Source organism: Bos indicus x Bos taurus, chromosome 19, assembly GCF_003369695.1.
Source record: "Bos indicus x Bos taurus breed Angus x Brahman F1 hybrid chromosome 19, Bos_hybrid_MaternalHap_v2.0, whole genome shotgun sequence".
Taxonomy (NCBI): Eukaryota; Metazoa; Chordata; class Mammalia; order Artiodactyla; family Bovidae; genus Bos; species Bos indicus x Bos taurus.
The window spans coordinates 27,039,068-27,109,621 of NC_040094.1; the positions used below are offsets into that span (position 1 = coordinate 27,039,068).

At 47.6% G+C, this 70,554-nt stretch overlaps 3 protein-coding genes across 5 annotated transcripts in view; 2 read left to right on the top strand and 1 right to left on the bottom strand.

Moving 5' to 3' along the window:
- The first annotated feature begins 25,662 nt into the window (after positions 1-25,662).
- On the top strand, positions 25,663-57,475 carry NLRP1 (NLR family pyrin domain containing 1). Of its 2 annotated transcripts, XM_027518492.1 has the most exons (17): positions 25,663-26,065; positions 26,912-27,207; positions 28,323-28,487; positions 30,617-30,817; positions 34,392-36,009; positions 38,336-38,506; positions 40,025-40,195; positions 40,767-40,937; positions 42,856-42,945; positions 45,404-45,492; positions 46,047-46,209; positions 47,922-48,145; positions 50,938-51,200; positions 51,935-52,060; positions 52,817-52,958; positions 55,809-55,853; positions 56,257-57,475. In XM_027518492.1, exons 2-17 carry the CDS (start codon positions 26,931-26,933, stop codon positions 56,571-56,573), a joined length of 4,233 nt encoding a protein of 1,410 aa, XP_027374293.1. In that variant the 5' UTR covers positions 25,663-26,065; positions 26,912-26,930; the 3' UTR covers positions 56,574-57,475. The 2 variants fall into 2 exon arrangements, with proteins under 2 accessions (XP_027374293.1, XP_027374294.1); XM_027518493.1 differs by lacking the exon at positions 28,323-28,487.
- A 5,677-nt stretch (positions 57,476-63,152) lies between these two features.
- On the top strand, positions 63,153-64,981 carry LOC113877823. Its single transcript, XM_027518360.1, has one exon. It carries the CDS (start codon positions 63,411-63,413, stop codon positions 63,774-63,776), a length of 366 nt encoding a protein of 121 aa, XP_027374161.1. The 5' UTR covers positions 63,153-63,410; the 3' UTR covers positions 63,777-64,981.
- Positions 64,982-66,124: 1,143 nt separating this feature from the next.
- MIS12 (MIS12, kinetochore complex component) overlaps positions 66,125-70,554 on the bottom strand; it is a 4,841-nt gene continuing 411 nt past the window's right edge. Inside the window, exons 1-2 of one of the 2 annotated variants that reach the window (XM_027518233.1) lie at positions 69,161-69,182; positions 66,125-67,906 (exon numbers count right to left, since the gene is read on the bottom strand). In XM_027518233.1, coding sequence (XP_027374034.1) covers positions 67,231-67,851 — 621 coding nt within the window. In that variant the 5' untranslated portion in view covers positions 67,852-67,906; positions 69,161-69,182 and the 3' untranslated portion in view covers positions 66,125-67,230. Of the gene's footprint in view, positions 67,907-69,160; positions 69,183-70,554 lie in introns of those variants that run through there. The other variant, XM_027518232.1, reaches the window with a different exon arrangement.

The window sequence follows — 70,554 nt, forward strand, 5'->3', positions numbered from 1 at the left end:
TAAACAGCAGACCCTTCACTTTAATTTCCCATCACTGGCATCCAGGGGCACACATTTCATCCCAAGGGCCTGGAGTGACCTGAGGCTCCCCATGCCTAACTCCTGAAAATCCACAAAACCACACTGAAATCCTAGTAAATAAATAATGTCACCAAAGGCAGCACCCAAGGCATCAACTCAGTTTCTCCCAATGCTTTTCTTTGTTTTCCTCTTGGCATAATTTTACACTTGCCAGCCTCCTCACCTGTCCCCAAAAACAGAGACTCAGCTAAGATTTACCTTCAAATTCTGATCCAGGGAACTCCAGCCCAGGTCATAGGATGCTGGCAGTGACCCAGCCAGAAAAATCCCTGAAGATAGTCTTAAAGAGGAGAGATAGGTCACAGAAAGCCTTGAGAACAAATATGAAAGTAAAAGTCGCCCAGTCGTGTCTGACTCTATGTGACCCCACAGACTGTAGCCTGCCAGGCTCCCTGTCCATGGGACTCGACAGGGAAGAATACTGGAGTGGGTAACTGTTCCCTTCTCTAGGGGATCTTCCCAACCCAGGGATCAAACCCAGGTCTCCCACACTGCAGGCGGATCCTTTGCCATCTGAGCCACCAGGGAAGTGCTGAGAACAAATGTACATAGTATCTTACTCATTACAGGCAAAAACTGGAACCAACACAAATGTTCACCAACAAGTAAGCAGATAGAGGAAACTGGGTCATTTGTAGAGATGTAGATGGGTCTAGAGTCTGTCATACAGAGTGGAATCAGAAAGAGAAAAACAAATATCATATTTTTAACGCATGTATGTGGAATCTAGAAAAATGGTGCAGATGAACCTATTTGCAGAGCAGGAGTAGAGATGCAGACATACAGAAGGGACATGTGGACACAGCAGGGGAAGGAGGGGGTGGGACAAACTGGGAGAGTAGCATTGACGTACGTACACTATGATGTGTGAAACCGATAGCTAGTGGGAAGCTTCTGCATAACTCAGGGAGCTCAGCTCTGTGCTCTGTGATGACCTAGAGGGGTGGGATGTGGGTGAGGGTCCAAGAGGAAGCGGATGGGTATATGTACACATATAGCTGATTCACTTCATTGTACAGCAGAAACTGACAACACTGTAAAGCAATTATATTCAAGTTTTTAAAAAAAAGGAACTGTGATCTGTGCATATAATAGAACATGGCTCAGCAGCAAAGTGGTGAAAACTACTAATACGTGAACAACAAGAAGGAATCTCAAAAATACTGTGCTGCAAAAGACCCCATATTGTAGGATCCCATTTATGAGTTCAAGGTCAGGCAATACTAATCTACTGCTATAGATTCCAGACCAGTGGTAACCTGGGAGAGAGGAAAGGGGATGAGACAGGATATTGACTGCAAAGGGGCATGAGGGAAATTTCTGGAGTAATGGAAACATTCCAAATATTGATTTAAGTGGTGGTCACAGTAGTATATACATATTAAAAATTCATTAAGCTGGATACTTAAGATTTGTGCATTTTACCATGCATAAATTATACCTCAATTTAAAAATACATAAAAATGAATAATTTGGAAAACAAATGATTGATGTGTGTTTGCGTGAAGTATAAATCCATGTAACGATGTTACAATGCAAGTTTCAGCTGAAACTCAATGCTATTAATCAACACTGCCCAAAGGAATTTTCTTCAGGGGTAGGAATGATCTATATCTTCACTGTCCAATAGGGTAGTTACTTACCACATGTGGCTATTGGGTCCTGGAAATGTGGCAAGTGCAGCTGAGGAGCTGAATTTTTTCCGGTATCGTGGCATGTGGGATCTTAGTTTTATATATATATATGTATATATAGTTAACTAGAGTGGCACAGACACCAATATTCAGAAAAAACTCTGAACCTTAAACCCATCCAGGTCAACAGGTGTTGAGAGACAGCCCTGCCCATGCTCACGAACAGCCTGGGTGAAGAGCAGTGGGCTCTGCTGGGCTACACAACCTGGCTGCTTGGCACCTTGTCAGTTGCTTTTACACTGAAGATCTGTACTGGAGGTTGTTGTTCAGTCGCTAAGTTGTGTCTGACTCTTTGCAACCCTGTGGACTGCAGCATGCCAGACTCTCCTGTCCTCCACTATCTCCCAGAGTTTGCTCAAATTCATGTCCATTGAGTCAGTGATGCTATCTAAGCATCTCTTCCTCTGCTGCCCCCTTCTCCTTTTTGCCTTCAATCTTTCCCAGTCTCAGGGTCTTTTCCAATGAGTTGGCTCTTCATATCAGCTGGCCAAACTGTTGTAATTACAGCTTCAGTATCAGTCCTTCCAATGAATATTCAAGGTTGATTTCCTGTAGGATTGACTGGTTTGATCTCCTTGCTGTTCAAGAGACTCTCAAGAGTCTTCTCCAGAACCACAGTTCGAAAGCATCAGTTCTTCAGTGCTCAGCCTTCTTTATGGTCCAGCTCTCACACGTGTTGGAGGAGTCTCTGGACAGTTCCCTTGAGTCCTCGGCACCCCTGCACCTGCCATTCTGTAACAATGCTTCTTCCCTTTGGTTATCTGACTATCCCCAGTTTAGTGAGATGCCTACAAGCCTTAAATGAAGAGCTGACTGATGCAGCAACATCGTGATGCACCAGTCTAAATTTAGACCCCATGCTCTGCTGGAGATGAAAGAGCGGGTTTGGGTTTTAGTAATAGAATTTTAAAAGATGGGTCGATTATGTGTGCATGGTCACCCAGCCCCTGAATACCCAGCTATTCTGGGTAAGAGCTATGACTGGACAGCCTCATACATCAGGAGTTGCATTCAGAAGCTAGTAACAGAAACTGGAAAGAAACATTTATTTCCCTCTCACATAAAAGAAGCCCTGAGATAGGCAGTATTGAAAGTTGTCCACAGTAGTTAAGACTCAAGATCTTCCATCTTTCTGCTGCACCATCCTCAGACCATGGCCTCCGTTCTCAAGGCTACTCATGATTCAGGATGTCTGCTGGAGCTTTAGCCACACATCTGAGTTCCAGGCAGAAATCATGCAAGAGGAGAGGAAAGAAGAGGAAGCCTCCATCTTGGGTTCCTTTGACGGAGGAACCCTCTGTCAAAGCACTTGCTCAGAAGTTCTGCCCTCCCACGTCCGTTCCCAACCGACTGACCACCACTAGCTGCAAGAAAGCTCGGTCCTTTAGTTAGGCCCATTGCACATGGAATAGAATTGGGGTTCTGCTGTGAAGGACAAAGAGGAGGATGGACATTGGGGAAGCAATAAGCTGTCCTTGGGACTTCCCTGGAGGTCTACTGGTTAGGACTCCATGCTTCCATGGCAAGGTTCCTGAGCAAGGAAACTTGCTGGCCTGCTGCTTCAAATCTTTATCCCACCTTCTCCCTTTTCCCCTTCCTTTTCACTCAGCTCTGAATTTCCTTACTGCTTCCTAAGGAGGATGGGAGAAAAGCCCCCTCTAGGCTGACATGTCACCCCAGACTGATGGTTCTGCAAGCAAGGACTGCCTGGTGCCCCTCAACCACAGCCTTCCCGCCCACTGGATTCTGTCCACACATCACTGGCACTCAACACAATGTTTTGGACACATTAATGGGTGAACAAATGAACAGTTGAAAGGAGTCATCAAAACAGCTGAACTTGCTCTCTGAGAGATGCTCTCTATGCAAGGAAGCACCAATCTACAAAATGGATCTGTTTCAGGTCCACCCAGGACTATGTTCCAAAGAGGAAAGCAACCTGTAAAATATGTTTGTGCAGTAAAACGAATGAGCTGGGTGTCAATTACGTAGAAACAAGCCTCTAATGTGAACAATCAGAAGTGAGGAAAAATCAATGCACTTCTTCTCATTGTGTAGAAATGGAAAACAAGCTTCATTTGACTCCAGCCCCAGGGAGAAACTAGCAAATGAATGGTTCCTGTCAAGGGCGCCTGTGCTGCCTCTCTGCCCAGGGCCTGGCTCAGGAAGGTGCCCACTGGATGCGTTAGAGGGGTTCTGATTTTAGGCCTGAAACCCCCAAGTAAACACAGGGTGCACACATGTGTACACACATGCACATCACATGGAGATATACATGCGTGTCCTCATATGCCTTGTACACAGACATATATGAACACTGTGCCTGCACATACTGCATGCTGCTGCTGCTAAGTCGCATCAGTCGTGTCCGACTCTGTGCAACCCCATAGACGGCAGCCCACCAGGCTCCCCTGTCCCTGGGATTCTCCAGACAAGAACACTGGAGTGGGTTGCCATTTCCTTCTCCAATGCATGAAAGTGAAAAGTGAAAGTGAAGTCGATCAGTCATGTCCGACTCTTAGCGACCCCATGGACTGCAGCCCACCAGGCTCCTCCATCCATGGGATTTTCCAGGCATGAGTACTGGAGTGGGGTGCCACTGCCTTCTCCTAGCACATACTGCATACACATGCACAAACAGAAGCACGTCTGTCCACATGCATGCACGTACAAAGATGCCACATGTGTGCGTCCACACGAGTATATATGTACATTCACATGTACATGTAAGTGCCTGAACACAGACGCCTGCACCCCTTCCCTCGGATAGAGCCTGACCTTTGGGTCCTGTGACACATCAGCCTTAAATTACAGTACAGTGTTGTGTTGGGTCTGGTCCACTAATACAGGGAGAGATGGAAAGTTTGCAGTCCTCCCAGGAATCTTCTAGTTTCTGCACCCTGTTTGGCCACCCAAGGGGCTTCCTTCACTCAAGAACATTTAGACTTTTTCGGTTAAAATTTTATTTATTTATGGCTGTGCTGGGTCTTCTTTGCTGCGTGGGCTTTCCTCTAGTTGCAGAGCACAGGCTGTAGGGTGTACCGGCTTCAGTAGTTTCGGCTCCCGGGCTCTAGAGCACAGGTTCAATAGATGTAGTGCACGGGCTTTGTTCCTCTGTGGCGTGTGGGTTCCTCCCAGACCAGGGATCGAATCCCTGTCTCCTGCATTGGCAAGCAGATTCTTTACCACTGAGCCACCAGGGAAGTCTAAGGACATTTAGACTTTTATGAAGACATACAGGCTTAGAAAACCACATGCGCATATTCACAGAAATCACACATTCGGGGAATTCACTTACATCAGTTTCCTATTACGGATATGGACATGAATTTGAGACAACTCCAGGAGATCGTGGAGGACGGAGTAGCCTGGGGTGCTGCAGTCCGCGTGGTCGCAAAGAATCAGACCCAACTTAGTGACTGAACGACAACAACATTACTGTTGTAACAAATTAGCATAAACTTCATGGCTTGAAGCAACCCAAATTTATGATCTTCCAGTTCTGGGGGGTGAGAAGTTCAAAATGGGTCTCGTGGGTGAAAGTCAGGGTGCCAGCAAGTCTGCATTTTTCCTGGCAGCTCCAGGTGTGTTTGTCACCTCGCTGCCTAAATGAACTTTAAGGTGCCCCAGTTACCGCCAAGACACCATGATTTCTTGTACATCCTATGGACATAGGTGATGAGAGCAACCTTTGGGGTTCTCAGTCCATTCGATGAGAAACCAGGACTCGAGTTTCAAGGAGGGTTCCTATATTCTTAGAACCTGCTTTTACCAGGAAGAAGCTGAAAGAGGAAGAGTCAAAAGTCTCAGAGTGTTTTTGCACGGCTTGTGTGATTCATTTAGAGCAACGGTGATAAATGAGGGAAAGTGGTAGAAGCTGAAGAAAGGCAGCAAATTCCCGCTTCGGGTTGGGGGAGTGGAGAGCAAGGCAGCATTGTTCGCAGTGGATTGCTGGGGAACATGCTCCTCGCTGGTGAGTCGTTTGTAATTAACTCAACCTGGGATGAAAAATGTTGTGTATATGAAAATGTTATACTACCCGTGTAATAGTAAATAGTTAGCAGATGCTGCCAGGACAAAGATTGTTATTAATGACTTTGGGGAGAAGAGGGGTTGTGGGAAATGTTTTATATACAGGGAAGTCACAGTTGCTTCTGGCTCAACTCCTGGCTGGCCGGCTGGCACAGAACTGGAGGTTTAGAATACAGCACAGGAACCTGATCTGGTTTATTCAACTCGTGGGAACGCTCCTCCCAAGAAGGGGCAGTCTGGAGCTCACCTGTGCCCCTCCCACAGAGGATCTGCATCCAGACTTCCTTTTCCTGGACTAAGTCCCCAGTCCTTGAAGACCTGAGACCTCTCCCGTTCTGAGCATTTGAAAGGCATCTATCTGGGTGTAACTGGGGCTCAGCCAGGAGGAGCCACAATATGATGGTTAACGCAACAGAGGAGGAGAGCCTGGTGGGTAAGCCCACAGCTTATTTATTTTTGGCTGCATCAGGTCTTAGTTGCAGCGTGTGGGATCTTTCACTGTGGTGCACACGCTCTTTGTGTGGGCTGTGTGGGCTCAGTTGGCTGGTGGCACGTGTGATCTTAGTTCTCCTACCAGAGATTGAACCCCTTCCCCTTACATTGGCAGGCGAATTCTTAACCATTGGACCACCAGGGAAGTCCCCAGGACCCTGTTTGCCTGTGGCTTCAGCGTGTGTTAGTGGCGTGGTATGGTTTTAAACAAATAGATGACTTCTCTGGTCCTGTTTCCTGATCTCTAAAATGGGTGACACCAATGGGTATCATCTCTGGGTACTTTTGAAGATTAATTAAAATACATAAAATACATAATGCATACATAATACATATAACACTTAGACCAATTCTTGGCTGGTAGTAACAAGCCCCCACATGTTTACGACAGTGAAGCTTCAGACTCACCGTGACTATCTCCATGTTCAGACACCCCATCTCCCACTACTCTTATCTCTGGCACACCTGCTCCCTCCATAAGGCAATGTAGCCAAGAATTTGAGAATACGAACTTGGGGCCCCACAGCACTGCCTCCAAGCTCTGCTCCTCCTCTCACTCTGTGATTATGAAGCACGTTACTTAATCCTCTGGCTGCCATGGCCCCACGTATCAGTTCAGTTCAGTTCAGTTCAGTTGCTCAGTCATGTCCGACTCTTTGCAACCCCGTGAATCACAACACGCCAGGCCTCCCTTCATGGTATAGAATGAAGTAATAGCGGTACCTATCACGTTGGTACTGTTGTGGGGGTTGAGATGAAGGCTCATAAGCCTCCACACAGCGCCTAGCAGACAGGGACTCTCTCTCCCTCAGTGCTAGGTGTTATTACCCTGCCAGATGCTTCCAGGCAGGGAAGCTGAGCAGAAAGTGGCCATGGTCCCCAGAAACTCACCATCCAGGACTCTGTGCTGGCAGCAAGCTTCTACATCCAGGCTCTCCCTGCCCAGCACAGAGGTGATGATGCTATAGATCTCTGTGGTCTAGCACCGCTTACTCCACTGCTCTGCTCTCTCACTGCCATCCTGCCTCCACCAAACTCTGGTCCCTTGTTCTTTGACCCATATCCTGTTTCAGACCACTGAGCCTTGCTGGAAATTAAATAAGCATCGTGTGCCAGCCTTTCCCAGGCATTTATTCTGCAAATATTTATTGAGTACAGATGATATGGAACACACAGGTTGACCAGAGATTAATCAAACGTAGTTCCTGCTTTCTAAGCTCTCAGTCTAACAAGAGATCCATACCATAAGCAAATAACATCAACACAGTATAAGAAGCCCTTTGTCTAAAACCAATGGAGAAGTACCCACTAGGAAAAATGCCCAGAATTGGTGACTTCTGAGTTCACTCTTGAAGAATGAATAAGAATTTTAAGATTAAGGATATTCTAAGTGCTAAGTGAGTGTTAGTCCCCCAGTCGTGCCCGACTCTTTGCGACTTCATGGACTGCAGCCCACCAGGCTCCTCTGTCCATGAGATTTTCCAGGCAAGGATACTGGAGTGGGTTGCCATTTCCTTCTCCAAAGGATATTCTAAGCAGAAAGTAAATGCACAGTCACTAGTCACTCAAAATGCAACAAATATTTATTGAACATCTACTAAGTTTCACATGCCATTACAAGCATGGAGGAGATTCAACGAACGAAATTCTGCATGTTTATGTCCCTTCCCAGACAAGCCTCTAATCTTCCCCTCAACATAGTATGAAAAACCATGACACATATAGAGGGCTGTTTGACACCTTAGTCATCTGTGGATATTTCTTCTTTTCTCCTTCACCCTAGCTATTGATTCACAGACTTTTATATTAGCCACTCTTCAAACACATCCATGATGTTAAGGGTCATCTTGTTAACTTCAGGCAATTCTGCCAATCTATCAAGATCTCTTCAAATGCCGAATAATCATTGGATGTGTTCACCATCACTTCCCAGGTTTGCATTCCCTGCCATTGGCAAAGCATCTGCCCCTGGCACTTTCATCCACAGCCCTCCCAGAAGTATTAGGCACATTGTGCTGGAAATCATGAACATCATTGGCCAGACGCACTGGGCTGACCAAGCACAGCTGTTCCCCCATTGACATCAAACCATTCTCTCACTTAAGAGCCCCAAGCTCTGACTATGTGCTTGACATTGTTTCATGGCTAGATATGCAGACATAACTAACTCTGCCCTTCAAGAGTTCAACATCCAGCCAGACTTACAAAGAAGCAGCTACTAACCCTGACAGGGGATAGAGGGAAATATTTCTGAGAGAAGGGGCCATTTGGCATGGCTCTTAGCAGACACTAGGAGTTTGCAGGGTGGATAGGCAGAAAAGAACAGCCATACTGAACAGTACGTGCAAATATGATGCATTCAACATTGGCAGCAATGTGGACCTAGAGAGTGTCACATGCGTGAAGTCAGAGAGAGAAGGAGAAATATCAAAAGACATCCCCTATGTGTGGAATCTAAAAAGAAATGATGTAAATGAACTTATTTACAAAGCAGAAAGAGACTCACAGACTTAGAAAATGAACATACGGTTGCCAGAGGGAAGGATAGTTAGGAAGTTTGTGATGGTCATGTACACACTGCTACATTCAAAATGGATAACCAACAAGGACCTGTTGTATAGCACATGGAACTCTGCTCAATCCTATGTGCCAGCCTGGATGGAAGCGGGCTTGGGAGGAGAATGGATACACGTATACATATGACTGAGTCATAGTTCACCTGGAACTACCGCAGATTTGTTAATCAGCTATACCTCAATACGAAATTAAAAGTTTAAGGTTTGAAAAAAATTATGATACATTCAGGAATGTGTGAGTAGTGGGGTGTGGCTGCAGCTTGGGGCATATGGAGGTTGGAAAGGTGGGTAGGGACCAGATGGTAAGGGGCCCCTGTATGGTTCTTTAACCCATGTCATCATTCATCAGGGCCCCCAAAACATCTCGAGAAGCAACCCAGTTTTGTCATGGGGCTGAGTATGCCTGAGGCTCCAAGTAGCATCCCTTCTTGATAAATAATTCAAAGCCTTGTCTTCATGGGTCCACACACATCTTCTCATTCAAGGAGCAGTGATTTATGGACATGGCTTTCAAACACAAAAGGCTCTGATTCCATTTTGTTTAAAAAAAAAAAAAAAAAGCAGAAGCACTCAGGATTCACTACACTGACAGGCATGTACAGAAAATGAGAACCAGAAGGCTCTGTGGGCTATTTGATAGACATACACAGAGATGCTAATGTAGTCTACCTGCACAGGAACTATCTTAGCAGCTGCCTCCCAGTTACTCCATCCTTTCTGTCAGCCCCAGTGCTTCCCTAAAGTAACCCTGCTTCTCTGCCTCACAGATGGAAAAATCATCTAAATTTACAGGAAGCACGGCAAAAACTGAACCATTCAGAGCTCTGCAGCCTAGCCCAATGCCATTTGACCTTCTTGGAGGTCTTGTCGGTTTCTTCAAGTCCAAAATATTTGCTTCTGTAAACCTCTACAAGCCGGCAGGGTGGTCAAACAAACAGAGCAGATCTTGACTTCAGGGAGACCTGAGTTCAGCTTCCAAGTTCTGCCACACAACCAGCTGCCTGATCTTAGGCAAGTTATTACTCGATCCCTCAATGCCTCAGTTTCTCATCTCTAAAATGGGGGACTATTATAGAGAGTGAAGTAAGCCAGAAAGAAAAACACCAATACAGCATACTAACGCATATATATGGAATTTAGAAAGATGGTAACGATAACCCTGTATGCAAGACAGCAAAAGAGACACAGATGTATAGAACAGTCTTTTGGACTCTGTGGGAGAGGGCGAGGGTGGAATGATTTGGGAGAATGGCATTGAAACATGTCTATTATCATATGTGAAACAAATTGCCAGTCCAGGTTCGATGCATGATACAGGATGCTCAGGGCTGGTGCACTGGGATGACCCAGAGGGATGGTATGGGGAGGGAGGTGGGAGGGAGGTTCAGGATGGGGAACATGTGTACACCTGTGGTAGATTCATGTTGATTTATGGCAAAACCAATACAATATTATAAAGTAAAAAAATAAAATGGGGGATACAGACTTCCCTGGTAGTCCAAAGACTAAGACTCCATGCTCCTGAGACAGGAGATAGTGGGCCTCTAGGCTGGACACCCGGTGCTCGTCAAGTGGAGTAAAATTCAAGCTTTGTTCTCACCCAGACACTCCAAGGACAAAGCTAGTGGTAAAACCTGAGCTCTGCTAAAGCAAAGAGATACGGTGTCCACTCCTGAAGTCAAGGAAGACTTCCTTGCCTGCACATGCACAGGAAGGCTTCTTGGGGATGAAAAATGGAGGGGACCCCACCCCATAATAAGTGTGGATATGCACCCATAGGCCTCTGCAGGGGGGTTTCACCTTAGCAGAAAGCTGTGCACGCATCTTGGGGCGGGTCCTTGGACCAGGTGTGAACAAAGAAACAAGATAACTGGCCAAAGGTAAACAAAGACCCAGAAGGACCGTCCTGTGTAAGTGATGGACATCACCTCCCGGCTGCGCTCCTCCTCACTCCGGACGCCTGCCCGCGCTCCTCTCCCGTGTGTCTCTGCCTAGTTTCTGACCTCCTGTGCTCCTCCTCGTTAGAGAGGATGTCCATACCCTTTCTCTCTGAGTGTGTATCCCTGCTCTGCTTCTGAGTTTGCTAAACACACTGTTTTCCTGGGTGCCCTCCCATCCATTGTGCTGTGTCTCTAACAATAAACTTTGTACCTGTTTTAACAGTTTTTGCCTCCTTGAAACAGTCTTGCTTTCAAACAAGGGCAAGAAGAAGGGCTACTTTGTTTCTATCCTCTAGCTCCTGATGGTCTGCGGGCAAGGACTCCTAGTTCTCATTCGGGTTACCCAGGTTTAATTCCTGGGCAGGAAACTAAGCTCTCTCTTCAGGACCTCAGTGCTCTCCCTCCCAATGCAGGGAGTTGGGGGGGTGGGGGCGGTGGCCAGATTCTATCCTTGTTCAGGAAACTGTATCCTACATGCCACAACTAAAGAGCCCACATGCCACAGCTAACACCTGGCAAAAAAAAAAAAATAAACCCTCTTAAATAAAATAAAATGAGGGGTAAAAATGAGTAGGTGTCATTAGGATTAGAGAATGTTTGAATAGCGCTCCCGAGAATACTCATCTTTAGTTCAAACTTGTGCCCAGAAAGCTTTATGTCCTTTTCCATCCTCTTCGGTGGGTTGTTGGTCTCTTTTCCATCATTTGAGCATTTCAGTGGTATAAGGTAAGGACCTAGCTTACTTTTGGATGAATGTCTTTATTATGGAGAAAATTAATTGGATATTTCTTTAATCCAGCAGTTATGAGGAAATTCAGTGTTGGTTAGGTTGAGCAAACAGGTTTTCTAATCACTCTGTCAGTGGAAATATATTAATAATTGGCAATATATTTTGGCAAAAATTTGTAAATAATCTATCTATATATATATATATATACATACACATAAAATATATATATATTTCCTAAAAACTCCTATGACTTCACCTCTAGAATGTGTATCTTACAAAAGCTCAAACTTGTAAACTTGTTTGTAAAAACAAAAGAAAAAGTGGAAATGATTTAAGCGTCTGTCCATATCTGAATGAATAAATTAGAGTACTTCCATACAAATAAAATTCTACACAACCATTTTTGAAAGTGCCATATGTACAGACTTGGCACAAAGTCCACAACATATTGTAAAGTGAAAAGGGAAGTTTCAGCACAATATGTGTGGTGTTAATACTCATTTTTTATTTTAAAAGTCATATATAATAAAAATAGCTAATGATTTATCGAACGCTTATTCTTTGCCAGGCACCTATCTAAATATTTAATCCTTAAACAAACTTATGAGTACTATTGCACAATTTTTCAGAAGAAATTGAGTCATCAGGAAGGTAAGCAACTTCAGTAAGTGAAGTTAACTTCAGCAGTGCTGCGAAGTTAGTAAGGGATGGAGTCCAGAGTCGACCACGACTCTACGTGTCATAAACATAAAAAGAGTCTTAAACCGGTGGGGGGGAGGAGGAGGAGGAGGGGCCTTTCTCCACCCGTTTTATCCACTTTTGTGTTGTTTGGATTTGTTACAATGACCATGTAATTGAAAAATAAAAATTTTATAAAAGTGCCTAACCATGTGGAACTCTTGCCTGGGATGGGAGCCAAGAGGGGATGGATGGAGGGAACCACAGACACTTTTCTCAGGCTGGGCTAAACTCAAACCTGATTTTACAGGACTTCCCTGGCGGTTCAGGGGTTAAGACTCCCCACTCCCACTGCACGGGGCACAGGTTCCATCCCAGGTCAAGGAACTAAGATTCTACATAGGGAGTTCTCTGGAGGTCCAGGGGTTAAGAATCTGCCTGCAAATGCAGGGGACATGGTTTCCTTCCCTGATCTGGGAAGATCCCACATGCTGCAAGCAACTAAGGCCGTGAGCCACAACCATTGAGCCCACGCACTGCAGCTACTGAAGCCCACATGCTCTAGAGCCTGTGCTCCACAAGAGAAGCCACCGCAGTAAGAAGCCCGAGCACTGCAACTAGAGATAACCTCCACTCATCTCCGACTACAGAAAGCCTGCACAAAGCAATGCAGACCCAGTGCAGCCAAAAATAAATAAATAAAACTTAAGAAGCCAAGCTAACAGGAGTGAGTTTCCCATTTAAATAAAGATTCCGCATGCAATGCAGCCAAAAAATTTTTTTTTACAACTGGCTTTACATGAACTCTTCTTACATACCTTTCTCATCAGCAAGGACAGATACAGAGATGGAGGGACCAGCTTCAACATAAGACAACCTGAGTTTGAGTCAACTGAGTGGACTTGGCCAAGCATCTTTACCTCTCTGAGCCTCCTCTTCTCACCTGCAAAGTCCTAACTACTACATCGTTACAGGTTTGCTATGAGGGCCAGAGAGAGCATGAGAGGTGCTTGCAGTGGCAGCTTCATCCCAGGCTCCTGGAAACCTTACATCGCTTTGGGCTGACATCATCTGGGAAGGTTTTCTTGTACCATGTCGTCCACATCCAACTCTGGGTTCAAACTCAACTCAGAAAGAAAGAATTTCACAACAGTACAATGAATTTAAAACCCCAATGGCTGCCCAGTGAAAGTCTCTCAGTCGTGTCTGACTCTTTGCAACCCTCTGGACTGTAGCCCACCAGGCTCTTCTGTCCACGGAATTCTCCAGACAAGAATACTGGAGTGGATAGCTGTTCCCTTCTCCAGGGTATCTTTCCAACCCAGGGATCGAACCCAGGTCTCCCACATTGCAGGTGGACTCTTTACTGTCTGAGCCACCAGGGAAGCCCAATGACTGCCCAAGTCTCCCCCTAGTTTCAAACCCAACCCATTCCAAAGAACAAATGAAATAGGAAGAGAGATTTCTATTCCCATCCTATCCGTTGATCTGGTCTCAGCCCTTTGTTTTCCAAGTCTGGTCTTACACTGGGAAGAAGTAACACCTCAAGGTTCCCTCCCAGTAGGTCTGGGAACCACCAGAGCAATCTAAGGCAAAGCTGAGTCATGGAAAGAAACAAAAACCACAACGCTCAAGTGCTGCCTTTACAAACCCAGATTAGAGATTGCACTAGTGAATAGGGGACAGAAGGGCTGGGAGGTGGTCTGGCCCCTTTGAGGTCTCTGCTTCAACTTGACTTTGATATGACTTTACTATTAGCCCTCTAAATATGATTCATTATTACCTGCTTGGGTTGGATAATCCAGCTAATTGCTCCAGTCTCCAGCACCCCTCCCCCACCCCTTAGCTGCATGCTGACTACACAGCCTCCATTCTGAAGGTCCCTCTGAAGTCTGCGTGATTCCCTGCAATCTCCCAAGCAGCTTCGTTTATCGCCATTGTGCATTCCTACAGATTCTTAGTTTAATGACACCCTTTCTGAAGCAGCAGCGATGATGCCAAATGGCACTTGCATTTCCAGGAAAGCAGCCAAACTCATTACGTTAATAAAGGAATTTAGCTGTATAGAGATGCCTCCTTCACATCCATTCCCGAAAAACCCGCGATCTCACCACTCATCAGCTGCTATTAAACCTCCGTCTCCACCTGCAAAGCACTCTTCCTACGGAGTCACAGCAGGTCAGACCCATGTCGGCAGAGGAGGACAGAGCGCTCTGTGCACGGTCTTGGATGCACGTCTCAGAGGCCTGGCCAGCCCTCACATTTCTCCCACTTCTGGCCTCAAAGCTGCTTCCCTATCCCCAAGCCAGTATGAGCCCCATTAGAGTCCCACGGATGCTGCTCAGAGATGGGACCAGACCAAACCTTCCATTAGACTGGATTCTCAGGTAGACCATCACAACCAGCACCTGTCTGGTCTCCTGCTTCAGTCTGACCCTTTGCAGCCAGGGTCATCCCTCTAAACCACAAATCGGGGTCTGCCACCCTTCTGCCATATTCCTTTATCAGTCCCCCATTGCTCACAGGAGAGCAGTCCTCCAAACTCCTGGAGTAGCATTAGGCTTTTCTCTTTTATAATATTTATTTATTTGTTTGGCTGTACCAGGTCTTAGTTGCAGCACACAGAATCTTTGATTTTCATTGAGGGATCCAGGATCTTTAGTTGTGGCATGTGGGATCTAGTTCCCCGACCAGGGATGGAACCCAGGCCACCTGCATTGGAAGTGTGGAATCTTAGCCACTGGACCACCACGGAAGTCCTGCATCAGACTTTTCAAGACATACTCCACCATCACTTAGCTCTTCACTTCACAGGCTCCCCATCACCACTCACCCACCCACCTCCCTACTCCACACTCCAGCTCCCCAAACTGGCCCTGCCCTCTCACTCACTCCAGGCCTTTGAGTACCACCCTCCAGTTGCCGTCAACACCTTTCCCCACTCTCACTGCTTCCTCGCTTCCTGAGTAACTGTAACTCATCCTTAAAGACTCCACCCAGAAGTCCCTTCCTCCTAGAAGCTTTCCCTGACCTCCCACGTTAGCCTGGGTAGATGCCTGGGGAGTTCTTCAAACTTCTGTAGCAACAGGCATGCCAATCATGAGAGTAATGCAATTATGACCATCTTTTCTATTATCCGTCTCCACAACTAGAGAGTGAATGAGAAACTATGTCTCTTTCACCTCTTCATTCCCACATACCTGGCCTATGGCGGTCCCAAAAGATTCTGTGTTATAGCCTGGTCATCAGTGTTTAGTTCCAGTCTTTCCCGGCAAACTCTCTACACAATGACCCTGGCAGAAATTTCCTTATCTTTTCTGGCCTCCATATCACTCTTCTCCACCTTCTCTGTGCTCTATCTCTCTTCTGATCTCCTTACCCCATGAAGATCACGCTGACTTGTCAAACTGAAGCTTTCAGTATTTACACTTCTCCCCGCCTACCAATGCAGGAGACTGTAAGAGACGCAGGTTCTATCCCTGGGTTGGGAAGAGCCCCTGGAGGAGGGCATGGCAACCCACTTCAATATTCTTGCCTGGAGAATCCCATGGACAGAGGAGCCTGGCGGGCTACAGTCCATGGGGTTGCAAATTGTAGGGCACGACTGAAGTAACTTAGCACGCACTCCAAGAGAAGCTTGCATCTGGTCCCATCCACTTCTTTCAAGTGCCCCATCCTCCCCTCTCCAGTTCACTATTCTTATCTCAATCACATCTTTAACTCCACTAAAAGTTGAAAGACTCTCTTCCCCTCCCGCTATCCTGCAAAGGAGGGTGGGAACCGCCTACAACATCAGCCTTGGGTCCATTCAGCTCAGGTCCTGGCTCCAGTGGGGTTCCCTACAACACATTATCACTGTTCCACAGCAAGGATGCCACACGACAAGTTCATTCCCCTTGATAATTCTACATAGATCAATTGTTGAGTTCAGCCAGTCCTCTAAAGAAGGGTTTTCTGTTTTTGGTTTTTGTCTTGGGGGGTTTTTGACTGCGTGGAGTGTTCATTGCTGTGCGTGGGCTTTTTCTAGTTGCAATAAGTGGGGGCTGCTCTCTAGTTGCAAAGCACGGGCTTCTCACTGTGGTGGCTTCTCTTGTTGCAGAGCACAGTCTCTGTAGTTGTGGTGCATGAGCTTAGCTGCTCTGTGGCATGTGGGATCTTCCCAGACCAGGGATCAAACCCATATCCCCTGCATTGGCAGATGGGCTCTTAACCACTGGACCATCAGCGAAGTCCCAGGAAGAGTTTTAGATATCAACACCAGCTCTTGGCATAATGAATTTCAGAAGTTTACTACCCTCTGATGGTATTTCAAAAAGTTTTCTTCTAAGTGTCAAGACACAGAAGGATATTAGCTTCCTAAAAGTAGGGGCTACTTTGGGGTTGTGATCTTGCACCACCACCCCTACCACATTCTTCCAGGGTCCAAGAGCTCCCTCATAGGAACTGAAAAGAGTGGAAAAATTGGTTCAACCAAAGATCAGCTCTCCAAAATCACCCAAAGGGATTCATCAGGCATATGACAGCCAGGCACTACTCTGGCTCTTATATGGGCACTAAAGGCTGCCTTGCAGGAACACTGTGGTCAAGACAAGGGACCCTTGTGAGTAGAAGCAAGGACAGAGGCTGCTTCAGGAACCCCAGAGCTGAAGCTTCACCTGGTCTAAGCAAGATTTCAATGGACAGGGTGCAGTCAAGAAAACTGAAACCACTCTAGTATTTCAAACACAGAGAATTTTATACAGAGAATGGGCCACAGTGGGGATGAAAAGGCTAAAAAGCCAAACAGGAATGAGGAAGCAACTCCCCAAATTAATAACAGGAAGCCAGCATCCTTCCAGAGCTACAGGACCCAGAGAGATGATGGTGTCACCAAAAGCCAGAAGCCAAGCCATCTGGCCTGAGCCAGGACCACAACAGAGTCTACCCAGCAGGAGGTGAGACCACAGAGGAAGAAATGTCTGTACCGGATGTGAACAGCCATGCAAATGCAGCCGTGGCCGGAAATGCCGTCCTCTGCCCACAGCTGAGAGAAAGGGAAATGCTCTGACTTCTCGCTTCCCCCCCAGTCTCCAACCTTCTGCCAAAAATAGAAAGCAGTGCCAAGGGGCCTGAGAAACAGCTGCAGGAGAAAAGCAGGTGTGGATCTGACAGCAAGAGACAATGACCAGCCCAGGGACCAAGGGACAGACTTAGCCCAGTAGTTCATGTACCGCTCCCTTCTGTTCTCCTTAGAGTTTCACTGTTTTGACTTGTGTCCTTTCTCAGCTTCTGTCCTTTTAGACTGAAAAATCTGTCCCCACAGTGCAGTCTCTTCGTCCATCCTATGGGCTCAATTAATTCTCCAAATACTTATTATGCACCAAATATGTACCAGGCACTCTTAAGGGCAGTGGAAGGAATGGAATACAAAAAGAAAGAAGATACAATTCTTGTTTTCAAGGAGCTCATGGTCTGACAGAGGGGATACAGAGAAGAGCACAGCTGTCTATAACAGGGAATGATTTATGTGAGACCTAAGAAGAAACTGTGCTTTCCTGGTAGCTCAACTGGTAAAGAATCCACCCTCAATGTGGGAGACCTAGGTTTGATCCCTAGGTCTGGAAGATCCCCTGGAGAAGGGAATTGCTACCCACTCCAGTATTCTAGGGCTTCCTTGGTGACCCAGATGGTAAAGAATTCACCTTCAATGTGGGAGAACTGTTTTCAGTCCTTGGGGTGGGAAGATCCCCTGGAGAAGGGAACGGCTACCCACTCCAGTATTCTTGCTGGAGAATTCCATGGACAGAGGAGCATGACAGGCTACAGTCTATGGGGTCGCAAAGAGCTAGACATGACTGAGCAACTTTCACTTTTAAGAAGAAACTGTGCTTAGGAAAATAGAAGGTTTCTAGGAAGAGGTGACATCTGACCTGGACCTTAGATGAGAAGGTCACCAAGTAGGCGAAAGGCATCTCGGGTAGACGGCAGAGTCTGACCAAAGATACCAAGTGGATGACAGAACATGGTAGCTTGAAGGCCACCAAGAAGATGAGGTTGAAGTGGAGAGCTCATGTGGAGAGGACACGGGTAAGGCCGGAAGTGCAGACCGAGGTCAGAAGACCTGGAACACCACCCGGCAATGGGGAGCCATCAGAGGGGTTTATCCAGGGGTGTGACAAGATCAGGTTTGTGTTCTATAAGAATCTCTCTGGGTGCCTACATGGACGATGAGTTGGGAGCAGAGAGATCAGAAGCACAGACAAGAGTTTGAGAGGTGAATATTACAGGAATCCAGATCAAAAGACCTTGATCTGCTGGCTCCAGGCCACACCTCCTTGAGAAAGTGGACCCCCCTCATCTGCTGCAGACCCACTGGGAAGCAGGGCCCTGTCCTGTGAGCTGACCAAAGTAGATCAGAGTAGGAGCCCAGGAGCTCCTTGGGAAATGGGTGAGATGTCCCATGAATGGCATCTGCTTCCTCCTCCAAGTTTTTTTATCACCCAGCGTCTCCCTCTAGGACCTGAACTTGAATACCTACCAAATTGCTTGTCAACCAGCACACTCCACAGACTCACAGAAAGGTCCATGGGTTTACAGAAAGGTCTCCCTGTCTTGGTTCCAGAGCCTCCCAAACTGCTCTTGGTGCTTTCTCTCTCGTGGCTCAAAGACATCCTGTACAGTCTTATTTCTGTCAAACTATCACCACCTGTTGGCCAAGGAAAATTTTGTCAAGGAAAGAGAGCCTTGAGAAATGGAGTTTAATGACCAGTTGACATATCGGATTTGTAGTTTTCTAAGGAGGCTTAGCGTGGCTGTCACACGGGGCCTCATTAATTCTCCATGCTTAGCACCAGATGGCTGAGGATTTGACCTGTTCTTAAAGGCTCCTAGAAGGAAATTCCATGCTTCCCTCCCATAACTTGTTCCTGTACTTCGCACCTCCCACTGGGCAGAAGTCCTACCCCAGAGCTCATCCCAGGTCCTCCTCCCCCGGCTAAAGCCCCTTTGCTTTGATCGACATCAGTGAAGCTGCATCAGCTGCATTTCCAGTCAAAATTCCAGGGAGAGGGAGGAAGTGACAGTCCACTTAATGTAATGAACACAGGTGTGTTCTGAGAGATTGAGGCTGCCCCAGTGAAGAAGACCAGAATTAGCTCAAGATGCACAGCCAGGGGACCTACTTGGTGGTCCAGTGATTAAGAACTCGTCTTCCAGTGCAGGGGATGAAGGTTTGATCCCTGGTCAGGGAACTACAATCCTACATGTCTCAGGGTAACTAAACCTACATGCTGCAAGAAAGATCCAACATAGCCAAAATTTAAATAAATACATACAAGTAATTTTTTTAAAAATTAAGATATACAGCCAAGCTGTATCCCAATTGGCTTTTAGAAGCAGCCTTGAGACCACTGAGCAGATAAGCTTGTTGGAGATGGGTATATTCACCCATCACCTCTCAGCACACCAGAGGCAGCAAAGGGCATGGAATGAAGATGCAGGTTTTGAAGTCTCTCGGGCCTGGTCTCATCTGCAAAAAAAGAAGAGTGATCCTCAATGATCCAGTTTTCATCTTAGAAAACTGCTGGGACAATGAAGGGAGCTAGCTCCTCGAAGTGCCAGGCGTGAAACGGATCCCATTCAATAGGTCCTGTGTCCCCACTCCCAGGACAGTTGTTACAAAAACATCTATTCAACCACTTTATGTGCTCACAGTGCCTCTTGTTCTGGAAGGACTCATTGTACAAACTTATATTCATATAAAGTAAAATAGAATTGTATGAAGTCGCTACATCTATCAAGTGAAGTTACAATGAGAGCAGGGAGGGGATAAAATGAAATGAAAAGCGAAGGTGGTACAAGAAGCACGGGCTTTCGATTATATTTTGGCTGTGGTTTTGAGGGATGGGTCAAATGCTTGACTCAGACACTTCCCAGAGGACAAACCAAAGAGGCCCTACACCTAGTTGCTAGACGAAGTGCTTGAAAGAGAAAACCAAGTGAGTTCCCAAGAAAAGCACATTTCTGAACCAAAATTTTTTAACATATATTCCCTTTGATTCAGAAATGGCTTTTCTAGCAATCTATCCCTTAGAGGTTCTCACGTGTACACAAAAACATACGTGTGTATAAAGCAAAATGCAAATGGAAACAAGCTAAAATTTCCATCAGATTGGACTGATTAAATCAATTGTCCCAAACTATGGGCTACCATACAACTACAAAACAGAAAAAGAATGATGCATTCATGTATGCTAACATGGATGGAACTGTCTTGCTCAAAGTCTTAGGTTCCAATCTCCATCTTAGCTGTGCCAAGGAGAATTGGGGAGGGCCTGTCCCACCTTTCAGGAATGGCCAGGGAAAGAGCAGTGCTCCTAGAACTTACAGGTCGGAGAAGACTCTTGGGCCCAGCATCTCAGACTGTGAAAGCAACACAAGGTAGTAAGACAGGAGGGCAGGAAGGAAACTGAGGACCAGTTTCACAACCCCTGTGGGTCATCAGCTGGAACACTTTCAGACATAGCTGGGAGGAGGAAGATTTTAAGGAGGCCAATTTTCAGAAGTTATCTGGCTTTGGGGTCAAGTCATAGTAATTTGAATATAAAAAAGAAAGGTCACTTAACCCTAGTGGAATGAGACGTACGATCACCTTCGCACATTAAGTTTTAATAGCAACTAGTATTATTTGAATGAAGTGGTTTTTTAACGTGCTCCTAAAAGGCCCTGATCAGGAAGGGATCAGAGATCCAACGCACTGCAAACAGATAACTTTGAAAATTCAAACCTCAGAAGGAGTGCAGCTATGGGTTCTCTGTTAACCAAACAGGATGCTGTTTCAATGCACAGAAAGTATTTGAGTGCCATCTAACGGCCAGAGCGAGCAGCTGCTTAGGAAAATAAAGAGAGTTACGCATTCCATGTTTGTTATTGTTTAGTGACACAAGCTGGAATCAAGATTGCCGGGAGAAATATCAATATCATCAGATATGCAGATGACACCACCCTTATGGCAGAAAGTGAAGAGGAACTAAAAAGCCTCTTGATGAAGGTGAAAGAGGAGAGTGAAAAAGTTGGCTTAAAGCTCAACATTCAGAAAACAAAGATCATGGCATCCAGTCCCATCACTTCATGGGAAATAGATGGGGAAACAGTGGAAACAGTGTCAGACTTTATTTTTCTGGGCTCCAAAATCACTGCAGATGGTGACTGCAGCCATGAAATTAAAAGACGCTTACTCCTTGGAAGGAAAGTTATGACCAACCTAGATAGCATATTCAAAAGCAGAGACATTACTTTGCTAACAAAGGTTCATCTAGTCAAGGCTATGGTTTTTCCTGTGGTGATGTATGGATGTGAGAGTTGGACTGTGAAGAAGGCTGAGCACTGAAGAATTGATGCTTTTGAACTGTGGTGTTGGAGAAGACTCTTGAGAGTCCCTTGGACTGCAAGGAGAGCCAACCAGTCCATTCTGAAGGAGATCAGCCCTGGGATTTCTTTGGAAGGAATGATACTAAAGCTGAAATTCCAGTACTTTGGCCACCTCATGCAAAGAGTTGACTCATTGGAAAAGACTGATGCTGGGAGGGATTGGGGGCAAGAGGAGAAGGGGACGACAGAGGATGAGATAGCTGGATGGCATCACTGACTCGATGGACGTGAGTCTGAGTGAACTCCGGGAGTTGGTGATGGACAGAGAGGCCTGGTGTGCTGCGATTCATGTGGTCGCAAAGAGTCGGACACGACTGAGCGACTGATCTGATCTGATCTGATCTGAGTGGCTAAGTCACATCTGACTCTTTTGTAACCCCGTGGACTATAGCTCTCCAGGCTTCTCTGTCCATGGGATTTCCCAGGCCAGAATACTAGGTTGCCATTTTCTTCTCCAAGAGATCTTCCCAACCCAGGGATCAAATCTGCTTTTTCTGCATAGCCAGGTGGATTCTTTACCCCTGAGCCACCAGAGAAGTCCACTATTTATCTGACGACCAATGCTACTCAACGCATTGAGCTGCTTTTCTAGATACAAAAAAGACAAGACTCAGTTACTTCCTTTCAAGGAACGAATGATCTTAAGGAGAAGAAGGGACAGGGTTCTCTATTCTCTGCTGTCCCAGTCCTGTGCTCAGCACGTTCACCTTTGTTCATTTAACCATCACAGTACATTGAGACTTAGCTGTCCTTTCCTTGCTTTACATACAGGATTCAGAGACAGGCATTGCCCAAGGTCACAGTCAGCTAGCCGCTGAGCCAGCCTCAGGACCCAGACCCAGAAGGCACCGGAAGAGGAAAAATCCTTGGGCTGGGTATCCGGAGACCTGGCCCCCACCCTCAGCTTACCCACTGACCTGCTGTGTGATTTGAAGACTTCCTGCCCTGGGCCCCCATACCCCCAGTCTGCTGGCCTTGTCAATCTGCTAGACTTTAAGGATGAGTCCAGGATTCTCATCTTCACATCTGACAGCTTGGGGGCGCTAAAGCTCACGTGCTCACACCCCAGGACACGTGACCTGGCAGCCAAGGGGAAGTAGCTGGAGCACTGAGAAAGTACCTAACTCTGTTCTGCTCCATCATCAATCAGCCTCCCTCTGCCTGGCCTTGGCCTCCAAGACCTGGAGTCTCCCATGTTACCCAGAATTCTAGAAGCCCTCCCATGATATAATAATAAAGATAAAAGATAACTAACAGTACTTCCCTGGTGGGCCAGTGGTTAAGAATCTGCCTGCCAATGCAGAGGACACGAGTTCAATCCTTGGTTTGGGAAGATTCCATATGCCTCGGATAAGTAAGCCCCTGCTGCACAACTAGGGAGCCTGCCCTCTAGAGCCTGTGCTCTGCAGTAAGAGAAGCCACCGCAATGGGAGGCCTGCGCACTGCAACTAGAGTAGCCCCACTTGCCACAACTAGAGAAAGTCTGCAGGCAGCAACAAAGAGCTGGCACAGTCAAAATAAACTCAAACAGGTAAATATTTTAAAAGGTAACTAATAAGGACCTGCTGCTGCTGCTAAGTCGCTTCAGTCGTGTCCAACTGTGTGCGACCCCATAGATGGCAGCCCACCAGGCTCCCCCGTCCCTGGGATTCTCCAGGCAAGAACACTGGAGTGGGTTGCCATTTCCTTCTCCAATGCAGGAAAGTGAAAAGTGAAAGTGAAGTTGCTCAGTCGTGTCCGACTCTTCGCAACCCCGTGGACTGCAGCCTGCCAGGCTCTTCGTCCATGGAATTTTCCAGGCAAGAGTACTGGAGTGGGGTGCCATTGCCTTTTCCAAATAAGGACCTACTGTATAGCAAGCACATGGAACTCTACTCAGTATTCTGTAACGGCCTATATGGGAAAAGAATCTTAAAAAGAGCAGATACACGAATATGTATAACATTCACTGCTGTACAGCAGAAACTTAGGCAACATTGCCTGTCAACTATACTACAATAAAAAAAATTTTTTTTTAACTGAAAAATAAGTATTTGGTGTTTGTATCTAGTTCTCAGCACACAGATCCTAAAACCCTTGGAACCTCTGTGTGATATGTTTTTTATGCTAGCAAGGTGACCGGGGTGGGGGCGCTTTGATCACTTCAGAATGAGGGCTGGTCCCAGAATAGTCGAGGTCTCCAGGGATAAAGGCTGAAGACTGAATTAATCTCCAAGGCCAATGACTTAATCAGTCGCGCCTCTCTAAATGAAACCTCTCTAAAAACCTGTCAACCCAGATGAATGGATAAAGAAGCTGTGGTACATATTCCATTGTATTGATGGGATATTACTGAGCTATGAAAAGGTATGCATTTGAGTCAGGTGAACTGAGTTGGATGAATCCAGAGCCTGTTATACAAAGTAAGTCAGAAAGAGATAAACAAATATTGTTGATTAATGTATATGGAGCCTATTATACAGAGTTAAGTAAGTCAGAAAGAGAAATATTGTTTATTAACAGATATATATGAAATCTAGAATAATGGTACTGACAAACCTATTTGCAGGACAGGAATAGAGACGCAGACACACAGAAGGGACTTGTGGACACTCAGGAGAAGGAGAGGGTAGGACGAATGGAGAGAGCAGCATTGAAACATTACTATGTGTAAAATAGATGGCGAGTGAGAAATTGCTGCGTAACACAGGGAGATCAACCTAGTGCTCTGTGACAACCTTGAGGGGTGGGGTGGCAAGGAGGTTCAAGAGGGAGGGAATACAAGTATACTTACATCTGATTCATGTTGTTGTATGGCGGAAACCAACACAACATAGTAAAGCAATTCCTCCAATTAAAAATAAATTTTTTTTAAAAATGTCAACTTTACAGTGTATATCACTTCTATTTGGCTATTCCCCACTTGTATCCTTTACAAGAAACTGGTAACTAAATTGTTTTCCTGAGTTCTATGAGTTGTTCTAACAAATGATCAAACCTGAGAAGGTGTCCTGGGGAATCTCTTCAAACAGAAAGGTAGAGAACCCAGGAAACCCCATTTGCAACTGGTGTATGAAGCGGGCGGTGGTCTTGTGGGACTGAGCCCCGTCAACCATGGGGTCTTCACTTACTCTGGGTAGTTAGTGTCACAAGTGAATTGAGGACTTCCCTGGTGGCACAGTGTATAAAAATCCGCCTGCTAATGCACGTGACAGGAGTTCAATCCCTGGTCCAGGAGGATCTCAGATGCCTCAGAGCAACTGAGCCCAGGTGTGCCACAACTACTGAGCCTGTGCTCTGGAGCCTGGGAGCCACAGCTACTGAAGCTCACGTGCCTAGAGACCAGGCTCTGCAGCAGGAGAAGCCACAGCAATGAGAAACCCAGGCACAGAAATGAAGACCCAGGGCTGCCAAAATAAATGCTTTAAATCTTGAAAAAAAAAAAGGAGGGAAGAAGTGAATTGAGAAGGAACCCTAGCTGGTATCCAGAAAGTTAGTGTTGGGTGGGGGAAAAAAAAAAACCACTTCTCTCTGGCTATACCTCGTGCCATAAAGTCCTCCACTGTGCTTATTAACCACTAAAAAAAAAAAAAAAAAACCTAACACTTAAATATAACATTTTTAAAGGTTACTAAGAGCTTTTGGGCTTCCCTTGTGGCTCAACTGGTAAAGAATCCACCTGCATTGAGGGAGACCTGGGTTCAATCCCTGGGTTGGGAAGATCCCCTGGAGAAGGGAAAGGCTACCCACTCCGGTATTTAATTGGAGCCTGTTTGCAAATCTATGATGTCCTATTTGATAGATGAGCAAAGTGAGGTTCAGAGAAAGGTATCAGTCACATGAGGAGTCAGTGAAGCTCCTTGGGCCTGGTCCCCTCCAGCCCAGGGCCAATTAAGGCCAGAAACCATTACACAACAGGAACTGAGTTAGGTAACATCGTGCCTCTGCCAGGAGTCTCCAACCCTGAGGATTCTACAAAAGAGGAAGAAAGTCCATGCCTACTCCCCAGAGGCCCAGATTTGCTGAGATGCAGCAGAGTTGTTCCGCTTTCAAGCAGGAATGTTGACTAGCCGCGTGCCGAGCTGCTCACAAAGCAGGCAGCCCCCTGGGCCTGGGACACACACCCTGGTGCACCTCCTAGCATGGCAGGAAGTGCAGTGGGGTTCAGGAAGCCCTGAAAACTGAGAGGCTGCAGAAGATGCCTGTCCTGACCCCCCTCTCTCAGGCTGCACTCTCAAGTGGGTCCTTTTGGTGACTCCCATGCCTGCTCTGACAGAGTGAGGACTATTCTTCCAGGTCAGTGACCCAGGGCCAGGAGAGATCTGAGGAGACTTGAGAGCAGACAGCTCTGAACTCAACCCTTGGCTCTGAAAGCCCCTACCTCCTGTCCACATCAAGGTTTGGTCCCACGTGTCCAAGTCCCAGGAGAAGGAAGACTCCAAGGGACACACAACAGTAAGTACCCAGAGCATCTCTCCCACCATCCAGCCCTGCTGCTTCACCCTCCTGACCGACCTCACCCTCCACCCTGGCACCCAGGAAGCTGACCTCTTCTAGTGTCTCCCAGGCCCCCTCTGGACCCCCCTCTTCCTATGGCTTTTCCTCCCACTCCTTTTCCCCTCCCTTGTCCCAACAAAGTCTATCAGCAGATGCCCTGGGATTTTATAAAACTGATTCTAAATGCTGAATAGGAGTTTGCCAGGTGAAGAGCAGTGATCCCCATGGGAGTCCTGCATTGGTAGAGGTCAAGGAAGTTGCTATTCTCTGCCTTCCTGACTTTCCTCACCAACCCAACATCCACCCCCTCCCCATAAACATCCTTGCTGACTTGAAAAAAAAAAAAAGACCTGAGAGCTGCAAGGCAACTGAAGGCAAAATGAGGACTGCAGCCCAGAAGACAGCATTTCAGATAGCGCTGAGAAACTGCTCCAAAGAGGGAGACAGAGGAAGGTCAGTATATATGTGATTTTGATAAAGGGGGAGTTCATGCAACCTGTAGTTGCAGGTTTCTGCTCGTCACAAGGAGCATACCTCCCCATGAAGGATTTTAGTGCTTTTCTAGATGTGAGGAGATGCAAGAATTGGGCTCATAAGAATCAGCTCCTGAAAAGACCTAACGCTCTGAAGACCTGTTCTGCCAGGTATTCCTCGAGCGCGGAGGCCCCTATCCCTGATCTCCATCCTGAACTCCCTTCAGGGGATGTTAAAGGTCAGCAGCTGCAGCAGCACATGATTTAATCCTTGTAGAGGTAGACAGCCAGTGCCCATGGCAAGTGCCAATCTGTAGTTGACACCCCCAAGGTCTCCCAGCCCAGCAGCGATGGCCGGTGAAGCCCGAAGCCTGGAGGACTTGGAGGAAAAGAAGAAACAGAAGCTGAAGGAGCTCCGGCTTTGGCTGCCTGATGAGGAACCTCGCTTGCAGTCTCCTGAGGTGGTCCATGCTCAACCAGAGAAGCCAAGGAGCCGGAAGATCATGACGATCCCCTCAGTGATGAAGGAGGTACAGCACGAGTGTATGGCCATCCACACCAAGGGACCACACGTGAACGAGCAAGGGGCATGCACCAAGACCCTCGAAGAGACAGACTTGAATTCAGGTGCTTACAAAGCCTTCTCTGCCCACTGTCGATCTCCTCACCCCCCACCAGAGAACCCACACACACACACCTTCCTCTGGGCGGTGATTTAGGACTGCCCGATCAGGGGGCATCCAGACCTAGGCCAGCCTGCAGCTAAGAGGCTTGCTGGGGTGGGGAGGGGAGGTTGCTGGATTCCTTTTCTAGCCAAGTGGATTCCTAGGATCCCATGTGGTCCTCACAGGGCCTGGAAGGGGTGCTCAGAAGGCCAGAGAGGGAGAAGGCTGGAATTCAGAAGGGCAACTGGAAGCGAGGGTTAGGGGTTTCATGCCCGACTCCTAAGCAGGCATTTGCCTGGCCTTGCGTTATAAGCATGGACTTGGGAACCAGGCACTGCCACACCGGGTGAGTCACTTCACTGCTTTGTGCCTCTGTTTCTACATCTGTAAAATGGGAGAGTAAGAGCCTACCTCCTCAGACTATGTAAGGGTTAGAGAGATAGTTCATATTAAATATTTAGCACAGAGTCTAAGAGTCTAGTGGTGGTTTATTCCGACTCTTTGCGACCCCATGGACTGTACCCTGCCAGGCTCCTCTGACCATAGGATTTCCCAAACAGGAATACTGGAGTGGGTTGCCATTTCCTTCTCCAGGGGATCTTCCTGACCCAGGAATCGAACTCGGGTCTCCTGCATTGCAAGCAGATTCTTTATTGACTTTGCTATGAGGGAAGCCCCTAAGATGTAGTAAGTACTCAAAAAAAAAAAAAAAAAAGGAGCTCTGTTGCTACTGTTGCTGTCACTGCAGTTATTATTACTAATCAGCAGCCCTGGGAGGTGGGACTCCTCACCCCACCGAGGAGAGGCACACAGAGGGGGCTTGACTTTCATGAGGAGGTAGAAAGAGAGCCAGGACACAGATACAAATCTTCTGGATCCCAAATCAGGATGAATTGTCCAGCAGCATCAGGAAATCATCCTCCTACAAGAGGCAGGCTGTAATGGTCTCCCTCTTGACCTCTATTGGTTGAGACAGAAGACCTCTCTTGTTCTTCTTGCCTGAAGAACCCAGGCCTCAACCCTGGCTTCTGCCCCGTCCCCTGGCAATCCTCCAACCTGTTTGTCTGCTCCCCACAGCCCTGTATTCCTCATTCTCCCACTCGCCAAGTGCACCCAACCTGGAGTCTCCCAGCTGGCCCACCTCCACCAAAGTGTTGACATTCTGCAAGCCTAAGCAACCAGTGCTCAACCCACTGAAATGGAGTTCGAGCCCCCTAATTTTCGCATCTGGATATAGGAAAGGTGAGGCTTGCTGAGGGGCCCTGAGGTATGGGGTGGGGGGGGCGGCTTTGAGGCAGCCAGTGGGCTTGTACCTCCATGCGGACCCAGTCAGAAGGAACTACAGAAGGCTGGAGGAGCCAGGAGCCAGGGTGGTGGGCGCAGTGGGCCTAAAAATGATCTTTCAGGAGCATCCCTCTGCTGAGACTGCACTCCTTCCAATTTGATAGATGGGGACGCTGAGACTCACGTCGGTCAGACAGTGAATCTCCCCCAACCTGGTGCAATGTGGTCCTTGCCCAGGCAGAGCTCGGCTCACAACCTCAGTGGACTATGAAGATCCTGGGGTTCAGGGTGGTTTAAAAAGTTCCAAGGAGGACTCGGTTCTCCAAATAAACCCCGAGAGAAGGGTAGGCTCACCCCTCAGCCTAAGCCGGTTCCCTCTCCTGACTTCTCTTATTTTGGCCTCCATCATCCTGAGTCACCCAAGCTTCAAACCCCAGCCACAACCAGGCTTCTTCCTCTTCTCGTCCCAGTATCAAAGTGCAAGTTCACACAGCATCTGGAGACAGAGCCAGGGCTGGAGCCTAGAACCACCCATTCCTGGTGCAGTCATTTATCCCTCCGTCTGCTGCTGCTGTTTGAAGGTCCCCATCCCCAGCTTGGGCTTCCCAGGAGGCGCTAGTGGTAAAGAATCCACCTGCCAATGCAGGAGATGCCAGAGACATAGGTTTGATCCCTGAGTTGGGAAGATCCCCTGGAGGAGGAAGTGGCAAGCCACTCCAGTATTCTTGGCTGCGCTGGGTGTTCGTTGCTGCACACTGGATTTCTCTCACTGTGGCAAGCGGGGGCTACTTTGCATTGCAGTGCTCTTGCTTCTCATTGTAGTGGCTTCTTTTGTTGCGGACTACATGCTCTAGGCTCACCAGCTCAGTAGTCGTCGCTCTAATGCTTACTTGCTCTGCAGCATGTGGAATCATTCCAGACCAGGGACCAAATCCGTGTCCCCTGCATTGGCAGGCAAATTCTTAACCACTGCACCACCAAAGAAGTCCCTTCCCCTTCCCGCTATGCCTACTCTTCACCACTGCACTCCCAAGCCTCAACAGTGATGCTCACAAGCTCCTTTGCCCTCACTTTCCACCCTGACTTCACCCACTTGCTCTATGACACAGAACAAATCACTTTATTCTCCTATGTCTCAATTTCCTCATCTGATCTACTCAGTTTTCTACTCTGCACACCAACCCGTGCCACAGTACAGAATTTACATATCTTGAACTCCACACTAAAATAACCCATGTGCACAGAAGTTCAGATATATGATGTAGACTCTACAAGATGTTGTAGAAGAAAAGTGTTAGATTTTTCACACCTCTCTACCCACAAAGGTCCCCTCTTGTGCCCCTACCAGCTTTCTTCTCTCTTGTCCTTCCCCGCACACACTACCCAGTCTCACTGACTCTTCCTTAATTGAAGACACAGAGCAGTTCCCCTCTGCTCCCAACTTGCATACCCTGAGTTTCATTGTCTGGCAAAACAGTGTCTGAATAAAATGATAAAGCATTTAGCGACTTCGCTGTTGATCCAGCAGCTAAGACTCCACTCCCACTGCAGGAGACCCAGGTTCTTTCCCTGGTCAGAGAACTACATCCCACATGCTATAACTAAGAGTTTGTATGTTACAACTAAAAAAACCCACAAGTCATGATTGTAATTATCTTTTATTTTTTGTCTGGGTATTGATTGTGAAAACTGATAAAGAACTTTTATTACTAAAAAAAAAGAAGCAGAACCCACAAGCAGCAACTAAAAACCTGGTTCAGCCAAATAAATAAATAAATATTTTTTTAAATAAATAAAACGGTGCCTGGCAATGAAGAGGACCCACCACTTTAGAATGCCACTTAGTAACTATTTGTTGTTGCTTGAAATGGGCACCTTAACTCCCTTCCCCAAGAGGTTTATCAAAATCTTTCTACCTGATAGAGGAAGTTTCAGAGCATTAAGAGAATTAAATTGTACCTCTCTCTTTGTGACTTTAAAAATTGGATTACCAACACCATCTCACAGGATTTTTGTGAGAATTTAAAATGTATGATCCTGAAATCGATGCTCAATAAATGGTCCTTTCTTTCCTTTCTCCCCTGAAGACCTTTCCCCAAGCATTTACCAAGGTTTTCCAAGTTCCCCATATCATGAGTCACCAAGCCAAGAGTTACCCAATGACCCCACATCCACCGCAGTCCTGAGAGCCTGTGAAATCCCACGTCATTCCTGTCCAGAGCCCAGAGAGAAGGAGGGTCCTGGGACTGTATGGCCACTGGTTGAAACATCTGGAAACAGCTGCACAGGTAAGGCCCTGCTGAGCCTCTGGAAAGCGGTGGTGAGGCAATGACATGGATGGAGGCCAGGTTGCTACACTGAGCAGAAAGGGTCTGGCAAACATCTGAGACCTCTCTCCAGAAATCCTATTGCTGGGACTTCCCTAGTGGCCCAGTGGTTAAGAATCTGCCTGCCAATGAAGGGGACCTGGGTTTGATCCCCATTCCAGGGAGATCCCACATACTGCAGAACAGCTAGGCCAGTGCACCACAGCAACTGAAGCCCACACGCCCTAGAGCCCATGCCGTACAACAAGAGAAGCCACTGCACTGAGAAGCCAGAGCCCCGCAAGACGAAGAGTAGCCCCTGCTTGCCACAACCAGAGAAAAGCCCGCAAAGCCATGAAAACCCAGTGCAGCCAAAAATAAATAAGTAAAACCAATTTTTAAAAAATAAAAAAGAAATCCTACTGCCAGAATCTCTCCACCTGCCTAAGGCACTGTTTCCAGGAAGCCCCTGGAAATTAAAATGCAGGAGTATTATCCAGTACAGAAGACACATCACCTGGTTAGTGGACAGGCACTGGCCTAGAGTCGGAAGAGAAAGATTCCATTTCTGCTGAGCTCCTCAGCCCCCAAGTGGCCTAGAGCGAGTCAGGTGGACACCGTCTCTGTGTCAGGCTCTGTGCCATGTGCTTTGCTTGCACAGTATAAAATTTCACGACCACTCCATGAGATGGATGTTATTATTATTCCACCTTGGAAATAAGAAGACTGAGGCTGGAAAATATAAACTCTCAGAATGGCAGAGATGGAATTCAGCCTCCACTCTCTCTAATGCCACTGCTGTTGTTCAGTCGCTCAGCCGTGTCCAACTCTTTGCGACCCCATGGACTGGATGGAGCACGCCAGGCCTCCCTGTCCATCACCAACTCCCAGAGCTTGCTCAAACTCATATCCATCGAGTCGGTGATGCCATCCAACCATCTCATCCTCTGTCTCCCCCTTCTCCTCTTGCCTTCTATCTTTCCCAGCATGAGGGTCTTTTCCTATGAGTCACCTCTTCGAATCCAGTGGCCAAAGTATTGGAGCTTCAGCTTCAGCCTCAGTCCTTCCAATGAATATTCAGGGTTGATTTTCTTTAGGATTGACTGGTTTGATCTCCTTGCTGTCCAAGGGACTCTCAACACCACAGTTCAAAAGCATGAATTCTTCAGTGCTCAGCTTTCTTTGTGGCCTAACTCTCACACATACATGACTACTCGAAAAACCATAGCTTTGACTAGATGGACATTTGTCAGCAATGTCTCTGCTTTTTAATATGTTGTCTAGGATTGTCATAGTTTTTCTTCCAAGGAGCAAGCATCTTTTAATTTCATGGCTGCAGTCACCATATGCAGTGATTTTGGAGCCCAAGAAAATAAAGTCTGTCACTGTTTCCACTGTTTCCCCATCTATTTGCCATGAGGTGATGGGACCAGATGCCATGATCTTAGTTTTGAATGTTGAGTTTTAAGCTAGCTTTTTCACTCTCCTCTTTCATCTTCATCAAGAGGCTTTTTAGTTCCTCTTCACTTTCTGCCATATGGGTGGTGTCACCTGCATATCTGAGGTTATTAATATTTCTCCAGGCAATCTTGATTCCAGCTTGTGATTCATGCATCCCAGCATTTTGCATGATGTGCTCTGGGTATAAGTTAAATAAACAGGGTGACAATATACAGCCTTGACATGCTCCTTTTGCAAACTTGAACCAGTCTGTTGTTCCATGTTTGGTTCTAAATGCCACCATCCACACATTTAATGTTCTGCTTCCCTTGTCATCTAAGGGCTTCCAGGTGGTGCTAGTGGTAAAGAATTCCGCTTGCCAATACAGGAGATGTAAGAAAAGTGGGTTTGACATCTGGGTCATGAAGATCCCCTGGAGGAGAGCATGGCAACCCACTCCAGTATTCATGCCTGGAGAATCCCATGAACAGAGGAGCCTGGTGGGTTACACAGTATTTAGGGTCACAAAGAGTCAGACATGACTGAAGTGGCTTAGGACATGCACGAGGCATCTTCTTAACATTGATCTCAATGATGAGAGAAGTCCCTTTTGAAATCTGAGAGATGTTTTGTTAAAATGATCCCTTCCACACCCAGGTAGGAGTATACTTGTAGAATTCATGGTCCTAAAATGTGATCCAGGTTGGAGATGAATTAACTGACTTAATTAATCATACTTTTTCCCATTCAGGGAAAGAAAGAAGGAAGGAAGGAAGGAAAAGACAGAGGGAGGGAGGAAGAAAAAGAAGAAAAGAAGGAAGAATTTTGTAATATGTAAGAGGCATCTTACCAAAACATACAAAAGCAATAACCTTAAACATGAAGAAGTAAATATGAAAGCCAAGAGGTTAATTAGTTGTTACAAAAAACATTCATTGATTCTGAGCATCTAGCAACTAGGGCAAAAATGGAAAGACAATGGGTTGGTTACCTAATATCTATTACTCAATAGAATGCATGTGCACTCAGTCACTCGGTCATGTCCAATTCTTTGCAACTCCATGGCAAGCACAGTCCATGGGATTCTCCTGGCAAAAATACTGGAATAGGTTGTCATTTCCTATCCCAGGGGATATTCCCGACCCAGGAAGCAAACCCGAATCTTCTCCATTGGCAGGTGGATTCTTTACCACAGTACCACCTGGGAAGCCCTGCTCAATGAATAGAAAAGACCAATTCAGAAGAAATACATCTTTTCCTAATGCTGAATTCTTTTTCGTTGGTTTTTCCAGCCAAGCTTGAGGCATGATTGATAAATAAAACTGTACTATGTTAAAAGTGTACAGATTTGATATACATTGTGAAACAATTACTGCAATCAAGTTAATTGACACATCCATCACCTTGAATACCTGTGTGTGTGTGTGTGTGTGTGTGTGTTGGGAATGCTTATGATTTGCTATCTTAGCAAGTTTCAAACATACAGTATGGTATTATTAGCTATCATCATCATGCTGTACATCAAAGCCTCAAAACTAATTCATTTTAAAATTGAAAGTTTGTATTCTTTGATCAACATCTCCCAATTTCCCTCACCCCCTCATCCCTGGGAACCATTATTCCTCTCTCTGTTTCTATAAGGTTAAATTTTTTTGTTTTTAGATTCCACATATAAGTGATACCATACATATTTGTCTTTCTCTGTCTGGCTTATGTCACTTAGGATAATGCCCTCCAGGTTCATCCGTGTTATCACAAACGTCAGGATTTCCTTCTTTTTATGGGTGAATAATATTCCATTAGAGAGAGATAGGTAGATACCTAGATCAATAGACTATATCACCTTTATCCATCCATTCATCCACGGAAACATCTTAGGTTGTTTCGTATCATGCATCCATATCATGAATAGTGCTGTAATGAATGTGGGAGTGCAGATATCTCACCAGCCTCTCTCCTGTTTTTCTAGTCTCTATTTCCTTTATTTCTGAATCAGCAGCCAGCACAGCATGTGGCTTGAGCAGGTGCAAAACACAGTTGTTGAGTATTGGAAGGAGGGACAAATGAACAAACCTATCCTATACCTTTATGTTTTATCTCTCCCTCCCTTCCTTAGGAAGCAGACAGAGATACCAGGATCAAAGGAGAGAGACACCTTGCTCCACCTGGTCATGGAAAAATGAAGATTTGCACCCAAAATTCATGCAGTTGCTACTTCTACACACTCCTTACCACAAAGACTACGAGTCCTTGAACCGGGAAAGCTGGGATCACGGGGTGGTTGAGGGGCAAGGGCATTTGATTGAGGTCAGAGACTTATTTGGCTCAGACCTGGGTTCCCAGGAAGGGCCTCACACAGTCATATTGCATGGAGTTGCTGGAATTGGGAAGTCCACACTGGCCAGGCACATAAGAAGAGCCTGGGAGGAGGGCCAGCTATACAGGAACCACTTCCAGCATGTCTTCTACTTCAACTGCAGAGAGCTGGCCACGTCCAAGCTGACAAGTCTGGAGGAACTCATCACAAAAGACCAGTCCACCACTGTGGCTCCCGCTGGACAGATCCAGTCTCAGCCGGAGCAGCTGCTCTTCATCCTCGATGGTTTAGATGAACTGGAATGGGTCTCAGAGGAGAAGAGGGCAGAGCTCTGTCTGCACCGGAGCCAGCAGCAGTCTGTGCAGACACTGCTGGGCAGTTTGGTGGAGAAAACCATATTTCCAGAGGCATCCTTGCTGATCACAGCTCGGACTGCAGCTCTGCAGAAGTTCATTCCTTCTTTGAAGCAGCCATGTTGGGTGGAGGTCCTGGGGTTCTCCGAGTCTTCCAGGAAGGACTATTTCTATGAATATTTCACAGAGGAAAGCCAAGCAACTAGAGCCTTTAGCGTGGTTGAATCAAACCAAGCACTCTTGACCATGTGCCTCACGCCCTTGGTGTCCTGGCTGGCCTGCACTTGCCTGAAACAGCAGATGGAGGCAGGGGAAGAACTCTCACTGAAGTCGCAGACCATGACAGCCCTCTATCTGCGCTACCTTGCCCAAGCTATCCAAGCTCAGCCCCTGGGCACTCAGCTGAGGGGCTTCTGTACTCTTGCTGCTGAGGGTATCTGTCAAGGAAAGACTCTGTTCAGTCCAGGGGACCTCAAGAAGCATGGATTAGATGGGGTCATCAGTGCCACTCCCTTAAAGATGGATGTTCTTCAAAAACACCCCACATCTCTGAACTACAGCTTCATTCACCTGTGTTTCCAGGAGTTCTTTGCAGCAGTGTCCTTTGCCTTAGGGGACATTCGGGACAAAAGTGACCATCCTAACAGCACTGGAAGCATGGAAAAGTTGGTAGAAGTATATGGGATCAATAACCTCTTTGGGGCGCCAACCGTGCATTTCCTATCCGGCCTTTTGAGTGAGCAAGGAGCGAGAGAGATGGAGAACATTTTCCAATGCAAGCTGTCTTGGGAGAGAAAGCGGGAGTCACTGCTGCGGTGGGCTGAATTGGAACTCCGGCGTGAGCATTACTCTCTGCAATTGTTTCACTGTTTGTACGAGATTCAGGACGAGGAGTTCCTGACACAAGCGATGGCCCATTTCCAAGGAATGAGAGTGTGCATCCGAACCAGCATGGAGCTGCTCGTGTTCACTTTCTGCATTAGATTCTGCAGCCACGTGTGGCGGCTTCAACTGAATGAGGGCAGACAACATCCAGGAGCATGCAGGCCCACCGACACAGTGCTGTGAGTACCCCACCCACTCTTCTCTCCCGCTCCTCTGTTGGCTCCTCCGTCCTAGGCACTGGAGTCACTTTCACTAAACTTAACCCCAGGGGTTCAAGGATCAAGATCTGCAGTGACCACCATCCCCCATCTGCCTAAGATCCCCTGCAGCAGGGTCCATCCATGTGACGTGCCCTGCCTGCCTCTGGGCAGGCCCACTGCGTCCTGCCACTCCTCATCCTGTCTCTTCGATGACCACCATATTCTCCACCTCCTGTGCTAACCTGATTTCCCCTCCATGCAGCCCACCTGCCTCTCTTTCTCCCTCATGTTTGTCTCTAAGCAAACCCCTCCCTCAGCTGCTTCAAACACTCCCCTTAACGGCTGTTGACCATGTCATTGGTCCAGAGATCTCCTCCATCACAGAATGTGTGTGTCTGAAAGGTAGTCTCCATTTTTCCCTGCACATCTGACTTCTCTGTTTGTGTCAATAATGCACTCTTGTACCTCGCGCACTTAGCCTAAAATCCGCCCACGCCAACCTGAGTGTGACAGCAGAGTTTTCTCTAAACATCCTCCAACCCCATTAACTTCCCCACCCAGGTTCCCCCATCTCAGTTGCATTATTGATCATTTAGTCCTTTTATGATTTGTCCTGTGAATATTTATCTGGCACTGCTTTTAGGCCAGATCCTCCAGATCACAGATGAACAAACACAACTCCTGCGTCAAAGAACTCAAAACCTGGGGTAGAAGACACACAACCACCCAGTAATTACAATTGAGTATGATGCTATGGTAACAGACGGCAAGGCGTGATGTTGGCTGCAGAAAGAGAGTGTGTGCATGTGTGTGCGTGTGCACACAAACACATATTCAGTCATATCCCACTCTTTGTGGTTCCATGGACTGTAGCCTGCCGGGCAAGAATACTTGAGCTGGTTGCCATTTCCTACTCCAGGGAATCTTCCTGACCCAGGGATCAAACCCAGAAGTTCTCTTGTGTCTCCTGCATTGGAGGGCAGATTCTTTACCACTAGCACCGCCTGGGAAGCCTGCAGGAAGGGAGTAATCACACACAAAAAAAGTGAAAAAAAAAGTCAAAGTGTTAGTCGCAGCCAACTCTCTATGACACCATGGACCGTAGCCCACCAGACTCCTTTGTCCATGGGATTCTCCAGGCTAGAATACTGGAGTGGGTTGCCATTCCCTTCTCCAGGGGATCTTTCCAACCCAGGGATTGAACCTGGGTCTCCTGCATTGCAGGCAGATTCTTTACTGTCTGAGCCACCAGGGAAGCCCAATCACACACAAGTAAACCAGAAAAGAGTCAGAGGAAAAAACGCTGGATTTGGGTTTTTGCTTTTTCTGACTTTCAAGGGTTTTTTCTCACAGCAAAACCCATGTCCATTATAGGAAAATAAGAATATGTAGAGAAGCAAAAAGACAGAAATTAATATCAACCAGAAATTAATATCAACAGAAATTAATATCAACTCAGAAATGACCATCATTAAGAATTGAAGTATATGGTGCTGTTGTATGAAAATTGTACACATCTTAATTATGTTGAATTAAGTAGTGCTTCTCAGATCTACTGTATCCTACTTTTCTGTCTACTCATTCTAGTAATTTTTGAGAGTTTGACATTGAAACTCCAACTAAAAATCTTAATTTATCTACTTGAAAAATAATTATCATAAACTGGAACTATATGTAACTAGATGTATTTTTTCTGTATTTTCCAAGTCTCCTGTAAATGTGTTATCATGTTTTCATAATTTAAAAATATAAAAAATTTAAATATTTTTTTAAAAAATAAAAACTTTTTAAAAAGCATTGAGGTATATGGAATTTCCCTGGTGGTTCAGTGAGTAACACTCCATGCTGCCAATGCAGGGGATACAGGTTCGACCCCTGGTAGGGGAGCTAATATCCCACATGCTGTGCAGAGCAGCCAAAGATTGTTTTTAAAAAAAAGAATTGAGATATATCATCTAGTCTTTTTTATGCTGATTTTCATGGCAAAACTGAGCCACACTGGACATTTTCTTTTAAAGTTGGCTGCCCCTCTGCAGCCACCACCCTGGGCTGGGGGCCCCTCTTCTCTGTGGCTCATCACTCTACAGCCCTTGCCATACTACTCTGAAGTGTTCATCATGTATGTCTGCTTCCGCCTCCATCTGGAAGTTTCTTGAGGGCAGAGGGAGCCATTTTCCATCTCTTTTATCTGCGGTGTTCGGGGCAGTCAGGGAGGCTGGTCAGCCCTGGGGATGGCACTGCCCGCCATGCACTTCCACCCCTGCACACACAGACCGCACCTCTCCTTTGCCTCTCTTCCCCACAGGTTGAGCTGGGTCCCGGCCACAGAAGCCTGCTGGCAGGTTCTCTGCTCTGTTCTCCAGGTCACTGGAAACCTGAAGGAACTGGACCTGAGTAGAAACATCTTGAGCCGCTCTGCAGTACAGAGTCTTGATGAGGCCCTGAGATGCCCTGGGTGCCAGCTAGAGACCCTGCGGTGAGTCTGGCCTGGGCGCTGCTCTGAACAGGGATGGACAGGAGATCTAAGACGGACGCTGACTCTAGGAGGGGAACTGTCCTTGCATTCAGCAAATACTCACTGAGCCCCTCTCTGGCCCACCACTGCGCCAGGTGCCAGGGTCTCTATGGCAAACACACACAGGCAGGTGTCTATTCTCAGAGAGCTTGCAAAAGACCGACATTAATCAGGGAACCATGCTAATAAAGGTGTAACTACAGGGCCAGATAAGGGTCTCCAGTGGGAAATGTCCTTAAGAAAGGGACACTTGGGGACTTTGCTGGTGGTCCAGTGGTTAGGACTCAGTGCTTCCATTGTTGTGGGTTTCACTGGGGAACTAAGGTCTCATAAGCCTCACGGCACTGCCAAAAAAGTAAAACTACAATAAGATATCAATTTGTGCCTGTTAAAATGGCTATTATCAAAAAGGTAGAAATCACAAGTATTGGAGAGGATGTGGAGAAAATGTGTACTTTCTCATACACTGTTGGTGAGAATGGAAGTGGATGCAGCCACCGTGGAAAATGGTATAGATATTTCTCAAAAAAAAAAATAAATAAATAACAGCACTATCATGTGAGCCAGTTATTCCACTTCTGGGCATTTATCTGAAGAAGATTTTTCTTGGGCTGGGTATCTTGATGAACCACTCATCATTCAAGGCATTCATCATACATTTCCACCTCCTTCCCTTGTCAAAATTAATCATTTTTTCTGCCTTCAGCTGCACTTGACTTGTCCCTTGGGGCACCATCTACTTTTTAAGTGCCCACTATGTGCCAGACACTACTGTGGGCACTTGGGTCCAGCTAGTAATGAAAATGGGCAAAACTCCTTCTTCATGGAGCCTACATTCCAGAGGGGATGGGGAGAAAAAGTCAAAAGAACAAGTAAAGTATATTGCATGTGGTAAGGACTAGAGAGAAAAGTAAAGCAGAAAGGAGTAGAGAGTTGGGGCTGGGTGTGCCGTTTTAAATACGGAGGGTGGTGAGGCAAGGTTCCTGCAAGGGGACTTTTGAGCAAAGACCTGGGAGCAGGTGAGGGAACAAGCCATGAGCTATCAGGTAAGATAGCTTGTTCCAGCCAAAAGAAACAGCCAGTGCAGAGAACCTGAGGTGGGACCATGCCTGGAGTGTTTAAGGAACAGTGTGGAGGCCAATGGAGATGCAGCTAAAAGGAATATGAGATGAGGACAGAGAGGACAAGGAGTCAGACCACCAGTGTCTCACAGACAAGGTCAAGGACCATGAATTTCTCTCTGATGATCTGGGAAAACGTGGGAGGATTTTGATCCAAAGAGATCCAAAACCTGACTTACTATTATTTGTTTCTATGTCTATCCCCCAGTGCCTGTGTATTTCTGGGGGCCTGGGGGCTAGAGGGTCTTACTGACCTCCACCTGGCCCACAGGTGTAGATGCTCAACAGGTTGTTCATGGATGATTGTGGAAATCAACAGATAAGTAAAGGCAAGGCAATGGTCACGTGTCTCCCACAGGTTGGCCAGCTGCGGCCTCACAGCTGAGAGCTGCAAGGACATTGCCTCTGGGCTGAGCACCAGCCAAACCCTGATGCAATTGGAATTGAGCTTCAACACACTCCTGGACGCAGGAGCTGAGCACCTTTGCCAGGGCCTGAGACAGCCAACCTGCAAGCTGCAGCGACTGTTGTAATTGCTCTTCGTTGGCACTACTTTGTGGGGTGGGCACGGGGAGGCAGAAGGAGCTTCCCTAGCACCACGGGACAGAGAGAAAGCAAGGGCTCATGGAGGCCATGTTAGATTCCCACTGAAGCCCTCATATTCCTCCTTAACTTTTATTCTTATATTAGAAGCTCACTCTTTTCTCATCCTGCATTGTAGATGCCCTTAATGTTGAAACCCACAAAATGCTGAAACCTATGTCAGGTAACTCTGGGCATTTGGGAGGGCCAAGGTAGTTAACAATGAGATCCAGGCATCCCAGTGGAACATTGGTGTAAATTAATCATACAACATCGATACAGTGAGTGAGCAGGATTCATAGGAATCACACGGAAGTGAAAAGGGGATGTGGTCTCTATCCTGAGTAGCTCCTTGGCTGCAAGAGGAGTATTTACATCTCCCAGGTTCCTGCAATCAGTCATGTCTTTATCTTCCTTTAATGTCACCCTAGAACCCTCATAGGGCCACAGGTACTAGAAAGGAAAACCAGATGCCAGTTAGGACATTGACTGGAGGCCGGCATGTGTCTTCCCTGCAGGCTGGCAGGCTGCGGCCTCACGTCTGGCTGCTGCCAGGACCTGGCCTCCGTGCTCAGGGTCAGCCCCAGCCTGATGGAGCTAAACCTGCTGCAGAATGACCTGGACGACCTCGGCGTGAGGCTGCTCTGTGAAGGACTCAGGCACCCTTCCTGCCAGCTCATATGCCTATGGTGAGGCTCTGCAGGCCCCTTCTGGGCAGAGGGCAGGGAATGGGGGGAGGGGATGCAAGTGCTGTGGAACTGGACAGAGGAAAGAAAAGGGACAGGCAAATGCACAGTCAGCCAGGGTTCCTCACCAGCGACGCCACTTTCTTAGGCCGTGTGACTCAGGCAGCTCTTCACCTGAGACTTGGTTTCTTTATCTGTCTAATGGGACCATCATATCAGTAAAATGCATGTGAACATTAGGACAGAGTTCAGACAGAAATGGGCTTGGAGCACCGGAGTCCCGAGTGGCTGAGGAGCAGTGAGCTCCCAGCCCTCCTTGCCGCCCTGCAGGCCCTGAGGGCCACGTTCTCTGAGCAGCAGCCCCTCCCATGTGTCTCAGCCACTTCCTCTTTCCTCCACTTCCTGAGAACGAGTCCACTGGCTGTTTCTGGCTGAGCCCTTGCTTATAGCTCCTGGTAGGGCTCCAGACCCTCCAGACCCCATCCGCTCAGGTCCTCCGTTGAGCTCCAGCAGCCCTTAGAAACATAGTGGGAATCACAATGTTAGTGGCTCAGTCGTGTCTGACTTTGCGACCCCAAGGATGTTAGCCCATCAGGTTCCTCTGTCCATGGGATTTCCCAGGCACAAATACTGGAGTGGGTTTCCATTCCCTTCTCAAGGGATCTTCCCAATCCAGGGATTGAACCCGGGTCTTCGAGGGGTGTGCAAAGTCTGGGCCCTGGCCACTCTTAGCCAGGACTCCCTCCTTTAGACTCTCAGGCCTAAAGATGAAGTTGGGGGCAAGATAACAAGATAAACATTCTGCAGGTGGGTTCCCCCAAGGCTAACCCTGACCGTTTCCAACCAGGGGAACTCCAGCTCCCTCCCCGCCAAGCATTTCCGGCTACACAGTGCAAGGCCTCTCCAGAGCTTAGCCGCAGCCGGGACATCTGAATTTGTGGCCAGCTCACTGGTTACTGGTCAGACCTGGGTTGCCTCAGAGCATCCTGTGCTCTGTGGTCCTGTGAAGGTTTCTGCTTCCTTCCTCCCGGAGTTCTGGGACTGGACTGGGAGGGACAGCCATCTACAGGGAGGGGTGGGGGTGGGGGGTGTCCATCCTCTCCCTAGGGCACACTAGCTCTGATCGCAGCAATGAGTTCGGTGTGCACTGCCCTCTACAGTGTGTCCTGTCCACAGCTCACAACAGGTGGAGCACGTCTGTCTATGTTAGAAAGGGGGACACGAGGGCCCAGAAAGAGCAACAGCTATCTGAAATCTGAAGCAGCCCAGAACACAAGGCCAGGAGAACGGAAACAGGGCACTCTCCTTTCCAGCAAACCATCTAGCCTCTGAGCAGGAAATCCCAGGACCTACCCTTGGGTGGTCATCTTGAGGCTGTGGGGAATGGGTGTTCTGTGGTGGACGCAGTGAGCCGCTGCCCAGATGCTCTCCAGGAATGAGGATGTAATCCTAAGCCACTGGGAATGCTTAGGATTCACAGCCAGCTACTGGGATGACATTTGCCTACAAGGGCCCCCTCTCCCAAGATCTCATCCCCTTCCTGGAGTCACCTGCATCCAGGCCTGACCAATGTCAGGGTATAACGACCCAGTCCCTCTCCCCAATTTGGGACAGCTCTGAGGGATCATCCCGACTTCAGAGCCTCCAGTAGCCTTGGCTGAGGTCTCCACTGAGACGACATCACAGCCCAACTTCTTCCTCTCTGCCCAGACCTGTTTCCCTCTCCCCGCCACCCTGGTGTTGATCCAAGAACACTGCCTAGTAAACCTCACTCCACTTGCCATCTCAGAGCCCAATCCTGAGCAAACCCAATCTGCAATAGTTTCCTCTAGGAGGTGGCAGATTTCACCATCCTGAGCCCCCAGGGACCTCAGGATCACACAGGGGTCCCGGGAGAGCCAGGCTTCCTTTGTGCTTGCAGGCTGGACCAGACTCAGCTGAGCGAGGAGGTGACCAAGATGCTGAGGGCCCTGGAGAGGCAGAAGCCTCAGCTGCTAGTCTCCGGGATATGGTAAGGTGGGGAGACTCAGAACCCCCTCCTGCTGTTCCAGGCCCGGCTGAGTCCTTGGGGCAGGTCCAGAACCAAGAGATGGGGAAAGACATGTGGGGTGGAGGTAGACACGGCAGAGCCGGGAAGAAACCAAGAAAGCACGGCAGCCAGAGAGAGGTTTGGGCGTTGATTTGTTTAGTGCGAACGGAATTATGCCACTCCTCTGCTTAAACCTTTCCCTTAGATGAATGTGCATGTGCCAAGTCGTTTCAGTCGTGTCCGACTCTGTGTGACCCTATGGACTGTAGCCTGCCAAGCTCCTGTGTCCATGGGATTTCCCAGGAAAGAATACTGGAGTGGGTTGCCATTGCCTCCTCCAATAAGAAGATTTAAAAACAAAAAAAAGTGAGTGGGTGCCTTGATGAGATTTGGAACTTGGAAAGCAATGACCACCAGGGGGAGGCAAAGACAAAGAGAGAGAGTCTAGGAAGAGCCAGACCACCTCCACCCCGACCCTCACCCACCAATACATATAGACACACAGCCAGAGAGGCTGGAGGGCTGAACCCCAGAGATGGGAGAATCCCTCTTCCTCCCCAGGGAATCTGCTGCAGCGCCCACGTTCTTCCAGTTTGGTGCATTTCGACCTGTGACCACAAAGGGCAACTGTTCCCTGAATCTCCTCAGCTGTGCCTCACCTGAAAAGGAAAGGAAAGGGCTCCTAGCTTTAGGAGGATCTACTTGTCACAGAACAACATGCCCTGCATCCCTCACACGACGTGTGAGGCACACAGCAGTGAACAAGGGCCCAAATTCCAGGAGCTCAGCCCAGCAGGTGCAAATTATTCCCTCCCCACCCCCACCTCCACCCCCGCTTCCCACCTCCGCCCAAAGAACTACATCTGGAATTCTCTAAGGACACTGATGGGCCCACTGGATTCTATGCAGAGCAGCTGAGCTGAGCTCTGAAGGATGGGAGGGGCATGCTGGGCCCGGAAGGGGTTGATTCCAGGCAGAGGTGGTGTAGCTTGCTGAATAAGAGCCAAATGCCTGAAGTGCATAGAAGCCAAGACTAGGGCACTGGTTTTTGAGAAAAGAAAGAGCTTTATTGCAAGGTGCACTAGCAAGAGCACAGGAGGTGAGGCTCTCAAATCGATCCAGGATTCAGGGCGACATTTAAGGGGTTTAGAGAAATGTCAATCTTGGAAGCTGATTGGCTAGTTTCGAATAAGCCAAACAAGCTATTTGCACTGCTGGAAGCCAGATCTTCCTTTTTTGAAGGACTTCTAGCCCCCAAAAGGGCTCCTGGGGCAACATTTCTATTCTCTAAGTTCTGTAGACTGAAGATTCTGGGTTCTGTATACTGGAGACATAGATTCTGTCTTGCGTGGGGGTGCTATCTAAATAACTCAAGGCTGAATTAATCAACTTATTTAAAGGCGGCAAAACCAGTTTAAGCTGGTTCATGTTTTACTTGCCGTTTCAGTAGAGGCACTGAGCTTAGCTTCTTTGAGGAATAGGAGATCAGGGACCTGGAGCAGAGCTACTCAAAGTGTGGTCCTCAGAATCAGCGGCAGAATCAACATCCCCTGGGAGCTGGCAGAGTTTCCTGGGCGGATCAATAGTAAATAACCCACCTACCGAAACAGGAGACTCTGGTTTGATCCCTGGGTCAGGAAGATCCCCTGGAGAAGGAAAGGACAACTCACCCACGTGTTCTTGCCTGGAAAGTCCCATGGACGGAGAGGCCTGGCGGACTAAAGTCCATAGGGTGGCAAAAGAGACATGACTTAGCAACAGTAAGGAGCTCAGTAGCAACAGTAAGGAGCTCAGTAGAAAGGCCCCACTCCAGACCTGCTGAGTCAGAATCTTGGGGTGGGCCCAGGAATCCATGTTCTAACCCAGGCCTTCAGGTGATTTTTAACACTGATTTAGAGCCATGGGGGCAGGGAAACTGGCACAGGTGGGGCTGGGGATGGGAAGCAGTACCTAATATCTTCTGGGCCACATTAAGAATTTCGATCTTACTCCCCAAATCAATAGACATTTCAGGGCTTCAGCATCAAAGTTCTGTGCCAGGTTCCCATTTTCAGATCAGCTGCTGAGTGGACAGTGGACTGAGGGTCAAGAGCAAAAACAGGGAACACTTTAAGATGAGGCAGTGGTTCCAGCCACAGATGCCAGGGCCTGGGAACAGGGTGGAGGCCGTGGAGGTGGAGAGAAGAGAAAAGAGCTGTTTTGGAGGCTGCGTCAAGGTGATCAGTCAGCTCTCAGAATGGCCAAGGGAGAAGTCAGGATGATGCCTCAGTTCTGGTATAAACAGCTGGGTGGATGGGGGCCATTCATGGAAGCAGGGACTACAGGAGAAGCCCAATGGGGATCAGGAGTTGAAATTCCGATGAGTTGAACTCAAATGGGGATGTTGTGGAGACAGCCCCCAGAATCCTCCACGATCTCAGGGAGAATGAATTCTGTCCAGGAAGCCAAGTCTGAGGATCCTTCACGAGGGCCCAGGTGGAGCAGAGATGAGTGATACATCCTCCCTCAAGCGGCAGAGACAAGCATCAGGTAGTTTGAAGGGGCCAGACTGGGAGCATCATGATATGGGCTTGCAGGGGTAGAGGGGGTGATGGCAGCTATGAAAGGTCATTCCCTCCACCCTCCTGCCTCTGGAGTGGGACAGAGACACCTAAGGGAGACTCCATGAGAGATCTTCCACTACCCGAACCTTGCAGGATTTCTGCTTCACTCTCTTCCAGCCTCAGGGGGCTGGACTGTTCCTCTCCTAAATATCCACAGCATGACTCATACTCTGAACCAGAGCCCAGTCTCTTAAGGCCCACTCTGGGCTTCTAAAGCCTGGAATCCCCTCTCCATCCCTGCCTGTCCATCTTTGGAGCCCTGTTCCCCTCAGAAGCTAACCACCCGGGGCGTGCTGGGAAGAGCGACAATTCTGGGAAGTGAGAAAGGGGAGGGAGGAGGGTTTGGGCAAGGGGAGGCACCAGGATTGAGCCCCCTTGGATAGCAGGCAGACTGGCCTTGGGAAGGCCCCCTCTGTGGTCTAGCCTAGGGGGCAGCCAGGCAGAAGAACCTAAAGCTGGCCGCTGCCCTGTCTGCTCCAGAGGGCAGCTCTCCTCAAGCAGCACAGGTGAGGCTCTTCTGTCCGTCTTCTCCTGCCCCTCCGGAGGACGAGCACATGGAGTCTCTGGGGACCGAGGATGACCTCTGGGGCCCCACAGGGCCTGTGGCTACCGAGGCGGTTGACGAAGAGAGGAGCCTGTACCGGTAAGTGAGGGGGCCTGGCCTGTCCCACCCCCTCCATCCCCATGCTGGGTCCCCACAGACAGTCTGCACCCCATTCATGGTCCATTGTATCCCCTCACCACGCCACCATGCAAAGAAAGACAGAGCTGAGATGTTGGTTGGTGTTTTATTATGAAAAAAGAAGGGGTTTGGGCTTCCTGGTGGCTCAGACGGTAAAGCGTCTGTCTACAATGTGAGAGACCTGGGTTCGATCCCTGGGTTGGGAAGATTCCCTGGAGAAGGAAATGGCAACCCACTCCAGTACTCTTGCCTTGAAAATCCCATGGACAGAGGAGCTTCGTGCAGGCTACTATCCATGGGGTCGCAAAGAGTCGTGCACGACTGAGCAACTTCACTTCACTTTGGATGGGGGAGGAAGAACATTGGTTGGGATTTTTTTAATATTTATTTGTATTTATTTATTTTTGGCTGTGCCAGGCCTTAGTTGCAGCACGTGGAATCTAGTTCCCTGACCAAGGATCGAACCCAGGCCCCCTGCATTGGGAGCTCAGGGTCTTAGCCAATGGACTACCAAGGAAGTCCCTAGAAAAAGAGAGTTTGTTATGAAAATTTTTAAATAGACACACAAGTGGAGTCCAGGGAACTTCCATGTACCCACTATTCAGCTTCCACCTTCATTTTACCAACTTTGTTTCAACTATCCACTTTCCGCCCCTTTTTTCACAATGTTTTTAAGTCCAAAGAAATGGGTGCTTTTTGCTTTAAATTTTTTGTGATACCTTTCAAAAAGGTCAAATAAAGACCTTTTCGTCCATAACCACAATGTCATTTTTCACATGTCAAGAAGTTTACAATTAAGCCTTTCATATCCGTCCAATGTCCAATCCTTATTCAAATCTGGTCAATTGTATAAAGTGTGTCTTTGCAGATGATTTGTTCTAATCATGATCCAAAGACAGCCCACTTGTTGTATTTGACTTGTGCTGCTTTAATCTCACAGCTTGCGTCTCCTGCATTGGCAGGCGGGTTCCTTACCACTAGCACCACCCAGGAAGCCCAGGGGAGCCAGTTCAGTTCAGTTCAGTCGCTCAGTCACTCAGTTGGGTCCGACTCTTTGCAACCCCATGAATCGCAACACGCCAGGCCTCCCCGTCCATCACCATCTCCCAGAGTTCGCTCAAACTCACGTCCATCGAGTCGGTGATGCCATCCAGCCATCTCATCCTCTGTTGTCCCCTTCTCCTCCTGCCCCCAATCCCTCCCAGCATCAGAGTCTTTTCCAATGAGTCAACTCTTCACATGAGGTGGCCAAAGTACTGGAGTTTCAGCTTTAGCATCATTCCTTCCAAAGAAATCCCAGGGCTGATCTCCTTTAGAATGGACTGGTTGGATCTCTTTGCAGTCCAAGGGACTCTCAAGAGTCTTCTCCAACACCACAGTTCAAAAGCATCAATTCTTCAGCGCTCAGCTTTCTTCACAGTCCAACTCTCACATCCATACATGACCACAGGAAAAACCATAGCCTTGACTAGACAGACCTTTGTTGGCAAAGTAATGTCTCTGCTTTTCAACATGCTATCCAGTATTCAAATTCAAATCCATCTGACTTCAATGTCTGGGCTTACAGCCACTCTGTAGGATCCATAGTGCCCAGCACAGGGCCTAGCACCCAGTAGGTGCTCAGTGAGTCTGGGTACAGTAATCCAGTGTCCACTTCTCCCCATTTTTCGCAGCGTTCACTTGCCCATGGCCGGCTTCTACCACTGGCCCAACACGGGTCTCCGCTTTGAGGTGAGAGGGCCAGTGACCGTTGAAATTGAATTCTGTGCCTGGGACCAGTTCCTGAACAGGAATTTCCCACAGCGCAGCTGGCTGGCTGCAGGGCCTCTGTTTGACATCAAGGCTGAACCAGGCGCTGTGGCAGCCGTGTTCCTCCCTCACTTTGTGGCCTTCCGAGGTAAGCAGCGGGGAGAGGCGGGAGCAAGGTGATGGTGGTAAGAATGGGCCTGAAAGGGGCTTTGGAGGTGATGTCCTGAGGGGGACTCATGGCTTCCTTAGAGAGACTGAGAAAGGATTAACAGAAATGGAGGCAGCTTTTCTCTCATTCCATGGTGCTCTGGGCATATCTTTTTTGAAGCACTTTTGTCCCCAGATTCATAATTATTTTTGCCTGAATTACTTAAAGGCTTCCCTAAATAGAAAGTACAATACAAGCTAACATTGAACTTCCCTGGTGGTACAGGTAAGAATCTGCCTGTCGATGTAGGAGACATGGGTTCAATCCCTCGTCCGGGAAGATCCCACTTTCCGTGGAGCAACTAAGCCCGTGTGCCACAACTATTGAGCCTGTGCTCTAGAGCCCATGCTCTGCGGGCAGAGAAGTCCCACTTGCTGCAATTAGCCTGTGTGCAGTGACGAAGACCCAGGGAAAGCCATAAATAAATACAACAGGGAGCGGATATCAATTATTCTGAAAATAAAACATTATAAAAAATAATCTCACAGTCAAAAACTACAAACAGTAAATAAGGCATCACAAACGAGGGCCAGAAGAAACACAGGTACCAGAACTGGTCCTGTTAAATGAATACATTAATTAAAATAACTTAAAAATAAGAAAATAATAAGAATCGATCCCATAAAGAGTTCGCACTTTTTGTGTTATCAGAAACAAAACACAAAATAAATGTGTTTCGTATACTTATGGGGCTTCCCTCATAGCTCAGTTGGTAAAGAATCTGCCTGCAATGCAGAAGACCTGGGTTCAATTCCTGGGTTGGGAAGATCCCCTGGAAAAGGAAATGACAATCCACTCCAGTATTCTGGTTGGGTTACAGTCCATGGGGTCCCAAGAGTTTGACATGACTTAGCGACTAAACCACCATCAGTTCAGTTCAGTTCAGTCACTCAGTCGTGTCCGACTCTTTGCAACCCCATATACTTATAGAAATCACCCTGGGGAAAAATAAGCAAAAAGCAATAAATCATTAAAAATGATAAATCAGATTTGGAAAAAAGCTAATTAAAGAAAATAAGAAAACATTAAAAAAAAAAAAAAAAGATTAAGTGACATGGAGGATAGGATACTATGAGGAGGCCTAGAATACACCTAATCAGAATTCCAGAGGATATGGCAGAGAGAACGGAGAAGATGAAATATTCAAAGAGAGAATTGCCAGGAAATTTCTATGATCACTGAAAGATGTGACTTCTCTGTGCTGTGCTGTGCTTAGTCGCTCAGTTGTGTCTGACTCTTTGCGACCCCATGGACCACCAGCCTTTTCTGTCCATGGGGATTCTCCAGGCAAGAATACTAGAGTGGGTTGCCATGCCCTCCTTCAGGGGATCTTCCCAACCCAGGTCTCCCACATTGCAGGTGGATTCTTTATCATCTAAGCCACCAAGGAAGCCCAAAAGGTAGTACTCTAGTCTCCCCATTGGGGAATTGAACCCCAGTCTCCCACATGACAGGTAGGGATACTCACCATGATTCTAAGAGGAAGACACACAATGATGAGAAATCGAAAAAATCCATGGGCTATGACAGAAACATGAAAAGGTGTTGCTTCAAAGAAAGACTAGTGGAAAAGAGGAAGATGGTAATTATAGTTGTATTTAGTCAATTCTTCAGCTTTTTGTCAGACGGTGATATTATTTTCACACACAAAAAAAGCAATGAATGTGCTCTCTGGGTGCCTCTTCTGGGATTAAAATCAGTCAGCAATGTTCTGACTGGTGCCCATCAGCCTAAGGGCCTTGCCTGGCTTGCTCAATGTCCTTCTGCTACCTGGAAACCACTGCATTGCTGAAGTTGCCAAGCAACACAGAGATGCAACCGGGACTCCTGATTTCTAAGCCTGTGTCTCTCCCACTACCAGCCTTCATCTCTCAAGCTGTCTCTTCATCTCAAACTCATCAGTGTCCATGCCTTGTCAGACTTCTTGACTGCAAACTAACTCTGGCTGATTTAGGCAGGAAAGGAATATATAAAAAGATTCCTGAGTAACTTGTAGACTTAGCAAAAGATTAGGCAACATTAAAAAAAAAAAAAAGCAGGCAGTGTGCAAGGATGCTGAGAACCAAGAAAACTAGGAAGAAACCTGTGCTGCAGGCACAGCCATCGCAGGACCCTCCTGCCATGGTGGCCGCCGGACTCTTGACCCCACTGCTACTGCCGAAAGAATCTCTCTTCATTCTCTCTAGATCCAGGTCCTGGTAAGGAGCATTCACTTACTCAAGTTTTGGTCACATGCCTGCATCATAGCCACCAGGGAATAACAGCTTCCAGGGTGGGAGGCCCAGATTGTCTCCTGCTGAGACCCCCCACACTGGTGGGGAAGGGGTTCTTCCCTAAAAGAAGACTATGAATGGTGGGTGGCCCTTGGATGCTCCATTTCCTCACTGTCCCTTCCTCCTCCTTGTCCTCCCTCTGCCTGGAGTCAAACCTGCCAACATCACTCGGTGGCCCTCATGGTTAGAGAATCCACATCAGCCAGTAACCCTAGGGTCCATAGCTTTCCCGACTCCCAGGCCAGGGGCTGGTCCTCTGTATGGGTTTGGCTAAAGGGAGTTTCTGTGGTGCTCCCACCCTAGAGACAGTATTGCCTAAGGCCCCCAAAGGTGGCAGGCCTGTGTACAATGGCTTCCCTAGGAAGGCCACTGAGCCTACACTCAAGTATGTCACTCCCCCAGCCAAGTCTGACTCAGTGAGGCACTAAGTCCTTGACTCTCATATCCATCCCTTGACAGGGAACGATGTGGACATCTCCCAGTTTCAAGTGGCCCACTTCAAAGAGGAGGGGATGCTCCTGGAGAAGCCAGCCAGGGTGACGCCATGTTACGCCATCCTGGAAAACCCCAGCTTCTCGCCCATGGGAGTTCTACTGAGGATGGTCCAAACTGCCCTGCGCTTCATTCCCATCACCTCCACTGTGTTGCTCTACCATTACCTCCAGCCTGAAGAAGTTACCTTCCACCTCTACCTGATCCCCAGCGATTGCTCCATTCAGAAGGTGGCAATAAGAGCCAGAAAGGTTGGGCCAGGGTGGGCTTGACAGCAAACAGGAAACACAACCAAAGAGTCCCCTAGATGGGTCAACTGGGAACTGGGATGGGCTACTTATAAACAGGAACCTTGACATGGGTAAATTATCCTGCTCCCATCTCCTCTGGCTGACTCTGCCACACCATCACTCATCTCAGGACAAGCCTCTTCCCAGGAGTCAAAAGAATGGGTGGTTTCCACGCTTATTGTTATTGTTGTTGTTTGGTCACTAAGTCATGTCCAACTCTTTGTGATGCCCCGGACTACAGCATGGACTCCAGGCTTTCCTGTCCTTCACCGTCTCTCAGAGTTTGCTCAAACTCATGTCCACTGTGTTGATGATGCCATCCAACCATTTCATCCTCTGTCATCCCCTTCTCCTCCTGCTCTTAATCTTTTCCAGCATCAGGGTCTTTTCCAATAAGTTGGCTCTTCGCATCAGGTAGTCAAAGTATTGGAGCTTAGAACTGTCTCTTTTCCTCTGTTACCATGTCTTCTCCAACATTGCCCCAGCTCTCACCCTGAGCACAGCAGAGGCCAAGCATGGGTGGGGGGTGGGAAGCCAGCAGGGGTGGTACAACCCGCATCACCCACACAAACACACAGAAACATCATCTCACTTTGTTCAGACCAGGTTCTGTAGGCAGAATCTGAGTCCGGGTCCAGATATATCTGCTTTGATCCTTGTTCTGTACTCCTCAGGCCATAGACAATGAAGAAAAGATGTTCCAGTTTGTGCGAATTCACAAGCCACCCCCGCTGACCCCACTCTACATGGGCTCCCGCTACATTGTGTCTGGTTCAGAGAAGCTGGAAATACTGCCCGAGGTGAGCAGCCCAGGTGGTCAGCCATCCCTGGGGTCAGAGCTCTTGCTTGGAAATGGTCTCAGAGCTTTCCCAGGGACCGGGTGAACTGGGGTTGGGCAAACAGCAAGTGGGGCTTCCCTGGTAGCTCAGCTGGTAAAGAATTTGCCTGCAATGCAGGAGACCCCAGTTTGATTCCTGGAGAATCCCCATGGACAGAGGAACTGGTGTGCTATAGTTCACAGAACTGGACACCACTGAGTGACTAAGCACAACACAGACAGCAAGTGAGATTTAGGGTGAGCAGGAATGCTTCAAAGGGTAGGAGACAGGAAGTTGGGGAGGGTCACATTCAGGATGGGGACAACATTGGGAAGAGTTGGGCTATAGAGTGACAATGACCTCCAATTAAAGCCACCAAGGACTTCCCTGGCAGTCTAGTGGTTAAGACTCCATACTCCCCCACTCTCCCCCACCCCACCAAAAAAAGACCCCACACCCCCAGTGCTGGGGGCCCAGGTTCAATCCCTAGTCAGGGAACTAGCCCCCACTCTCCACAACTAGAGAAAGCCTTTGGGCAACAACAAAGACCCAGTGCAGCCAAAAATAAATAAGGATTTTAAAAAGAAAGAAAAAAGCAGGGTCTAAAGATTGACTTCAGTCCAGGAAATGGTCAGGGCTAAGTGAGGTTAAGCAGGGCCAAGTGAGGTGTCAGGTGAAAGATCTTACTAGCAAACTGAAAGGTGGCTTCTCACTCAGTGATTCTCTCTCTCTCTGCAGGAATTGGAGCTCTGCTATCGGAGCCCCAGAGAATCTCAGCTGTTCTCTGAGTTCTACGTTCGCCATTTGAGGTCAGGGATCAGGTTGCAAATAAGAAGCAAGAAAGATGGGACTGTGGTGTGGGAAGCCTTGGTGAAGCCAGGTAAAGTCAAGTCCAGGGAGCACAGAGGTGGGACAAGAGAAAGTCAAAGAGTGTGTGTGTGTGTGTGTGAAAGAGAGAGTTTGTATTATCACAACTTGCTGATGAAAAGAAATAGTCCAGGGGAGTTCTGTGCCTTTTCCTAGTGACAACAACTGATAGGAGCAGAATTGGAACTCAGGTTCAGTTCAGTTCAGTTCAGTTCAGTCGCTCAGTCGTGCCCAACTCTTTGCAATCCCATGGACTGCAGCATGCCAGGCTTCCCTGTCCATCACCAACTCCTGGAGTTTACCCAAACTCATCTCCATTGAGTCCGTGATGCCATCCAACCATCTTATCCTCTATTGTCCCCTCCTCCTGCCTTCAATCTTTCCCAGCATCAGGGTCTTTTCCAATGAGTCAGTACTTCACATCAGGTGGCCAAAGTATTGGAGCTTCTGCTTCAGCATCAGTCCTTCCAATGAATATTCAGGACTGATTTCCTTTAGGATGGACTGTTTGATCTCCTTGCAGTCCAAGGGAGTCTCAAGAGTCTTCTCCAACACCACAGTCCGAAAGTATCAGTTCTTCGGAACTCAGGTTAACTTGACTGTAAGCCCTGTGCTCTCTCTCTCTCTCTTGCACCATATGTGTCCACTCTGCCCTTGAATAGACTTTGATACCCACAAGGTTTTTGGCAGTTTCTCATGAGAGCTTGGAAGGTAGATGAAAGAGGAAGAACTAGGGGACTCCCTAGTGGTCCAGTGATTAAGACTCCAAACTTCCACTGCAGGGGGCACAAGTTCAATCCCTGGTTTGGGAACTAAGATCCCACATGCCATGTGGCCAAAAAAAAAGAGTAACAAGTAGATGCTACATGGTTGTATGGTTGTGTGGATTGGGCCAGTTCTGGCAATATCAGATACTCTAACCAGGATCATTCAGTTATTGTCAAGGCAGGCAAAAGGGAATCCAAATATTGAACTCTTGGGAACGGAAGAAACTTTACAGTCTCTTAATCCAACACCAACACCCCCAAGAAACAAAATCTCCTGGACAGTCCTTCCTAGGACACACAGTCCTTCCTAGGACAAACAGCCTTTGTCAGTTGTTGGTCACATTCCATCCTGAGCTGCACAGGCATCACAGTGGTAGAAAGAGAATGGACTTTACTTGGTCCCAGCTTGAGTGCAGACACAGGTGGAGAACTCACCAGCCCTAGCTAGGGCCCTTACTTGCTGGGTCATCTTAAGAAAATTACCTAGTTCACTTGAACTTGGGTTCCTCATCTGTAAAGTGAGGATCACAATGCCTAACCTATGGAATTGTTGGAAAGATTAAATAAAATGAGGTATGTTCATGTATCATGCTGTGGTCCCTAGTAAAAAGCAAAAGTGTTGGTCAGTCAGTCGCGTCCAACTCTTTGTGACTCCATGGACTGTAGTCCACCAGACTCCTCTGTTCATGGAATTCTCCAGGCAAGAATACTGGAGCAGGTAGCCATTCCCTTCTCCAGGGGATCTTCCCAACCCAGGGGTCGAACCTGGGTCTCCTGCATTTGCAGGTGGATTCTCAGATTCCATCTGAGCTGGAAATAGTAAAGGAAAGCCCAGTGGTCCCTAGTAAAGAGGAGCAATATTATTCTTCTTCCTCGTATTAAGCCAACATCCTTGCCTATCTTGATTCTGTGCCTTGGAACTGACAGATCTATTTCTATTTCTTATCTGTTTCTCCTGGGAGAGCCCAGGAGAAAGTATCAAGAAAAGATACTTGAAGACTGGGATCAAGGCCTCCCCTAAGTCTCCTCTTATGCAAGTCAAATCTCTCTACTTCCTCCCATCATTCCTCCTGTATTTTGGTTTTTTAATTCTTTGCCATCCGGACACCCTCCTGGTAGATGTTCCCATTTACAGATGAGCCAGGATGGGCTCCCTGAGTGTCCAGTCTTCAGGGAGGACATGGAATACCCTCCTCCACCCTCCAGATGAACCTGATGCTCCTGGAGCCCACCTCCACAGACCATCAGGTCACAGTGAATCTGAGTCTGCTCAGACTTTCAGGCCTTGTCCACATGAGCTGCTGTGAACAGCCCCTTCCTCGCCTTATGCAAGTAACTGTCTAAGCCCCTTGACTTATTTCTGTTGTTTTGCTATTGAAATTATCCCATGACTCCCAAGTGCTAAGGTTTTCTTCTTCTTTTTTTAAGTTATTTACGTATTTGGCTGGGCCAGTCTCAGTTGCAGCATTGCAAATTTTTAGTTGTGGCACATGAACTCTTAGTTGCAGCAGGTGGGATCTAAGTTCCCCAAGCAGGGATTGAACCCAGGCCCTCTGTGTTGGGAGCACACAGTCCTAGCCACTGGACCACCAGGGAAGTCCCTTGATCTTCTGACATCAAAATTCAGAACAGATTTGATCTGTGTGAATCTAGAAGGCCAACATGGGCAAGGAGATAGATGTCTGTTCAGAAGTTTAAGACGTCCTTAAACTATTTAAGGATATCTTAGATAGTTTAAGCTATCTAAACCCTGGTTAGTTCTCTACCAGGGTTCCCTTCAGGACAACACTGGATAAACCGTGTCTGGGATGCTGAGAGAAACTGCTGCTGTTCACTTGGATGCCTCCTATCTCTCTCCCACCCTCTGTCTAATCATGGCCTCTGGGCCTCAGTTTCCCCATATGCATAAGGAAGGGATGCACCTGGATAATCTCTAAAGGCCCTTCCAGCCCTTACTCCAGATTCTATCAGAATTTATCCGTAGCTTGTTCTCAGAATGAGAGAAATCTCAGAAGTAGGTAGGAGTTTAGAGGAGTATCATATGTGTAAATAACCAGCACTGTTACAGATCCTTCTTCATCTCTGTTTCCCTCCAGGAGATCTCAGACGGGCAGTTACTCCAGTCTCTCCAGGCCTCAGAGGTCAGTAACAGCTGTTAGAGACCACATGAGCCAGTGGCAGTTCTGGGGTGTTCTTTAAGGTCCTGGAGAGTTGGGAAGAGAGGAAGGAAAGACTCTCTTGCAAACCTCACAAGCAGTCAAGCCTTGGAGAGTGCTGTGTACCCCATGCCCCTCACTCCTGCCCATGGGGGCCCTGGTACCTCCCACCAAACCACCTCAAATGCCTCCACCGAGAACCCCACCCCAAGCTCAAGCAGAATGGCCAGGTGCTGATGTGAGGGAGGGCAAAAGTGGCTTTCTCGTGGTCAAATGCCTTTACAGGGCAGAAGGAAGCCAGGGATGCAGATGAGCTGAGTGAAGAGAAGTGGAGATGGAGGGTCAGAGGAAGGAGCAGTGGTACTAGCCTTTCTTTGTTTGTTTCCAGCCTCACCTGACTCCCCAGCTGCCCTGAGATTGAGGCACTTTGTGGACCGACATCGGGAGCAGCTGGTGGCTCGAGTGACATCCGTGGACCCTATCCTGGACAAGTTGCATGGACAGGTGCTGAGCGAAGAACAGTATGAGGGGGTGCGGGCAGAGACCACTGCACCAGGCCAGATGCGGAGGCTGTTTGGTTTCAGCCGATCCTGGGACTGGGCCTGCAAAGATCGCCTCTACCAAGCCCTGAAGGAGACCCATCCTCACCTAATCATGGAACTCTGGGAGAAGTGGGGCAGTGAAGAGACCAGGCCGGGCTCCTGACAAGCTGGGCTGTGAGTCCTGGCTCTGCCTGAGAGCACCTGGGTCTGTTGTTCATCAGGAAACAAGTTACCATCTGAGTTGCCTTCTAGGCCTAAAGAAAACTTTGATGATGATGATGCCTTTGCTGGGCATTACCTTGCCCTGCCCAGGAAAGCCACACAGGAACCCAGACGGCCTCCCTTGGCTTTCATGGACCAGCTGTCCAGGTGAAACGACAGCATCTCAGAGAATGTCCATCTGGAGCTGGCAGGACTTCTGCAGACCTTGTAGAAGCCTAGCCTAAGAGCCTGGTCTGCTGGCCACAGCCGCCAAACCCAGAGTCCTCCCTGTGCTCTCCAGAGGCAGAGAGGAGCAGAGAGAACGTGGGCCTGGGGGCATCTGGCTGGAGACGGACAATGGAAATGGACACCTTAGGGGTTTTGAATGGCTTGTGAACAGAAACAAAAACAGATTGGTTTTTCACTTGTCCTTCCAGGGCTGGGGCACCCACGCTCCCCTCAGGGCCCTCCTCAGGTTCATTCCCAGGAGAACTCAAGCCCACCCACCAACCTGTAGACAGGCCAAGAACAGAAAGGGACACAGAGGCTCCTACATGCAGAAGGCGTGACCAAGGGTGTCTCTACTTTCCAGGCTCCCCCAAACCCACAGCCCCAGGCCCACCCATCAAAGGGGCCATGAAGAGGGAGGTTTACCCCCAAGGCTCCAAGGCAACCCCTCCTCAAAGACAGTGGCTGGAGGGCTGTGGTCCCACTCCCGGGACATCCTGTTCCACACAGACCAGCAAACTTATGGGATAATGCAGAGATGTCTCCCCAAGTCACAAAATATTTGAGTGCAGAAAGTGACTTGGCAACAACTCCCAAATAAAGTCAGGGGAAATGTCGCGGTGCAAATCAAAACTTCTGGTTGATGTCAGCTGTCAGTCATGGGTTGTTCGTTTCTACAGGGAGAACAGATAACAAAGGTCAAACAGGCGGGCATGCACACGTATCTACACACACCGTTCCCCCAAACCACGAGATGACAGAGTATCGAACACTCCAAAACACAAACCCTCTATTTTCACTCACACCCACCCGCCCTTTCTTTCCGCTCCCAACTGGCCCCAAGGCCTCAGAGAGCTGAAGTGTGCATGAGTTCCAGAATGAGAGAGAGGAAGTGGAGAACACAGCTGGGAATAGGGTGGCCCCAGGATACGCAAAGGTGCCCAGGCCTCCCGGTATTCCCACAAGCTCTCGGAGAAGCTCAGGCCTCTAACGAGAGGCCTCCTGGGGGCGCATCCAGATGAATGTTCTCCCTAGCTAGGAGGGTGGTGACCCCGAGACCTCTGCAGACTAAGTGTGGGGAAAGCCCAGGTGCGGCGCCACCACGGGGTATGCTCCGGCCCAATACCTGGGCTCACGGGACCACAGAGAGAGGAGGTGGAGGTCAGGGGTGAGGGTGTGTGAGGAAGGGTCTGCCTGCTCTGCCCTCTCCCGCGGGGCTCCCCTACTCACTTCCCTCCCTTCCAGTCCATTGTGTCTCTTGTTCCTAGAGGCCCAGTAATCTATCCCCAGATCGGGACCCATCTTCATGGCAGCCAACTGAAAAGTGGGGCAGGTCTTGGGGGAGGAGAATGGCCAGAAACAAAGGCAGGTCCGGAACTGGGGGAAAGATGCTTGACTACTTTGGATCTGCATCCTAATCACCAACAATTGGGGTACTGAGGGAAAGCAGTGAGCTGGGAACCAAATCCTGGCTTCACCCACTAGATGTGGCCCTGGAAAAGTCTAAACCACTGTGAACTTCAGTTGTTGGGTCTGTTAAAGGGAGATAATGATACTTACTGAAACGGTTGAGGATGGCAAGGACTGATGTGTAAGATGAGTCCACAGCTACTGATTCAGTGGACAACTGTCAGTCAGTCAACAAACCTTACTTTCATTGTGCCTGAGGATGTTCCAGGTGAGCAGTTTATATTCCAGTGGTAAGGAAATATTAATAGAAATTATAAATCCATTTTGGACGTCCCTGGTGATAGAGTGGATAAGAGTCCGCCTGCTAATACAGGGGATCCGGGTTCAGTCATTGTTTGCGGAAGATTCCACGTGACTCCGAGCAACTAAGCCTGCAAGCCACAGCTACTGAAGCCCCTATGCTAGGACCTGTGCTCCGCAACCAGAGAAGCCACCTCAGTGAGAAGCCAGTGCACTGCAGCTAGAGAGTAGCCCCTGCTTGCTATAACTAGAGAAAGCCTGAGAATACCAAGGAAGACCCAGCACAGCCAAAAATGAGATAAATTCATTAAGAAGATAATTTCACATACTCTTAGGTACTTTTGAGAAAACAAACATTGGAGAGGGTGATAGTTGGGGGTGAGGGAACAGCATACAACTTTAGAATACTCAGGGAGAAAGGACTTTTCTGAGGAAGCGACGTTCATGAAGGACTTTCCTGACAAGGTGACATTCGAGTCAGACCTCTGCCCACAGACATCCTTGCTGTTGGGAGTACTGCTACCGCTGTGTGCCCTAGAAATGGAGAATTCTGATAACAGCCTTAGGTATCTCCTTTCGCACCTTTTTCCTATCTCTGCTGTTTGTCGTTTAGTCGAGGAGTTGTGTCCGACACTTTTGCGACCCCATGGGCTGTAGCCCACCCAGCTCCTCTGTCCACGGGATTTCCCAGGCAAGAATACTGGAGTGGGTTGTCATTTCCTACTCCAGGGAATCTTCCCAACCCAGGGAATGAACCCACACATCCTGCGTCTCCTGCATTGGCAGGCGGGTTCTTTACCACTGAGCCACCTGGGAAGCCCTATCTCTGTAATCATATATATGTTTATGTACCCACTGACAAAATCTTTCCTGGACCGAACTTTACTTAGGCTCTTCTGAATCCTCTTCCCAACTGGGCCTTGACTCTTGGACTTCTGTGTCATTTTTTTTGCATTGTTCAGTTTTAGTTAGAACCCTACTAATTTAGTTTATCCAGAATCGCCCACCCTTGATACCTGATTAAATTGCTCATCCTCCACATGATATCTGATCACTCTGGCCTGCCTTCAGCAACAATCCTGTTGGCACCAACTCTCCCAGTAGGTTTCCACTGAAAACACACCACCAGCACCACTACCACTGCCCCATCTCTCAGCCAGCCCACTCTGTCCTTGGCTTTGAACCCCCAACTTTTCCTTGTATTCAGAGTTGAGCCCAGTCTCTCCCCTCTGCTGCCAAACGCTATCACAGAAGTTCCTATACCTATCACAATGTTGTTGTTTAGTCACTAAGTCGACTTCAACACTTTTGCAACCTCATGGACTATAGCCAGCCAGGCTTCTCTGTCCATGGGATTTTCCAGACAAGAATATTGGAGTGGATTGCCATTTCCTTCTCCAGGGGATCTCCCCAAGCCAGGGATCAAACCCACATCTCCTGCTTGGCAGGCAGATTCTTTACCACTGAGCCACCTGGGAAGTCCATCTATCACAGTAGTTCTCAGTAAATTCTGCCTTACTATTTGAACAATTGTCATGAATAATCTTTTTCTTTAAGAACGCATGCACACTCACACACACACACACAGGGCTTGTGACTGTCTTATGAAACCCCTTATCAAATCCTCCCAGGTTAGGACACATAGTATTTCGAGACGATGCTGATGTGTCCTCATTTGCCTGGCAAAGCAATAAAGCTATCCTTTTCTACATCACCCAAAACTCAGTCTCTGAGATTTGATTTGGCATTGGTGTACAGAGAGGCCAAGCTTTCAGTAACAAGGGGAAGAGGCTTGCAGCGCGATGGACACTGGGTATTAGTCAGGAGTCCTGTCTCTGTCCCTGGTTTCCTAGCAACCACTGTTGAGCATGTGGTTGCTAGGCAATGTGGGGCCATCCAGACACTTGGGTACTGTCCTTAGTCTGCGTGGGCACCAATCAGAACATTGCAAGATATTGTTAATCCGACAAGTGGCCATTGGGCCCATTTTTACATTTTCTCATCTATTAATTGCTTTTGTTGCACAAAAAAATAGTATAACAATGGTAAACAAAGTCTGGAAAAATTAGAAATTGCCCCATGATCTCACCATCCAAACAATTCAAAAATGACCATCTTTACTCTTCCTGTTCTAACCTTGCTCTGCAGGAATACATTTTCATCTTGTCATCCTAGCACATGTGGTTTTAAATCTTGCTTTTCTGACTTTGATTTAGAGCATGACAAGCACCCCTCAAGCTACTTGAGAGTTTTGAGAATAATCTCTCTGATGCCTCTGTGTGATACCATGCAGTGGACTGCTGTTGTTCAGTTATTAATTCATGTCCAACTCTTTGCAACCCCATGGACTGCAGCACGCCAGGCTCCCCTGTCCTTCACTGTCTCCCGGAGTTTGCTCAAACTCATGTCCATTGTGTCAATGGTACCATCCAACCATCTCATCCTCTATCGTCTCCTTCTCTTGCTGCCCTCAATCTTCCCCAGCATCAGGGTCTTTTCTAATGAGTAGACTCTTCGCATCAGGTGGCCAAAGTACTGGAGCTTAATCCTCAGTCCTTCCAGTGAATATTCAGGGTTGATTTCCTTTAGGATTGACTGGTTTGATCTCCTTGCTGTCCAAGGGACTCTCAAGAGTCTTCTCTAGCATCACAATTCAAAAGCATCAATTTTTCCACGCTCAGCCTTCTTTATGGTCCAACTCTCACATCCATACATGGCTACTGGAAAAACCATAGCTTTGACTATACGGACCTTTGTCAGCAAAATGATGTCTCTGCTTTTTAATACACTGTCTAGGTTTGTCATAGCTTTTCTTCCAAGGAGCAAGTGTCTTTTAATTTTATGGCTGCAGTATACACACCATCATTTAATTAAGTATTCTTCTCTTGTTCCAACATTGAGTTTGCTCCAGTGTCTTTGCCATTATAAACAGTATGAATCTTTCTGCCGAAAGCTTTTCTTTACCCTTTAGACTGTTGACTTGAAATCAATATTAAGGGGTAAGATGATTGCATCAAAGCACATGACTATCCTCATGACTTTCTGTCTTGCTAAACCGCTACTAGAGTTCCCTTTTTTATACATCCTGGCCAACATTTGTTATGTATGGAGGTTTTGATGATAGCCATTCTGACAGGTGTGAGGTGATATCTCATTTTTGTTTTCTGGACATTTCATTTAAATGTATCATACAATCTGCATCTATGTTCATCTGTTTGTTTTTTCACTTATTATGTTTTTGAGGTTCATCCACATTGCAGCATGTTTCAGTAGTTCACTCCTTTTTACTGCTGAATATTATCTGATTGCATAGATAGTCAACATTTTGTTTATCTATTCACCATTTGATTGACATTTGGATTGTTCCCAGTTTGGGGCTATTACCAATAACACTGTTATGGACATTCATGTAGTCTCTATTCAGACATATGTTTTCATTTCTGTTGGATAGAAACCTTGGGGTGGAATTAATTCCCGGGTTGTATGGTAAGTGAATGGTTTAACTTTTCATGCAGTTTACCAGACTGTTTTCCAAAGTTGCTGCACCATTTTACATTCCCAACAACGGTTCCATATATTCCACCTCTAGCCAACTAGGTGCTCTTTCAGCTAGGCTTGCTAAACTGTGAGACTGTGATCCTGCTGCTGCCAACAACCATTCATTCACTGCGATTCATTCATTCAACAAATTTTATCTGAGTACCTACCACTGTGCACTATGTGGTAGACTCTGGCCGCACAAGAAGTCCCTGAAAACTCTGTGAGATGGAGAGAGACAGCACCCTGATGACATTGTTTCAGCATGCTAGTTCTGATTCCCCTGGGCCTTTCAGTTCCAAGAGGGAATGAGTTCCTGAATGGCAGAGTTGGGTCTGCAGCAACTGGCAGGGCCTGCCATGTACCCCTCCCAACCACTGGGACCCAAGTAACTCCTAGTGGCTGCTTCCCCCCAATTCCACAAGGGAACACCAACCAGCTTTGGAAACGTGAGTGCAACAGACATGCCAGAAGATGGTACCCAGCCATCTGTGGTAGACCAATGGAACCTGTGGAAGAGTCTTGCAGATGCCAAGAGGACCCTGGGTAGGGGTGGCAGTGGGGAAGCCGGCTGCTCAGTTCAGGCGATCTTTGAAAGTATTTGTTCCTCATCTTCTAATCATATGTGATACACCCAAAAGGTTGGGATACTGCCTTCGTGGGTGAGGAGCGGGAAGAAAAGCACCACCACTGCTGACTGTACTACCTCTGGGCTCGAGACTGTGGGAGACTTTGGTTTGTTACTCTTTTTCCAATAGGGTTTTCGACCTTTTGCGTTTTCTACAAAGATTATGCATTAGTTTCTCTATGTGTTAAATGTTTTAATTTTAAAAGATCACATAATATATCTTTTGAAAGGAGAAATAAACCCCCAGGGAGCTCCGCGTGGAACTGGGATCCTGCCCGTCTGTATTTCAGCCTCTTCGGCCCCAAGTCCCCTTTTCGCCCTCCCGGATCCCAGTTAGCAGCTCGCACCCCCACCGGCTTCCTGCATCACCCCCCACCCCCCGCCCCCGGGTCAGTTTGCCATGGAAACAAGCCAGGTTACACAGAGATTCCCGAGGCGCCAGCCCTGGAGCATCCTGGAGGTTGAACCCGGACAGCCAACCTCTGCAACAGGCTGGGAGCTGAAGCGCGAGCCAGAAACAAGAGGTTCCACGACTGAGACAGACGTGGCGCAGACCCTGCAGAGGCCCCCGGCTCCGCCCCCACCCGGGTGGTTGAAATACAGCCGCAGCCCCGCCGTCGCCGCCCACTGCGCCTAGACCTTGCCAGGACCGGACCACTGAGAACCCACATACCCGTCTCCCCGTATTCCTCGCCAATGGCTGACCAACTCTTTCAGCGCAAACCCTGGGACCCCGAGCAGCTTCGCCCGGACCCCGACTCTGACTCCGAAGGCCTGTTTGACAAGGCTCCTCCGGAAGAGCCCCCCGCTGTCCGTGGGCCCAAGTCGGCTTGGGCCGCGGGCAGGAAGGCCGGTCGGCGCACTGGCGGGAAGGGGCAGGGGGCCCGCCCCTGGCAGCCGCCTAAGGGCGCGACGCGCCCCCAGCCCCAGGAAGAGGCCCCTCCATTGGATGAAGGCTGCTATCTCGACCATTTCCCGCACCTCTCCATCTTTATCTACGCGGCCATCGCCTTCTCCATCACCTCCTGCATCTTTACCTATATCCATTTACAGCTTGCCTGATAGGCGCGGGCGGGACGGGATGCGCGCAGGGCTGAGGCGGGAGGGAAAGGAAAGGAAGTGCTCAGCATTTTGTGCCTGGAGACGCCCCGCACCCCCTTCGTCTAGCTTTTGACGCTTGTGTCTTTTCTTCTCTGCTTGTCACCACCTTTGTCTAACTGTCCATCAGTAGAAACAGCCAAAGCAGCTGTCGCTAATGAAATAAGCACCTGGGGACGAGGGGACGGGAACACAGAGTTTAGAGTCTTCGCGGTGTGATGGATCCCCATTTATAATGAGGATAATGTCTCTGGACCCTACCGCTGTGTGAGGTGGAGGCACGCAGAGGGAGTCTGTCGTTTTGTGTCTGGGGCGTGTACAGCGAGTCCAACCTTCTGTTTTTTAAGGGATGAGCCGACCCGGGCCCACGGCCTTCCAGAGAGGGCCCCGCGGGGAGGGTCGGCGCCCTGGCCTGGGCTGGGCCGGATTCCTGTGATGCATCGCCCGACCCCCCCTCCCAGGAGCCAGCTGTGCCCCCCCACCCCACCCCGAGCAGACGCAGACAGAGCCCGGTGCGTGGGACCTGGCGGACCTGAGCGCGCAGCGGACGTCACAAGGGCGCAGCATACAGTGAGTGGCGTTTGTCGTGGTAGCGCACCATCTCCCCAGAGACTTGAGCTAACCGGGACTGCATTTTCCCTGCCTTGGGCTTTGATGACGCTATCGATGTCGGGACCGAGCGGAAACAAGGCCGAAGGAGCTGTTCTGCCAGGAAGTCACGGCCTCGTCGTGTCCTGGACGCTTGGGACCAATGACTGCAGACCTCCAGGGACGCGCGGGCCCATAGCTTGCGCGCTGCGCCGCGCGGAATGAGGCTTGGGGCCCTGGCTGGGGGTCCAAAGGGTTGCCGTTGCGTCTTTAGGAATTGCGGGGGTGGGGGTTGCTTATCCTGGCCCGGAGCCCTTCCAGAGCCTCGCAAAAGAGAGTGAGATTTCTGATTGCTGAGAATTCGCGCTAGGAAATCACACAACCCCTAGGGGTTTGTCATCTCATACCCAAAAGGCGTAATACCAAAACCCACCTTGACAGGTTATTTACTCACATGCCGTCTGTTTTCTCATGAATGTTTAATGTCAAAATATAGCTCTCTACTACAGCGTATACTTTACTTGGAAATGTCTGCAATTGTGGTACCTCTGATGGAATAAATTCTTTTTCAGTCTCCTCTATTTCTGTCCTTTATTCATTTCCAACTATGCAGTGAGCCCACCAAACTTCCTATTCCGCTTCAAATTCCACCCCATAATCTTCACGTTCCTACTGTCCCTCCAAAACCAATTTCATCCTATTACCCAGCATTCCAAGATACAGCGTCTCTCTCCACTGCTGCTGCTAAGTTGCTTCAGATGTGTCCGACTCTGTGCGACCCCATAGACGGCAGCCCACCAGGCTCCACCGTCCCTGAGATTCTCCAGGCAAGAACACTGGAGTGGGTTGCCATTTCCTTCTCTGCTAAATAGCTATAAAAAGAAAATTGCTCAGTCTTGTCCAACTCTTTGCAACTCCATGGACTGAATTCCCCAGGCCAGAATAATGGAGTGGGTAGCCTTTCCCTTCTCCAGGGGATCTTCCCAACCCAGGGATCGAACCCAGGTTTCCCTCACTGCAGGAGGATTCTTTACCAGCTAAGCCATAAGGGAAGCCCCCCAACAGTCCCCCCCACTGAGCTCTAGAATTTGCTCCAATTCACCAGCTTGTACCTTTATAAGCTCAGTGTTTGCTGACAGCAGGATCTTGTCATTTCCCAGTTCTATTTTCCCAGAATCCCGTTATCACTACCTGCCTTGATATCTGGACCCTGTATTTCAGTACCAAAAGTGTAACACCTACCATTTCCCAACATCAGCCTGCACTGTGCAGCCAGTTTACTACAATAATTTACCCCCAATAAAAGGGACTGTTCTCCAAAATTAAGTCTCCAAGGTACAATATGTACCGTTCTTTTTTTCCAGTTTACAGTCTTGGATACTGGATCTTTACTGTCCTCTGATCCTGACTAAGCACTGAATCCCAATACATGGCCTAGTGTTCTAAACATGTGGTCCCACTGTTTCCCATTCACACAACCCCATCCCTTATTTTTTTTGGCCACACCATGGGGCATGTGGGATCTTAGTTCCCTGACCAGGGACTGAAACTGCACCCCCTGCTGTGGATGCTTGAGTCTTACCCAGTGGACCAGGGAAGTCCCAGGAGATTTTAAATAAGCTCCAAATGTAAAAAATAATAATAATGATGATGACTTTAAAGGATCATTCAGCTAAAAAGTCATACTGAGACACACACCATGACATTAAATACAGTAGAATAAATCAAAGCTTTTAAAATATACATATTTAATGTACAGGATTGTATTCCAGGTAAACACAGGCTTCTTATACTGATGAATATTTAATTGCAAATATGAATACCCTAGTTACACTTCTATATAAAGGAGAAACTTCAAATTCTGTGCTTTAGGAAGACATGGATAGCAAGTAATACCTTAGGAGCAGCTATTGCCATTTCTCCCCTTTCCATGGGTGATCTAACATTTTACATGGATTAGTTACAAAAGGAAATATTGTTTCATCGAATTTAAGCACAAAATACAGCTGAAATTTACCACTGAGAGTTTCTATGAGTGTGAATAAATAAGTTAATTAAATATTAAGGTTCAAGGCAGATTCCAAAACTAACTGGAGTATGACAAAAAAAAAAATGGTATATATACCTAATAGTTAATATAATCTTTGCAATTCAGTATGTTCCAGGCTTCCTTTTCTATGCCAGTAAGATGCTTCCTTTTTTGTCCAATGTCTTCCATTGCTGGGCTCCAAGACATTAAACCCTTTAACATCATCAAGGATTTATCTTAGAAACAAACTTCTTTTCTTCTTTCTAAAGGTCATGGTTGTTTTTTCTGCTACTTGCTTCTTTCAGCCAGTTATTAACTTCCTCGTGTGAGAAAAGTTACTGGGCAAGAACAAGCAATCTGTGTTGGCTGCCCCACAATGTGGTGGCTGGTTAATAAAGACGACACCCATTTAACCTTTGTGTCATTTCGTTTCATCCAAAGAGTAAGTCAAAAAGGTCAAGGTTACAAAGGACTCACGACCATGGTACAACTTTTACAAATATCTTTGAATGGCCAGGGAAAGCTTTACTTCTTCAGTCACGCCCCCAAATGAGTTCTTAATGAACCAAGAATCCCTTCCCACCCATTACAGACCTCTAAGCACAGATGCTTCAAAGATTAGTTGAACATAAAACACAGATGCTTCAGGAGAGCGGACTAAAACAGAGGAGAATGTGGAATATAAGAAAGCGTGAAAAAAGAAACCCTCCCCAAAATATACAGTGCACTAGGATTAAGAATATCGTCGATATAAATCCCATACCGTCCACCTACTGAGAAACTCCTTTTTCTATTGAGAAATCAAGATATTTTCAATCGTTTGCCTTCCTTTTCCACATTCTCTCTGATATTCTGGAGTTTTCTGGAGTTCTGGATCAGGAACACCAAGCCCTCCCTAAAATCACTAGCCCCATGGTCTCTGCCAACGTTTTCAAGTTCATCAAACAAAGACAATGTCTGTTTGAGTTTGGCCTGAACAATTTTTTGCTCTTCTAATTCTGCAAGAAGGGCCTGCTTAGTGCACAATTCAGTCTTATACTTCTCCTGTAACTGTTCAATTTCTTTTTGGAGAAAGTGGAATTCTTCCTCACTGTAAGACTGTGTCTCCTGAGATTTATCTTCTGGAAGCAAGACATTTGGGGGAATCCGCAAAATCAACTGTAAGAAGAGCTGCTCCATTTTGCCAAAAAGGTTATCAAAACGTCCTTTCATGAAGCAAAGAAACTTTTCTGTGCACTTGCGAATCTCGACTGGGCTAATCGCACAGTCTGGGATGCCATCCAGCTTCTTTAGAATAACCTGTTCAACAGCCTGCATCACTTCAAACAGGTAGTCTTGAAAGGCAATGTAGATCCTAAGCATGCAAGTCTGTGGTGTGAAGCCAAAGAACTGGGCCTCATAGGTCATTGGATCAACAGACATCTTCGTGGGTTTTTTTGTTTTTGGGGTTTTTTTTGCTTTGTTGATTGTGAACAACCTGCAAATGTAATAAGAAAAATTTTCGTTTAAAAAAAATAACAAATTACATTATAGACAGCAAAACAAACAAAACAGAGCAGGAAACAAAAACCATGAAGCTTATGTTCCTTGATACTTGATGCTACTTCCAGCCTCACACATCCACAACAGGATACAAATCCTGCCTCTCCGAGACTCTCATCAGCCTCCCTTCTTCCTCCTCTTTGTCCATTTCCCTCACCTCTCAATTACTGAGGCTTCTGGCCCGTGGCTCAGCCTTCTGAATTCTGTTATTACCCCATGTAAACGTTCAGATTTACAACCAATGCTCTAGAAACTCAGTTCTGCATGTCCACTTTTTCAGACCTTCATCTCCACTCTTTCAGCAACCTAGGTATTGACATTTGTAACTTCTCTCCCCAACTCTCCTACTTTTTGACCACAACCTCATATGCTAGTCTTCCAACACTCATTCCTATATTCATATCATATCTTAATCTTCAAGACTGTCAGCCCTCTGAGCCTCTCTTTTTAGTCTCTCCCACTTCACTTCCCCACTCCACTTTAGGATCCATGATCCATCACGTCAACCATTCCTTTGCCAATGTCCTCAACTCCCCGTCCTTCCAATCTTGCCATCTGAAAAAATACCACTAGAAGGTGAGCAAACCTCCAGTAAGCTTTACAACCCTGGCATTTTCTTAAGGGTCTGGGAGTCATTCCTTTCAAATGTAAACATCTAAGAAAATAGCATTCCTATCTCCCTGTCACTGTGGGTGTTTAACCTCGGGACCGTTTTTTGGGCTGTAACCAGATACTTGTCTTAGAAATAAAAGAAGTTTCATTATTCCTGCAGACAAATTAGCTAAAACAAATGGCTACATCAATTACCAGGCAAATTTAGGATGAACCTTATCAAAGAATCTGAAGCAAATAGTGCTGTCAAATCTTTTTATAAGACTGTGCTGTTAATCTTGAGAATTTATGTAATGGCTAAAAATAGAATGGTTGTAATAGCTTAGCAGTATAAATAGGGTAGAATTTCTGTCTCTGTAATCTCATTTACAGATTATCTCTAATGCATTATAATCTGGATATGCTTATTCATAGAACTGCTGTCTTTGTCTTGTGGAGAGAATTCTGTGGATTAACAGGATTTTAACTTCCTCAACACTTTCCTATGCCTTCAGGATCATTTTTAAACGTTTTCACATGCCTTACAAGGACCTTCATCATCTGACCTTTACTAACCACTGTCCTCCTTTTTAAGTACCTTCAGTTCAGTTCAGTCGCTCAGTCGTATCCGACTCTTTGCAACCCCATGAATCACAGCACGCCAGGCCTGGAGTTCACCTGGAGTTCACCCAGACTCATGTGCCTCTAGTCGGTGATGCCATCCAGCCATCTCATCCTCTGTCGTTCCCTTCTCCTGCTGCCCCCAATCCCTCCCAGCATCAGGGTCTTTTCCAATGAGTCAACTCTTTGCATGAGGTGGCCAAAGTATTGGAGTTTCAGCTTCAGCATCAGTCCTTCCAATGAACACCCAAGACTGTCTCCTTCAGGATGGACTGGTTGGATCCAAGGGACTCTCAAGAGTCTTCTCCAACACCACAGTTCAAAAGCATCAATTCTTCAGTGCTCAGCTTTCTTCACAGTCCAACTCTCACATCCATACATGACCACTGGAAAAACCATAGCCTTGACTAGAGGGACCTTTGTTGGCAAAGTAATGTTTCTGCTTTTGAATATGCTATCTAGGTTGGTCATAACTTTCCTTCCAAGGAGTAGGCGTCATTTAATTTCATCGCTGCAATCACCATCTGCATTGATTTTGGAGCCCCCCAAAATAAAGTCTGACACTGTTTCCACTGTTTCCCCATCTATTTCCCATGAAGTGATGGGACCAGATGCCTTACATAAGCATAACTGAAGTGATTAATACTTCTAATTTTTGCCAATCTGGTAAAATGGTTTTACAGGGTTGTTTTTTGAAAACCAAAAACATCTAACCCCCCACCCATACACACACACAGGTTGAACACTGAGGACTGAAACTACCAGAGTCTCCTTGCCTCACCCCCCAACAACTTACTGTTTACATTAGCATGACTCTACTATTCTAGACCAGAATAATATTTTCATTGTCCAAATGGTTGGATTGTTCATTATGAAATCCCCAGCCAAAGACTGATGAACTCTTTAATGGGATGCGTGGCGTGCGTGTTCTCCCCGTGTCTGACTCTTTAGATCCCACAGACTGCAGGCCGCCAGGCACCTCTGTCCATGAAATTTTCCAGGCAAGAATACTGTAGTGTGTTGCCATTTCCTACTCTAGAGAATCTCGCCAACAATTTGTTACAGCAAGATTCTCTGCAACTCTTGCTTCAGCAGTTTCTACCAATACTGGACTGATTTTCATGAGCTCTACCCAGTCCTAATCAAGCCTCCAAACTAAAAAATCCACCTTAAACCAACAGGGCCTCTCTTCGGGAACTGATCAAGTCCTGCTTTCAGTTCAGTTCAAGTCGCTCAGTCGTGACTACTCTTTGCGACCCCAAGTCCTGCTTTAGGTTACTATTATCACAAGCCTATCTTCTCTGCAAGCCTTAGATTTCCTGAGGGCAGGATGAATAAGGCTTCAACCGATATTTGCAGGTGACACGCGGG

Excerpts from the sequence above, each read along its gene's own strand:
- NLRP1 (XM_027518492.1), top strand. The coding sequence starts at position 26,931 with ATGGCCGGTGAAGCCCGAAGCCTGGAGGACTTGGAGGAAAAGAAGAAA. Across the intron at positions 45,493-46,046 it reads GCGGCAGAGACAAGCATCAG|AGGGCAGCTCTCCTCAAGCA; the intron begins GTAGTTTGAAGG and ends TGTCTGCTCCAG. Across the intron at positions 46,210-47,921 it reads GAAGAGAGGAGCCTGTACCG|CGTTCACTTGCCCATGGCCG; the intron begins GTAAGTGAGGGG and ends CATTTTTCGCAG.
- LOC113877823 (XM_027518360.1), top strand. The coding sequence starts at position 63,411 with ATGGCTGACCAACTCTTTCAGCGCAAACCCTGGGACCCCGAGCAGCTT.